General features: G+C 43.8%; 2 long non-coding RNA genes across 3 annotated transcripts; one reads left to right on the top strand and one right to left on the bottom strand.

Moving 5' to 3' along the window:
- Positions 1-6,150: 6,150 nt before the first annotated feature.
- On the bottom strand, positions 6,151-16,229 carry LOC309370303. Of its 2 annotated transcripts, none has more exons than XR_014168502.1 (3): positions 16,174-16,229; positions 14,187-14,319; positions 6,151-6,325 (listed from the first exon to the last, which is right to left on the bottom strand). It is a non-coding gene; the product is annotated as an uncharacterized lncRNA (long non-coding RNA). The 2 variants fall into 2 exon arrangements; XR_014168503.1 differs by having other exon boundaries at positions 14,187-14,356; positions 16,174-16,214.
- Positions 16,230-16,345: 116 nt separating this feature from the next.
- On the top strand, positions 16,346-28,739 carry LOC309370304. The gene is made up of 3 exons (XR_014168504.1): positions 16,346-16,420; positions 26,396-26,543; positions 27,968-28,739. It is a non-coding gene; the product is annotated as an uncharacterized lncRNA (long non-coding RNA).
- The last annotated feature ends 32,209 nt before the right edge of the window (positions 28,740-60,948 follow it).

The raw sequence follows: 60,948 nt of genomic DNA, 5'->3' as shown, positions 1-60,948 counted from the left end.
ATCCGAACTGGGTCACAGATGCAGCATCTTTATAGTAAATGTGATCAAACCTGCTTGCTTAGAGAAACTTCAACTTAATAATTCTAACTGAGCTGAAGAAAAGACTCACAGAGATGGAGGGGTCTTGCAGGTCACTCCTACAGTCCCCTGCTCACCGCAGAAAATGTGAGATAGAGCAGATAGAGCAACTTCTACTCAAAGACCTCCAGGAGAAGAGGCCCACGATTACTCAACCCTTCAACTACTCTTACCACCTTTGAGAAATATCTTCTAACATTCTACTGAAATCGCCCCTCCTGCAATTTAAGATCCTTTGTTGTTACCTAGCCCTCGCATGACTAGTTTGCTAGTGCATGTATGAGACTTTGTCAATTGCTTTGCTGAAATCAAGAAAAACTACATCCACTAACCTAGTGAAAATCAAGAAATCAAGAAAAACTACATCCACTAACCCAACCAAAAAGAGAAATAAGATTAGTCTGGCAAGATTTGCTCTTGACAAGTCCATAATGGCTCCTAGTAATCATGACATTGTTGTCAATATGCTTACAAATAGATGCTTTATAATCTTCTCTCGTATAGATCAGATTGTGGGGTGTATAGGGTATGGAGGGTGGGCACTACATCTGGTGGGAGACACGTTGTGCTCCTTTTGGGGTAGTTTGTCTGCCTTTGGTCCCCACCCATCATTCAGCTCTCACCTGTGGCTCCTAGAAGGTGTCAGCACCCTAGGAAACAGCTTCGACTGACCAGATAAACCAGGTGAGGGTAGCTGATGGGTTTCAAACCTGTGGTGAGTTAGAGACTTCCCCTGCATGCAGAGACAGGCTCTGTCAGATTGAGTGGGCAGGGCCAGTGGTCAAGGAGGCAGTTTCTGCACATGCTGTAGAGGGAAGTGAGGGGCAGATGGGGCTCATCAACCTAGGAAGACAGTCCATCCAGAAGAAGGAAAACTCTGGTCCTAAGCATCCGCTGCCTTGCGGGATGTATTTGGGAGAAGAAGGAGTTAAGCAGTAAACCTTACACAAATCCAGCGTATAGTCCCTAAAATGGTTGGATGGCACCTTGTACGCCTCCCTCCAGCAACTCCTGCAGCCCAGTTGGTGCCAAACATATTGCCCTCCTTTCCTTTGGTGCAGTTCAGCCAGGCTGAAAGAGGGCAGTCCAGGACCTCCAGACACAATGCCCAGGCTTGTGCCCCTGGGGGTCACTTCAGTGCTGTAGCACAGAGATTTCACTTCACCCCTGGAGGCACACTCCATTGTCTCTCAAAACAGATGGATGTCAACAAGATCAGATGGACCAGCCTGTAATTTCTCAATGCCTTCTTTCTCTTTCTTTGGAAGGTCACGAGGAGCATAGCAGGTGCATAAATACTTCAGGGTCAGTTTATCAGTTGTGGGAAAAAAGGAGTAAAACATGAGGAAGCTCTCACATCTTGACCCCAAGAATGAGGCTGTCTCACGCTTTAAGCAGAGCATGCCATTAAGTCAGCAAATCCTGCATTCCTGTTCAATGCACCGTGAGGAGATTTCACCCCTCCCATATCCAAGAAACTGCTGATGTGCTCTGCTGATTCTCCAGAGAGGAGGGGCGGTGTTCTGCTCTCTACTTATTCCGCTCCAGCCTAACATCAGTCAGTCAGTGTGTCGGAGAGAGAGAGAGACTGAGTGTTAGAGATTGTGTGTATAGATAAGGTTGCTGCTAAGAGCAGCTGCAGAAACTCAGTGCAGTTCAGTTTTTTAGTTTAGACCTCATTTAGCTCTGTATATAGTTGTATATTATAGTTGTAGATAGAATAAAGAAGATATTCTACAGAGCTGCTCTCCGAGTCGTTTATGCTCTGCTATACTCTGCTATACTCTGCTGCGCGATGACTGTTTTCTTGTGGAAGTGAATCCGGTGCTCACAACTCTAAGCTGTGAGTCCACAGCACTTTGACCTGTTCCTGTGCAGAAGGTGGTCTCTGGAAGTGCTACCCAGCTCACCTAGCCCAGTCGGGGCTGAAGTGGATGAGTCCAGTTGGTGGCACTGGCTCAAGGGCGATGCTGACACACCCATCCAATACATATGTTTGTTGTCTTTGCATTTCACATTTTAAAATGTCCTTTTAGGACTGGGGGGGGGGGGCGGGAAGCATTCAGTCTTCACTAGGAGGCCTGATGAGATGACCAGCTAAACGAAAAGTTCTTTGCCTCATATTGTTGCTCTCTGACATAGGGTTATATTTTCTTTTCCCCCTTGGCTCAGCCTCTCCATTTTCTCAGAAATAATCCTTTCTGTGTTACCTGTTCTTAAGCCACACTTCTCCACCCTCCATAGTTTTCAGGAAAAAACAAGCTAAAATTGGAGCAGTGGGAATCTTCTTTTGCAATCAGCTGTCCACATGGCCAGCCATGGTGGGCGGTTGCTTAGCAGCTAAGAAAAGATCCCTCCCGAAAGAATCGGAACGCTGAGCATTGAGGGACTCTGCTTGGATGCTCAGTTGCACAGCTGAGAGTGGGGTGTTGGTTTTGTCTCTCCCTTCTTTGCTGGTGTGTGAGTATGAGGGACAGGGGGAGAGAGAGACTCCAAAGTCAAGCTACACAGAAAACAGTGAGTCCCAGAGAAGGTGGATAGCTTCTTTGACATGCACTTATCCATAAATGCCTAATCTTACAGTAAATGGGACTGGATTTGCTTATGTTGCACTTATCGCATACTAAGTACAACCAGATCAACTATGCAATCAAGCATACTTTGGTCACCCAGACCAAACCAAATACCTTCTCCATGTCCTTGGGCCTTACTAACTGATGTGGCAACCCTAGACTAATGTAACTGGATTAGGGTTGCCACCTTTGGTTGGGCAAAATAAAGGACAGGTTGGTGGGGAATTTGGGAGCTAAAAATCACTTTACCTGGTGCAGAAATGACTTCAAAGCTCTCCACCAGACAGAAGGGAACCAGAACCCCCTCTGCCCATTCAATCCACCTCTGCCCATACAAAAACTCCTTCTCCCACACCGGACCAGGCCCCTGCAAAACCCCTGTCTCGCTCTCTGACCTCCGCCCCCCCGCCCACACAAAACCTGAGAGTCCACCGTAGCAGGCCATTGCAATGCAACCCCCCTCTCTTGCTCTCTGTGACCCACCCCCTGCCCACACCAAAACTCTCTCTCTCAGCCCAACCCTACCCTCTGCCTGTATCCTGTGATAAATTTCTCCTCCTCATAAACCCACAATCCGCCCACACAAATTCCCCCTCAGGCTTTCACTCTCTTCCTCCCTCCAAACCAATAATCTAGGAACTTTCACCACTTTGTAACTAAGTTAAGTTTTACGACCTGTGCAACATTTCTATCTGATGCGTGTGCACATACACCACACCTTTGAAGAGTGTGTAAGTATGCTTACCAAATGTGTGGCTTTTCCCCATGCTAGCGAAAATGAGAAACTTTGGAACTCTCCTGGAAGGACATATTTTAAAGGTCTAATAGCCTGTATTTCCACACTTTGCTGCATATTTTGTGACTTTAAATCTCTGTTGGGGTTCTCTCACCCAAGAGAACTTGATTTAAACTTAGATCTTGGCATCCAGAAATTCTCCTTTCTATGTATACTGTATGTTTGCACCAACAAGCACAATCCTCAGAAGGAATCCCCCCCCCTTCAACGCCCCACCCCAAGCTGTATCTGCTGAAATTCTCTCTTTTTCACAAGCATTAAAGGTACAGGAGCCCTGGCCTCTTCCACTCCTGCCCAGGTCCATGTTTTCCTGCTTTTGTATGTGTGATTCATGTTGGAGGATATATCTGTATTTTGTGGAGAGATGCTACTGAGCTTATTGTAGTGTTCAAAAAATAATAATATGTGAGACATTTTAGCATTGTGTTTTGCTTTGAAGTATGTTTTCAATAGAAAATTGGCCAGCAAACCTAGTCATATGCATATTTGCTCAGAATTAAGCCCCGCCGTGTCCGTAATGGCTTGTTTCAAGGTATGTGCAGGATTACACAAAATGAGGTTCCCACATGTGACGAGGTAGTAAAAACAACTGATCTGGCAGACAAAGGCATGGACTAGAAAAGTGAAGCTGCTTTGTGAGGGAGGACAGTGTTCTCCATAGACAGTATATTTCATATCTATCCTCTTTCTCCTTATGTGATGTGTTAGAGGAGCGGGAGGGAGACTTTCATGACCGAAAAGCTTTCAGAAGCTATTTAGAGGCATTTCTGTATGGTTTGAACAATAATTATAGTGATGCGTCTCACCCGCTGAGGTGGAAGTGTGTGAAACGGAGCTCTCCGTATTCTTAACGCTAACCTGTATTATTTCCTATCTGAACACCTGCCTCAGAGCAGCAGGGGACAGAGGCTCAGAAAAGCACAAATATATTTTTTTCTGAATACAAGTCTGTGGTAAACAACCAGTTTCTTTAAAAGGATCTATTTAACCTAAAGCCCATCTCTTTTCTGGCTTTGCTCGACAGTTGGAATTGGAAACATTTTGGGCTCAGCTGTGGCCTTAACCTGCGTCCCCAACTTTTTATTCTTCCTCATCAAGATGATGCCAAAGAGACTTCTGATTCCAGTTAAATAAGTTTGTTGGGAGGGTGTGCTGCTCACAACGTAAGTTCCTTTATATTGTCAGCTTATTGATCTATCCAGCCCAGCATTGTCTCCTCTGGTGAGCCATGGTCCTCTCACCTTCCGAGCAAAGGACTTCCCAAAACCACTAAAAAACAAACAAACACTAAACTAAGTAGATGTTGTGGAATGAACCTGAGGCCTCCTGCTTGCTCCCCTGTCACTTAGCTGTGGGCCTATATTCATGTAAACTGCAATATCCTTGGATATCCCTTTTTGCTGGTGAAGTCTTATCCAAGAATGCTGAATAGATCCCCCCTATCCATAGGTCCTGGCGTCAAGAAAGTGATGAATGATGGGATACAAACTGAGTCTTAAATAAAATATAGATAAACCAATAGGCAACATATATTCTGAATACCAGGTGCAAGGGACAAATAGAGGGGATTGGGAGTTGCTTTACATGCTAAATCTGATTAAAGGGAGTGTCTTGCTGTTGATATTTGTAAGTCACTCAGGAAACTGTTTTCTCAGTCTGCATTAAATTATTTTATTACGACTCTAAAGCATGGAGAATCAGTACATTAAATCTCCATTATCTGTGCTTTTATAAAATAATGTCAAGCATGCTGAGTCTATATTGCATTATATTCTGCAGTGCAATTTAGATTCTTAGAATATATATATTTTCTAGATATGAATTCACACAAGCCTATTTCCACAATTTGTGTGTACATGTACAGTTGTGATTCCAAGATGCATGTGGCTCATGCAGGAGATTTGATGTTCCTCAGCAGTTTTAGCTGCTCTTCTTGCCAATTTCCAGTTTTGTCCTTAAATCCTCTTCCTGGATTATTAGAAAGCCCACATCTAGGGCTTCTGTAGGCTTTTCCTGGAGCCCAGAAATTCCCAAGCCAAGCTCACCTTGTCAGCAACTACATAATCTCAGGCAAGCTGTTGCTATGTCAGCTTCAACCTTCCGTGAAGAGCCTCTTCCTGATACCTGGGTGTCATGACCTGGGACCCAGGTGAATGCCATCACCTGGGGAAGCTGTCAAGACCCACAGAACATCATGCACCTATGCCCACATCCTCTGTCTCTCTGCTCACACAGTACATGTCTGTGATACTGAGTACCATACCTGGATGCCATAATTCAGAGGTATCATGACACTGAAACGATCACATCACATGCACAACAAGCACCGAGTCTACATAAACACGTTCTCACAGTTACAACCACCCTGTATCCCCAGTTGCAACTGCAAGGCCATTGTATAAAAGCTCTGTGCCTCTGTCCTCTCTCTGAAAATAGAGGTGTCCCCTCTTTAAGCAACTCTCCTTTGCTTCCTTTCCTCCACTCCCAATCCCTGCTTCCCACAGTTATTTTTATTTTAACACGAGCCCCTCCCTACGACTCTCTCTCCCCACCATGTAAGCCTAGGTTGGCTCTCAAGCATCAGGTATCTCTTGTCATTTTGTCTTTCTGTTTACAGCCCTTGTTTACTTTTGCAGCGTTAAATATGAGGTAATCCATGGTTGCACTTCAGAAGAGGAAAATAATCGGATTGGTAAACAGCTCTCTGAATAATGCCCGCCTTTATAATAGGATTGTAACCGAAAACAAAGGTACTGCCAACATACAGTGGGTATTTTGCTCGTGTGGTTTAGAGAATTGCTTGGTGTCTTCATTTCTCTCAAAGCCAGCTCCCAATGTTCCACCTCACTCTCCCAGCATCCTATCAGATGGAAGAAGCCTGAGAACGAAATCATGTCTATGATGGAGTCAAGAAGTTTTGGGGTTCAGTGGCTCCCACTGAAGTTCTGGGGAACAAAAACCAAGAAAGAAAGCTGCCACTGAAGTGGAAAGGAGGCCAAAATACTGGGATCACCAGGGGAATTTTTGCCCATATAACTGGCTGCTGTTATTTGTTTCTATGGGGGAAAGGACAGTGTTGCATTAAGGATAAGGGGCAGAGCCATACCATAATGTGCAGCCAACACACAGTTAAAGCACATGGCTTCCCCAAAGAATACTGGGAACTGGAGTTTCTTTCTCACAGCTATAATCCCCAGTACCTTTAACAAACTACAGTTCCCAGTATTCTTTGGGAGAGGTCATGTGCATTGAATGTGCTTTAAATTTGTGATGTGGATTATTATAATGTTTTAGGTGGAACAAATCTGCCCACTGCCAGACACTGAGTAGATTGGGCCCTGCAAAGGATGGTATGAGAGAAGAATATTGTCTATCCTCCCCTCCTCCTCTCCTTCCTGAAGATAGCTATGCTTCGCCTGCAAACTGGAAGCTCTGTTACGGGAAGGAGAAAAAGAAAGGGGGAAATGCAGAACTTTGCTTCTTTCCCCACTTCCCACGGCAAATGCTGCTTTCATTTTCTGGGGAGTAGTGCTGGTGGCGCATTTCATGCTCCTCCTTAGGGCACAGTGTGTTTGGCTTTTGGAAGCAAAGCACTGAGGCCCAAGAGTCACCCTGCCACTCGATGACCTGTGAATTGGGGAATGGGGAGGAGGAACAGAGGGAAAGAAGCCAGGCAGGAGGACTAGGAAATGGTTAAAACTCTCCCTCCTGACAACCTTCAGCAAATAGTCTACAGTATATATACCAATCTCTTCTGACACTTCCCAAAGGATGCAAGCAAACAGTAATCATTTTGGAATTACATATTTATATATCGTGGGTCATTAATGGTTTGTTTCCTTTCTACTGTAATAAGTCCTTTTGTTATTGTGCATCACAATTAATAATAAAAAGCTTAAATTAATAAATGTTTGCAAGTGCTTGGGTAATTAAGTCAAAATGGTGCTAAATGCTATTCATTATCGGAAAAGCTAACACAGAGGAATAGCTCATTTAGAAGCTGTGAGCTTCTGCACACTGTGAGGGGAGCCCTGCTGACTCAGACCGGAGGCCCATCTGGTCCAGCATTCTGGTCACATAGTGACTGAACAGGACCTGAGGGCAGCAGCATTCTCCTTGCTTGTGACTTCCAGGAAGTGGTGCCTCCTACAATGGAGACAGAACATACAGTGAATTGGCCTAATCCTGTTTAGAGCCATCTGAGTTGGCATACATCACCATATATCATGGCAGTGAATTCCATCATTAGTTAGTCTGTTGATGGGCATCATCCTTCAACAGGCCGTCAACTAGCTATGCATTGTGTGAAGAAGATGGAGCAAGCTTGTTTTCTCCTGATCCGGAGAGTAGGACCCAAACCAATGGAATCAAGCTACAAGAAAGGAGATTCAGACTACACAACTGGAAGAAGACCTTTCTGACACCATGAGCTGTTCGGCAGTGGGACGGTCTCCCTCAGGAGGTGGTGGACTCTCCTTCCTTGGAGGGTTTTAAGCAGAGGTTGGATGGCCACCTGCCATGGATGCTTTAGCTGAGATTCCTGCATTGCAGGGACTTGGACTAGATGACTTTCAACTCTAGAATTCTATGATTCTATGATTAAGTACTTCCTTTCATCTGTCCTCCCAAGCTTCAATGTTTTGTAGAATTTAACACCTCTGTCAGGTGCCATCTTACATGGCTTTTCTCTGAAACGCCCCAAATACCCACAAAGGAGTTGCACAATCATTTTGGTTGTCCTTTTCTGAACCTCTCCCAGATTTGCAGTATTAGCTATCGGATTATTTATTAGATTTGTATACCGCCCTTCATCCAAAGATTCCAGGGCAGTATAGTGCAAAACATTTTTAAAAATAGCAACAGCGAAACAGGGAGTGGCACCTGAAAACACACGCTTTTGGTGGACAATTCTCATGTTATGAAGCAAATAAATAAATAAATAAATAACCCACCCATCAGTTTGGGAAAAAGCCGGTTTCACTACACAACCCTCTCATTTAGCATAACTAGTAAGACAAATAAGTAGTATACAGCCAATCAATGGAAATGACTATAAAGTTAAGGCCACAAGAGAATGAACTTACTGTCTATAGCTCAGTTGGTTAGAGCATTGGTGCTGACAACATAAAGGTTGCAGGTTAGATCTCCGTATGGGGCAGCTGCATATTCCTGCACTGCAGGGGGTTGGACTAGATGATCCCCAGGGTCCCTCCTTCCAATTCTACAATTCTATGATTCTGTGAATACAAAGCTTGAAATGACATTGTTGGCAACAGATGGCAACCTGGCTTACAATCCCAGTGAAGGATTTTTTAAAAATATAAATAATCATAACTTTAGAATAAATTTCTTATGCTCCAGCTACCAAGTTTTAAATTGAACATTTTTGCTCAAATTATAAACCATTTCCCCCTGAACCAAAGCTTTCTATGAAAACTAATTTTTTGATTGCTGACAGCTGCACTTCTGGCACCAAAGCTACCTGTCATGAACTGCAAAATCTTCCACTCCGCTCTCACTCCATACCTGTTCAGTGTTAATTACTTTGCCCTTCTTACTCTGACTTCCTTCTGCTTAGGAAAATGGTCTGCTACTTTACCCAAGTACAGTGATTAATTCTAAACTCTATCACTTGCATAAAGATATATTGATTTTCCATTCTGTCTGCTTTATGAGGCATAAAGCTGAATCTCTTTTATACAACTTGCATTTATATTGCATCATTTTTAACACAACCCGAAACCAATTGGCTTTATTGTAATATGCAGCAGTGCAAAGAATTAATGCTTGCTTCTAATGTAGTCAGCACAACCTTCAAAAGATGCCTCTTTTCACTGCTGGCTACCTTTGCTGCTGCATTAACAATAATAAAGGACAGAGCTTCTTAAATAGCTTGGGTGAAATATTTGCTAGTTTCACTTTCCTGAAAAGTGACATTGCAAGTTTGGAACTTTTATCTGCAAATACAAATGTGTATTTTTTATTTTTTTTATTTTACTTCCCCCACACCACACCACCACCAAAGACCAGATTTTTAGAATTTGTATTTGTTGTATATTGTTACAAAAGTTGGGCACTGCCCCCACACTCTGCTGAGGGGGACCAAGATTACAGGAGGTCCCAGGCACTCATCTAGGGTTTTTGCTCCTTTGGAGAATTGAAGACACAGTAAAGACTGTCTGTGCTGGGCCTGGGGGTAACCCAAGTAACGCGGTCCAGGTCCGGTCCTGAATCTAAGGGTTCCGCTAGGAGTCAGTCCGACAGGGCCAAGGCAGAACACGAGGCAGAAAACCAGGCAAGGTCAGGCACAGGATCACAGGCAGGTTCTGGCAAACAGCAATGTTGCTCCTGCAACCAGAGGCAGGGTCCAGCAGCCTTTTCTCTCTGTCGGGGTAATGGCCGGTCCTGATCCCCCAGTGACTCACCTCCTGTCTTGCCCGAAGGCGAGCACTCCTCCTGCGGTCTCTCCTTCTCTCAGCCTCTGCAGCTTGGGATATGTCGGTGGGTTACTAGACCCAGAGGCCGCCTTAGCCTCTCCTGACCCAACCGGTAGTGGAGCAGCTGTAAGTGATTGCCCAGCTGGAGACAAGGTCATCCCTGCATCTGGAGCCAGGGCAGGCTCAGGCCCCTGACTCAGCCCAGCTGGTGCTTATTGCAGGGGAAACTGTGCAGACTGGGGCTCTTCAGAATCAGGCCCCAGACTAGGTTTAGCTGCCACCTGAGGCAAAGGATCCGGTGTGGACTGAGACTCCTCTGGCTCCAAGTCCAAGCCTGAGTCCCAGGCCATCACCCTGTTGTAGCTTTACAAAATATGATTTATTCACCAATTTTCACCTTCAGTCTGCATGGAGGGAGTCCTGATCTTACAGCATGGTCATCTCTCTCTCTTTTTTTTAATAAATATTTTTATTAGATTTTCAAATACACAAACAGGAATTTAAAGTTCACTTGAAGAAGGTAGAATAAACAAGTAATTAAAGAATGAAGAAAAAATTCCACTTTCAAAAATATTTTTACATAACCAATCGGACTTCCTCACATCTCCCGTACCATGCATTCTTTACTCTTTAAAGTGCCAGCAAATTATCACCTTTTTTCTTAATTTATACTTTTCCAATATTTTAAATTTACAATACTCTTTGTCAATTATTTATACCTTTTAACACCTTTAATAATACCTTAAATTTCTTCCTTTTCTTCCTTTTAGCTTAATTTCTATTTCAGAATTCTAATCGCTGAAGCCGAAACTTCCAAGTCATGCAATTTAACATTTTAACACTCATACAACTTATAATGTGTTTGTAAATAGTCCTTAAATTTAGTCCAGTCCTCTTCCGTCGCTTCTTCTCCCAAGTCGTGGATTCTGCCAGTCATTTCAGCCAATTCCATGTAATCCATCAGTTGCATCTGCCACTCTTCCAGTGTGGGTAAATCTTGTGTCTTCCAGTATTTGGCAATAAGTATTCTTGCTGCTATCGTTGCATACCAGCATGGTCATCTCAAGAGGGGCTTGTTCCCCACAGCAGTGCAGCCCTGGAGTCCAAGCCTGCCCAAGAAGGATCTCATTCTTTGTTCTTCTGCTTCTTCTTCTTCCCACCACACCTTGCTAAAGATGCTCTTTTCCTGTCCTCTCACTCCCAGTTACCCTGGCAACCTCTGCCTGCCCAGACCCAAGATTCCTCTTAGATGGGCCATCAACACCTTTTTGTTATGTTCATGCCTCTATCCAAGGTGAAGACCTGGCTTGGAAAGAAAGCTTGGCCTGGTCTCCAGTCTTCACTTCAATACTCCAAAGAATCAAAATCTGATCATTTCCCAATTTCTAGCATTTAGTGGGGGCATCCCCTCAATTCCTTCATCCAAGTCGTTTATAAAGACATTGAAAACAATGGTTCCAGGACAGAGCCCTGTAGCACTCCATGTGGCCCTTTCTTCCCAGGAGGATGAGGAACCAAGGCACCCACCTTGCCCTGCCCCTGCTGACCCCCTGCTCCAGTCCTGTCTGGGCAAACTGCAATGATGCCAGTTCTGTGCCTCTGCCCTCACCGCACTGCAGTCACAGCCAGGGGAACACAATTAATGTCAAGTAGCATTGGAACTGCAAATATTTGGCGGGCTGCAAATTCCTGCTGCTAATTTTTGGCGATTTTTCTGTGTGCTAAATGTCCTATTTCCGAAGTGAGTATTGAATATTCAATGCAGCCCTGCCGTCTGTTAGATCATACAAAGCGCATAGAAATGTATAGGACAACCTTCTCCTTCAGGAATAAGATGTCCACTCCAGGCTGGTGAACACTTAGAGTAATTCCTTATGTGGAGATACTCGCCCAGTTCCTATGTTATTCTGGCAGCATGTGACTGCTATTGAGACCTCAACCCATCCTGTGTCCCCCAGCCCATCAATGAATACCATAAATTCATGCTATCCAATCTGAGAGTCCTGTGAGGGAAGTGTTAATGAAAAATCTAGGTGTGAGGCTGCTCAGTCCCCCAACTCGTCGGGCAGAGCCCGCGGGTCCCTGCGGAATAAAGAAGGAGTCCAGCCACCAACTGGAGCAAATAGCTGTAGACCAAAGTTTATTGCGCAACAGGTTCAAAGAGCAAATTTGAACCCCAAGGATGGGTTGACAAAGACTTTTAAAACTTTCCCACCATATCCCAGAATACAGTTCATACAGCATCAATGATACATCATTGCTACATCACTGACATGTCACAAAAGGGGAGGGGTAGACAGGGGTTACACTAGTTTAACCTTGGCAAACATGTCCAGACAAGTCCTTGGTACAAGATTAGCATAAGCAGACATGGCAGGGCAAGACTCAGGTATAAGATTAGCATAGACAAATATGTCTTAAGGACCCACCACCCAAAAGTACAATAGAAGTTCCTTTGCATGTCTGGAGCCTGGGGTGAGTCAGGTGATGACATTTGGCTTCCCTTGGCTAACAATGAGCCCAGCAATTGTCACCTCTGGGCACTTCCTGGAGTCCTTTTTCAAGGGGAAAATAGCTTTGGAATGGAAGAAACTGGCAAAAGGGTTGATTTTATATTATTTTTAAAGCTAGGTAACTTCCCTGAGCTGTCAAGTTAAAAGGATACATTCAGGCATAATATTTGTAACATTTAACTTTAAAGATGTGCCCCGCCCCCCATAATTTCCGTAACAGAAGTAATGGAGAAATTATATGTAAAGGTTCATCCCGTGTTTCTGTTTATAGGGAATGCCTTAGTGAATCTAATTCACGTCTGCATGTCTTGTTATGTATATCACAAGCTGTTTGAAACTACCAGCGCTGTAGGTGGCTTTCAAAACTAATAGTATCTGTTAGGAGTGCTACATCATTAGTCATCTTGCATGTGCTGAGCTCTGGGACACATTCCAGGTCTTCTTTTTTTTGGAAATAAATTTGCAAGTCATCTTTCCCATTCAGCTGTGTGTGTGTGTGACATAGAAAGTAATGTGCATTAGGTTTGACTTAGCAAAAGCTCTACTTAGATTTCACGGCAATATGACAATAGCATCAGCGTCTTCCCCCATTTGTTTCTGACAGAAATATTGCTGCAAAGAGAATTTGTCTAAGTGCAGATAATCCAAATGTAAATTTCAAAATGCTTTTCTCTCTGTAGCTTTAGAGTCAATCCAATTGTATGCACTATTGAGTCATGAATATTTTCCATAACCGGCATGTTAATAGGCTGTGGCATGTTGTTTTCTGTTCTGTCCTGGTTTTATACATATATTAGGGGTTGGTACTGATTTTGTGGGCACTCCAAAACACAAGGCAAATTGGGATGAATCAGGGAAGGTTCTCATGTTTCCAGGTCAGATTGTGTCATTCAAAAGTTGTCTCAAGGCTGATCAGGGACTTTTTCAGTTTCTGTGCCTTTGATGTGAAAAAACGCATCCCCCAACCTTGGAAAGAGGCCAGTTTGGTTGGGGAAGAATCCAGAAGATGAGATCTAGCTTTCAGTCACAGTGAATGATTTCCCCTCCACTCCAATCACAGTGATTTGGGGAGAAAGATAAAAAACTGTGTAAATTTTTCACATGGATCTATGCCTTCATCTTTGCAAGTTAATGGCGAGATCATCACTGTCTGCGCAGAGGTCTGTGGGGGGGTGGGACATAGGCCAACTCTCACCAACAGGATTTGGGGTTGGAGGGCTGGCTTTTCCCCACTTCAGTCTTTCCTGGGGATCTCCCCCATCACACCACCCACTACCCTTCTAGGACTTCTATGGTACCTGGGACTCTTGGGTGTACCTGCAGCTCCACCAGGCCTCACTGGGTCTGCTCACAGCTGCGACCTCCTCCCACCACATGACATTGGGCGGTACTCAGCACCTATGCCTCCCCCAGCCTGGTGCTGGTCAAATGTTTTGGACTACAACTCCCATCATTCCTGACTACTGGCTATGCTAGCCAGGGGTAATGGGAGTTATGGTTCAAAATACCAGCCCTGTGATTTTAAACTGCCCTTAACATACCCAAAAGAAGGTTAGCTTAGACCAAAAAACAGTTGGGCTTTCTGTTAAAATAATTTTTGATATCCCCTTGCTGGACTTTTGTGTTGGGAAGCAGGCAGCAGAGCAAAGCTGGTAGGAGCCGAGGCCTAACCTCTGCTGCCTGCAAACTCTTTTGCATCTGTCCAGATGTGCCATAAAGACCTTCTACCTGTGACAGGCTGAGATATCTTGCATGCATTTTTAAAGCAAAGATTATGTAATTCTATTACCTTCTAGAGGAGCATCTTGTTTTCATTTCTTTTTTCTGCTTCTTTTTTGAACATAGGACACAGCAGGAGGTAATCAGGTGCTACTTTCCATGCAGGTTTCACATTTCCATGTTTGTCAGTTCAAAATGCCACACTGAAATATTTAAGGCTCAACTTAGCAATGTTAAGCTCTGAAAAGAAAAGAAAAATCTGACTCTCCAGTTTCTTTCAATGCACGGTGATTTTTTTTTGTAGTGATGTCTATTATAAAGTATAGAAAATGCAGTTTTTTAAATTTTGTAGGGGGAACTTCCCATCACGCTTACAACTCATACTCTCAAAAATAAAATGTGCCTTTTGAGACAAGACAGCTGGCTCCCGGGAAGAGTTCTTGGGACTCCCTCGCCCAAACTGTTCATCTGGCATTAACTTACTTATCGTTCAGTCCCAGATATTTGCCCAAGCATTTGGCGGCAATTGACTGAAACACGCTGGCATGTGCTCCTTTGCTGTGCTAACATGGTGTTTGTTGTATTTTGCTCATGATGATGATGGTGGCGCAGGTTAAATATTTTATGCTGGACACTGTGCCAAAATCAAAAGCCCATTAAAAGCACTGCTTGCTTGAAAGCTTGCAATGCAGTGAAACAAGACATACAAGAAACAGGAACGGGGAGAGAGGTGGGCACTTGCCCAGGGCAGAGGGGCAGCTTTTCCCATTGCCAGGTTTGAGTTGGCCTTTGGCACAGCGCCACCGACAGGCCTCTGCCAACCCTGGCCTGGGTCCCCCCTCAGCATGGCCGCTAGCCATTGCACCTGGGGCCAGTGAAAGCACGACAGCTGGCAGTCTCTCCCCTCTGACAACCCTGCTTTTGTGTGGCAGTGTGCGATCCGAGTAGTTGGCACTGGGCATTGTATTTCCACCTCCACCCCCTTGAAACGTGGGTACATTATACATCAGTTTCTGCTGTTTTCAATCGGAGACTCTCATAATTTTGATCAAAGTACCTTGAGTTATATATCCAGTGCATATGTCAGTCACTGTGAGTGCCAGATTTAAGAAGATCAAGCCTATCCATCCTTAAGGAAATCAGCCCTGAGTGCTCACTGGAAGGACAAATCCTGAAGCTGAGGCTCCAATACTTTGGCCACCTCATGAGAAGAGAAGACTCGCTGGAAAAGACCCTGATGTTGGGCACAAAGAGAAGGGGACGACAGAGGACGAGATGGTTGGACAGTGTTCTCGAAGCTACCAGCCTGAGTTTGACCAAACTGTGGGAGGCAGTGGAAGACAGAAGTGCCTGGCGTGCTCTGGTCCAGGGGGTCACGAAGAGGCGGACACGACTAAACAACAACAAAAAACAAGCTATAGCTTAGGGCTCCACTCTCTTGGGGGTCCCCAAAAATTTAAAGAAAAAAAAAACCCTGGATGTACATTTCCAAAATATAAGATAAAAAACAAATAAAATAAAACCTACATAACAGCAACAGTGTTTTGTGTTGTGTAGGCTCCTACAATGCAAGTCATGGGCCCCGCCTGCTAGCCTCCTCCCTCAAATATTACTGGTTTGCTCATTTCCATATAGCATATATTCAACATGAAAAACAGCGGCAATTTGTTGTTGACAAAGGACAGCTGGACATATAAAGGGCCCCATTACCTTCAGGAGCTGAGGGCCGCATCAAACCTAAATCCGGCCCTGGGCACTGTAGTATTTAGTTCCACTCAGGAACAACACTGTGATCCCAATTTGTTAATAAACCTTTTGTATTTGGCCTGACCTGGCATCACGCTTTCTATTGCATTTCTAGGTTAATAAAAAATAAAAGGTTGAGTGGTCGACAACAACTACTTGAGCAGAATGACTGGAGGTGGCATTGAGAAAGATCAGGCTTTGTTCGTCTGACAAGTGCATCTTCTTCCTTAAGAGGACCATTAGGAAAGGGAGCACATTTTGATCTTCTTTTAGAAACCATCTGCAAATTCGAGAGCAGAAAATGCACATACCAGCTATCGCTTCTTGAAGCAAGGGAGGGCTTTTTCTTACCCTCTTTCTCTATGTCACATTGTGAGGTGGTAAACAGCAAAGCCCGTTGCCACAGCAACCGAGCCATGGTCAATGAAAAGCTTTCATTCCTGTTCTAAGGAAGTAGCAATTATGGTCTTCAGGTAACGGCAAGTGAGGAGCTCATTATAGTCAGCCCTTTTGCATTTAGCTTGAAGGGTGCAGCACGAAGCCACAAAACTAAATACAGTAAGTAGAATCTTTGTTTCCACTTGGAGATAGGAAAATAAGCCCCACTTTCCATAATGTGAGAAAAGGAGAAAGGAAATGACAGGTTTTGACAAAAGAAGCAATGGTTCTAACATCCCGTTCAAATTAGGTTTCTTTTCAAAGGGAAAGTATTTCTCCCTCTCTTCAGCTTTTGCAGGGCTGCAGCCTGGATGCAGGTCTGGGCTGGCACAAGGCCTTTTGCTGCCTGAGGCAGAGGTCAAGATGACACCCTCTCATTTCCAGACTGAAGAGGGGACACTGTCTTCCACTGCACCTGAGGGAAGGCAGGCTCCGTCCTCGCAGCCTCCTGCTGTTGTTCTCCGCCACTTGATGCAGCCCCTTCAAGTTGCCTCGTGTTATGGCAAGCCCTGACACAGGATGAGGCCTTTTAACTAGGCTATTCTATAGATAACAGTGGCAGAATTCAAGCAGTGAATGGGGGATTTTAGAGCGAATAAAAAAGTATCGGTCCAGACAGCAGTCACAACAACCACACAAAAACCAGTAATGGGTGACACCCTCCCATCTTGATTTCAAAGATGCTGGGTCTTTTGACGCTGCCTTCCTGCCCACAGGTGGCGGGACGCAGGTGGCGCTGTGGGTTAAAGCCTCAGCGCCTAGGACTTGCCGATCGAAAGGTCGGCGGTTCGAATCCCTGCGGCGGGGTGCGCTCCCGCTGCTCGGTCCCAGCGCCTGCCAACCTAGCAGTTCGAAAGCACCTCCGGGTGCAAGTAGATAAATAGGAACCGCTTACCAGCGGGAAGGTAAACGGCGTTTCCGTGTGCGGCTCTGGCTCGCCAGAGCAGCGATGTCACGCTGGCCATGTGACCCGGAAGTGTCTCCGGACAGCGCTGGCCCCTGGCCTCTTAAGTGAGATGGGCGCACAACCCCAGAGTCTGTCAAGACTGGCCCGTACGGGCAGGGGTACCTTTACCTTTACCTCCTGCCCACTAGTCTGCAGCTCCTGGCCACTTCTCCTGAGGGAATGCAACCCTTGGCGTGGGGGAAAGAGACTCCCCTTCCCTCGTGCAGGTGCCAATCATCCTCAGTAAGATGTCCAGGGCCAGAGTAACTTAGAAGGTGCCTTGGCTACCCTTTCAGATTGTCCCTCTGTTTCCTCAAACCTGGCAGAGGACTCTGCTTAGCTTATAATGGATCTCTCAACTGGGCTGAGTTTCCAGTATTTCTTTTTTCTTTCTAAAGGAAGCAGTTTGTATTCAAAGCCCTGGAAGAAGCACTTTTAATACAAACCGCTTTCTGCAAAATGCTCCGGTGTTAGGAGCCTTTCCCCCTCTGCAGAGACTTCAAAGGGGCTCCCTGTAGCTACCGATGAGCTGCTAAGCCTCTTTGAAGATGTGTTCCCCGTGTGTTCACCTAGCTAGCATGGAAAGTGCATCCTCAAAGGAGGTGACAGTAGGTGTCAAATCACCTGATGTCAGGAGACTGGCGGGGGATGGTCCCATTCCCCACCCTTGGTCTGTGCTTCATAAGGTTTTTCGGGGATCTGATTTCTATGGATGTTAACTTCTGTTGCTTTATATGGATCTGCAATCCCCTTTGTTGACAGTCTGATGATGAAGGAATTCTGCATGCCTGCTCCTCTTTCTTAAATGCTATGATGAGCAGAGCATGGGTAGGCAAACTAAGGCCTGGTGGCCGGATGCAGCCCAATCACCTTCTAAATCCGGCCCACGGATGGTCCGGGAATCAGCATGTTTTTGCATGAGTAGAATGTGTCCTTTTATTTAAAATGCATCTCTGGTTATTTGTGGGGCATAGGAATTTCTTCTTTCTTTCTTTCTTTCTTTCTTTCTTTCTTTCTTTCTTTCTTTCTTTCTTTCTTTCTTTCTTTCTTTCTTTCTTTCTTTCAAATATAGCCCCGGACCCCTGTAGCAGAGAGCACTAAGTGCCCCACATGGAAGCTGTTATGTACTGAAGTTCTCACCCTGGGCCAGCAGGGGGATACTGTAGATAGTTATGCAAATGAAGGATCGAAAGTGATGTTCAGTGATTGGATAGTTTTAGAAAGTTGCTACAGTAACGTTGTAGGTAAAGGTAAAGGTAAAGGTACCCCTGCCCGTATGGGCCAGTCTTGACAGACTCTGGGGTTGTGCGCCCATCTCACTTAAGAGGCCAGGGGCCAGCGCTGTCCGAAGACACTTCCGGGTCACGTGGCCAGCGTGACAAAGCTGCATCTGGCGAGCCAGAGCTGCACACGGAAACGCCGTTTACCTTCCCGCTGGTAAGCGGTCCCTATTTATCTACTTGCACCCGGAGGTGCTTTCGAACTGCTAGGTTGGCAGGCGCTGGGACCGAGCAGCGGGAGCGCACCCCGCCGCAGGGATTCGAACTGCCGACCTTTCGATCGGCAAGTCCTAGGCGCTGAGGCTTTAACCCACAGCGCCACCTGTGTCCACAGTAACGTTGTACTGGAGCTCTATATAAGCAGGCTGACTGAGTCCTTCAGTTCAGTTCTGTTCTGGCCTCTGAATAAACAAGAGCTGTTTGAAGAATCGCTGTGTCGTCTGATATGTTCACCCACAACTTAACAGAAACTTAGGAAGGAGGTGAGGAATTGCAGCACGAAAAGGGCAGGGGCCATAGATGGCTTGTCCCACACTTTAGTAGGAGTTCTGAACATCTTTGTAAGGGACACTTTTATCAAAAATGTGTTTGTCACCATATCATGCTGCGTGATTGGTTTGCTTTACTGAGCAACAGTCCTTGTTATATTTACTTTCAGGTCAATTTGTGCCTGGACACCAGTAGGATTTTGGCTTTATCTGGCTATGTAGATAGACCATCAACACTACCAAATACTATACTGCACTTCTCAGCCGAATTCCCAGTCTATCTGTCTCCCTAACTTTGCAGACTTAGACCTTCTGTAAATGTTTCCACTACATTTCCTTCAGAAGTCTAATCCCATTATTTTGGGATGCCACAACCTCCAGTCCACTCTCATGCTGCCTCCTCCCCAGCCCCTAGAGCTGACTGTCTACTTGCAACTTTCACAGTGTTTATACTGGTATAAACTGCTGGTATAAGGCAAAATGAATTACAGTCTATCTTCACCCCTAGGACTGACATTATAACCACAGGCCTGTCTCTCCTCACCCCTTGAAAACAAGGCTAATGATGCCCAAGTCATATGTCAAGGACTGACTTTTTAAAGACCAACCTTGCTGGTGTTTCATAATGCATGGAAGCTGATTCGCTAATGATTTATCATTTATTTTGTCAAGAGTGTGACGTTTACCTCACAGGATAAGAGAAAGATTCCCTCTGTTCCCAGACACATAACCTTCTCGCCCTTCTACCTTCCTGAAAAAGGGACTAGGACTGACAGAGATTGTTTTAGTTATGGCTCCAGAGAGCAAGTCTTGCTTGAAGCATGCATTCAAAACAAAGGAGAGTTTTCTATTTTGGGGGTAAAGTCTGCAGAATCTTTTGGCATAAATACTGTTTAACACAAAGTTTAATTTTCTTTCCCCCGAAACATTTCTGCCCCCTCCACCAGCACTGACGCTGTGATGACTATCAGGAAGGAAGTGGGGCAGCTGGGACACTGCAGGCACAGAAATGCAACCCATTCAGTGCTCCCGCTGCTGCACTTTCCCTGCTGAAAGAACGTTTCATTGAGGACAAATGAGAGCAGCTGAAATGGATGGGCAAATGTAAAGATGGCAACTTTAGGCAGGCTCAGAAAAACCCTGAGCTACTTCCCAAATTGGGGGAAGTAGTTCAGTTTATTTCCAAGCCGGGGTTTGCAAATCCATCACCGCAAACTCCTATGTCACCTTCAACTCATTGGTGTGAAAGATGCAACCTGTTCTGTGACTCACAGCTCAGTTGGATAGAGCGTGCTGCTGATAATACCAAGGCTGCAGGTTCAAGCCCCATATGGGAGACCTGACTATTCCTGCATTTCAGGGGGTTGGACTAGATGATACTCAGGGTCCCTTTCAACTCTTGAATTCTATAATTTTATGATTCATTGTGACCACAGCAAGAGACAGTGATGTTATCAAAATTGATTTTATCAAATTCCATAGAATTTCTATCAAATTTGATAGAAATTTCTATCTATCATCTATCTATCTATCTATCTATCTATATCTATCTATCTATCTATCTATCTATCTATCTATCTATCTATCTATATCTATCATCTATCTATCATCTATCTATCTATCTATCTATCTATCTATCTATCTATCATCTATCTATCTATCTATCTATCTATCTATCTATCTATCTTATATCTATCTATCTATCTATCTATCTATCTATCTATCTATCATCTATCTATCATCTATCTATCTATCATCTATCTATCTATCATCTATCTATCTATCTATCTATCTATCTATCTATCTATCTATCTATCATCTATCTATCTATATCATCTATCATCTTTCTTTCTTCTTCTTCTTCTTCTTCTTCTTCTTCTTCTTCTTCTTCTTCTTCTTCTTCTTCTTCTTCTTCTTCTTTGGCTATCACTCATAGCCGAGTAAGATTGTCTTCCATAAACACGGTTTTAACAATGAGTCCGTAAGCGACTGTGGAGGCCAATTCTGGATTCACATGTCCTTCCACAGTGGTGACACTGGTTTCTGGGAGGGAGTTGATCATGGTGTGGATGCCTTCCTCCTAGCACATTTCTCCCTTGTATCCTGAGTTCAAGTGTCTTCAAAGCCCATGACACATTTGGTAAAGGCTGTTCTCCAACTGGAGCGCTCGCAGGCCAGTGTTTCCCAGTTGTCGGTGTTTATACTACATTTTTAAAGATTTTCCTTGAGACAGTCTTTAAACCTATTTTGTTTGACCACCAGCATTACGCTTTCCATTTTTAAGTTCGGAATAGAGTAGTTGCTTTGGAAGATGAGCATCAGGCATCCACACAACATGGCCAGTCCAACGAAGTTGATGTTGAAGAATCATTGCTTTGACACTGGTGATCTTTGCTTCTTTCCAGTACACTGATATTAGTTTGTCTATTTTCCCAAGTGATGTGTAAAAATTTTTGGAGACACCGTTGGTGGAATCTTTCGAGGAGTTGGAGATGGTGTTTATACAGGGGCGCCGACTTATAAAAAATATTGGGGGGGCGGGGGCCCATACCGACTTATAAAAAATATTGGGGGGGCCCAAGACCTCCAAACCGCTGCTGCTGGGGGAACGAAAGGGGCGAGCCCCGGGCTGCCCCGACCTTAAGTGAACCTTTGCGGCAGCTGATTGGCTGCCGCCGTGGGCGGTGAATATTAATGAGCTAGGGGGAATCCCCGCTTCTCGCGGGGCTGACGCCAGCCCCGCGAGATTGTTGATGGGTCGAGAGCCCGCAACCCCACCCCCTCTCTAGATCGGGAGTGGCTTTGTTTTAACTCATTACTGAATGTATTTTAAAAGGTAACTATCATCAAATAAGGAAAATAAAAAAATACCAACATAATTTTGTGATTTTACAAAGCATAATATAACTAATAATTTTCTTAAATTATTGGGGGGGGGCGGAGCCCCCCTAAACAAATTTTTGAGGGGGCTCGGGCCCCCTCAGGCCCCATGGAGTCGGCGCCTATGCATTTATACATGGTCCATGTTTCACAAGCATATAGTAAGGTTGGTAGTACAATAGCTTTGTAAACAAGCAGTTTGGTTTCTCTGCAAATGTCCCGCTCCTCAAACACTCTGCACTTCAATAGGGAGAAAGCTGCACTCGCAGAGCTCAGGCGATGCTGGATTGCACCATTGAGTTGGATTTGTGGCGCTGCAGAGGGGTTATTTTGTACCTGGTGGTGCAGCGCTTTGGTTTTTTGCATGTTAAGTGATAGGCCAATCTTTTTGTAAGCTTCTGCAAAGATATTTAGGATAGTTTGGCGACTGAATATGTGACTTCTGGGCTCTCATCCTGTATTAATAGGGAGATGTTGTGTTGTTCTGAACGCCCAGGAAACTTATATAAGATGGGTTGGATAAACCTAATTCGAATGTCTACATAATACTGGCAATGAAGAAGGGCACGCTCCGTTGTTTGCTGCTGCCCAGAGCCACAGGGGCATTTCCTCTCCTCGTAAGGTGTCTTCCTATAACGGCCTTCCTGAGTTGCTGAAGGGAGGACCTGACAACGGGCCAAAGTGAACTATGTACTGTACTTTGGTGTTGTTGGGATGTCAAGGAAACTTTGCACAGCTGTTAACGGAAGCAAAAACGTGCCTTGTTCAGAATTGTCTGGTTGTGAAGCGCAGAGGAAAAGCCAAGGGCCTTGGAGACAGAGAAGCAACCCTATACTTGTTTGTCATCTGTCAGGGCCCTAATATCAGTTTATGTATAGAATATGGTAATTAGAACTGTAATTCAGCTACTAACTTGCAAACATATGGATACAGCTGGCTCAGAAGCACCCAGGGTGCTAATTAAATACAAGGTTTTAAGCAATTACCATCCAATTCAGATGTTTTGGCAGTTAAAGTGCACATTATTCTTCCATTTCCTCTCTTATGCTATGCCTTGGGCCTTGCTACCCTTGCATTTTCATTATGCAGTGAATATATTCTTTAGCTCACATTTTTGTTTCATATTTGCATATAAGGGGTCTATCTGTAAATTGTTTCATACTCATAACTATTTGGTAAAGAGACATAAAATAATGCATTTACTAGAACAGCCTCATTAACTGCAAACTCCAAAATTTGGGGTCCCCTTCAAACTGGTGCCAAAGTTTTGCAGCATTTTGCAGAGAAAACCCCACATTCTGCAGTACCCCGCAAACTGAATAATTGATATATTAAACCAAGATTTGTATTTAACACCCCCAAATCTAACATTGTCCGATTTACTCCAAACCAGAACCCAAATTTGGCAAAAGTTTTGCAGTGTTTTGCAATCAAAGTTTGACAATAGTTTTGCAGAAAACACATCAAGGAATACATCAAGCTGGGCTTCTATGTTAATGCCCAAGTTCAAAGTTGTGAAATGGATGACTGGGGTTTTGGGTGATACCCGTGTCAATTGCTCAGTTTGTGGGGCACTGAAAAACACAGGGCTTTCTCTGCAAAACAGCTGCAAAACCTTGGCACCAGTTTGGAGGGGATCCCAAATTTTGGGGTTCATAATGAAGCTCACTAGAACAGCTAATCTGATGAACTGATGCTGTTCATTTGGGCAGAGGATGTATAGTACTTAATAGCAATCTGCCTACATTTTGGACTTGTGTTTCAGAAACTGTGTGAATTGTAAACTGTGACTCTGTAGTTGCTACTCAACCATGTTTCTATTTTCAAAAAATGCCCAAGCCATCTAACACTTTTTTTTTTAAAGAAATAATCAAATAATCAAAAAACAGCATCCTAAGCTATACAAAAGCATTCCTGGTCACAGCCACCACCTGAAGATCCTAAATTCTGGTTTTCATTCTTTAAATGCTTCTGCCCAGAGGCATGAGTGCTACCCCAACAGAAACAGACTGAAAGTCCTTCGGATAGTGCCACTTCATGTAACATATTTTAAAGCAGCCATACCAAGCCCAACCACACCACCACAGAAATACACACACACACACACACACACACACACACTGATTCTTGTATATCTTTATGATAGAGTTGTTAGGGAACTGGATCTGGCTGGTGGGCTAGATTCCAAAACCACTCAGCCCCCGTGGGCCAGCTTCAACGGTGGGCAGGACTACTCATCTGTCAGTCACCTGGTGGCATAATGATGCCAGGTGATGGACACCTATGGTAATTAAAAGAAGGTTGATGTACACACTTAGCAGTTGATGGGCAGTTACAGCAAGCTCCTTTGAAGATGTGCTTTCAGCGATTGATCCTCTTTAATATGTATCATGTGCCCCACAACTAATGTCATATATCACATCAGGTGGGAGGGAGCAGTTGGCATTTGTAGGAAATGGCCTGGCAGGCCAAACTGTGACCTGTACTGGGCTTAATTAGACCTCTGGGCAGAAGCATTTAACAACTCCTCTTCATATAGCAACGCTTCTAGATACAAAATCAGAGGAGTATGTTTGGATCAATCACTGTGGAAACATGAGATGATGAAGTTCTAGATTGTTCTTTAGGATCATTTGAGTTGTACCATTGCCCCCATTTTGCCAAGTCCCACAAGTCTTTCATAACACAGTAGTTGCTAGGGGTGTGCATGGACCTGAAGATCACCCTTGCATTTTACAAAATTCCTGTCCGTTTCTGAGTTGCTGTGTGCTCTCTTCACTCCAATCTCCATTTCAGGTTCTGGGCTGCTCTGTATAAAATGAAAGTAAGTTGGTACTAATTTACTATAATGGGAAACCTAAAAACAGCTGCCGCTTCCCCACATTTGATCAAAGTAGAATGACATTTACTGACACCGGAGCCGCTGTGGAGTGGATCGTGTCTTCCAAATGGCAGATAAATTGAGCCAAGGGCTTTTTGTGGGGGAAGTAAAAGCATACCTTCCAATATTTCTCAGATGAAAATAGGGGCATTTCTTACTCCCGCACAAATGACCCTCCTCGACCCCCCATTTTTTGTGGGGCCCCCCACCTGCAGAGCATTTCTACCACCACAGCACCAACAGAGCACAGCACAGCACACAGCCTCCACGTCCTGAGAACACCCTTTTAAAAAAACAACAACTATTCTTGCAAAGAAGAGGAGTACGTCCCCCATAGCTTAGCTCCTTTGCCTTGTTATTGGGCCCACACACATAACGGATACCAGGAGAAGGTTACTGCACTTTGTTCTGGCAGGGAGAGGTGACTCCCCTCCCCCCCCAAAAAGTACAGTCACTGAGATAAAAATCATTTTGAAATTTATGACCACAGGCTCAAATGCTTGAACCAAAGGACCAGAACTGAGATGATCTTAGCTGAAAACGATATTTGGTTTAATTGATTGCATCCACACAAAGTCCCATATGGCTAAACTCATTCTTCCAAAGAGAAAAACATTCTGCCTAGGGGTTGCACTGAATGCTGCAGGAGCGAAGCTTCCTTGCGCATCAGCACAAATCATAGATCAGGTACCACCTGAGAAGAGAAATCCCTGCCTCTATGAGGAATGTCTGTTCAGCAATTTAGTTATTTATTTATCTTATTGACTGGCCTCCAAGGGGCTCAAGGCAATATATTACGGTTATCCACCTCACTATTTTGTCCTCAGAACAATTTGGTGAGGCAGGCCAGGTTGTGAGAGGGTGACTGGCCCAAAATCACAGGGTGAGTGCCATGGTTGAGTGGGGATTTGAGCAGAGCCCTAGCCCAAACAGTCTAACCATAACCATGGACTGCCCCCCTTGTCATACGTACCTTTTTTTTAAAAAAAAGACAATTCCTTTTTTAAAAAAAACAACCCTACTGTTCAATTTATAATCAAAACCTTTGTAATCGAAATATTTTCAATAATTACTGTAAATAGATTAATCTTTGAAACATTTCAGCCCTACAAAGAATTGTGTTAATGCAACCAGGTCATTCATTTCACACCTGTCACTGTTTAGCCATATGCCTTTCATAACACTGGTGCTGATCAATAGTTGACTTGTTGCCTTCCCTGCCATCTTCCAGAAATACCCATTAAAAACCTGTGGGTGACACTAAAATTCTATGAGTCAGTCATATCCTGCTATAGGCAGCCAACTGGAAAATATATTCATTTCTTTGGTCTATTGCTCTTTTCATTCCCTATGTGTTTTAAAATGCAGATGGTGAAATCCAAAAGAAATAAGGAGAAAATTAGGAGGTACAAAACAGAAACGACATCTGCTCATGAGACATAATGTTGTTGTTGCTTTTGGCTGCTGTGAATCCCACAGTTCTCTGGGTTTTATTTCATTTTCGTTTTTGTTTTTGTTTGTTGTTTTGCTTAACTATAGCCTTTCCACAGAATCGCATGGTCTGGTGTGAAGTTCATAGAACTATAATTAGACATTTCAAGTTCCTGCTTCCCTTCACAGGAAAAACTTGATTTTCAGATCCTAACATTCAAGAACATAAGAAGAGTCTTCTGAATCAGGCCGATGGACCATCTAGTCCAGCATCCCATACCCTCCAATATGATGTGGCCCTAAACCAGGACCCCACCTTCTGTGGCTGCATTCCCATGTGAGTCACGTGACCCACAATACATCACAGTCCCAGGAAAAGTGCTTTTTCGGGGCAAGATCACGAGAGAGCATGGCGCCCAAAATGGCTGCCATGCTCTCATGAAAAAAAAACACGATGTATGGGGTGGTATCCTATTCTCACAGTGGCCAACCTGCAGCTGGCATGCAGCCTCTGACAGTGGCTCACAGTGAAGATAGAATTTGAAGGGGGGAAACTGCAGCTCAGGGAGAGAGGACCTGCTGTGCTTGCAAGGGGTCCATCATCTCTGGGTAGGGCTGGGAGAGACTCCAGTCTGAAATCCTAGAGAGGCACTTCTCATCAGTGTGGACCAGCCTTTCTCAGCCACGGATCCCCAGATGTTGTTGGACTACAACTCCTATTATCCCTGACCACTGGTCCTGCTAGCTAGGAATGATAGCAGTTGTAGTCCAACAATATCTGGGGATCCGAGGATGAGAAAAGCTGCTGTTGACAAGACTGAATGAGATGGACCAATGGTCCAATTTAATGTAGGGCAACCGCTTATGCTCCGAGCTGCTTTAAAGGTCTAGCAAAGCATCAACATTAACCCAGAGAAAGTTAGGCTTACTAAATTTTCACATCACTTAAGCTATATGCAGACATTCTTTCAATGTTTTGGGGGAGTAAGTTTGTACTAGGGGTGGATGAATCTGACAGTTTTCTTGGTTTCTCATTTTTCCACTCACAAAGAAAAAGAAAGGGGAAAAAAGAGTTGGCGGGGAAAACTGTATGCATTCTCACGAAGAGTTCTCCTAATAGATGCATATCCCAAAGCAATTTCCCCTATCCATACATTTTGGGGGTTGACGACATGCATCAAAAAAATTGGGGCTGTGTGAATTTCAAAAGATAGTCTTTTGATTATCAGTATTTTTATTGTTTTAAAAAGCTGCATCAGTGCTGTAGCAGGTAGACAGTCTTTAAAGAAGGTATAAAATGCTGATGAAAACAGAAAAATAATATTCGGCACAACCCTTCCTCTCTTTACCATGCACCAAAGGCGATATGATTGGACCATTAACTATGTTTCTTTCCAGCTGGAAGCTTGTTGAAGGCTTATTTCTAATACATTTAATTATGAAAATCGAGCCCCGTTCTCACAGAACCAGGTTTTTAAACATGCATATGTGACAGCATCTGGAACTGTTAATTGAAGTGAGCGGTTGACAGCACTGAAGGAATGTTGCTGCAAACTGAATTGGATGAAATTTGAATAAGCAGATGGATTTTTTGCTGGAAACTTCTGCTGTGGGTTGGGAAAAGAGATTTCTGCTCGTGGGCAGACCAATTAGGGTAGAACTGGACAGTTTGCTTGACTTGCAGCAGCTGGCTGCAAATGACTGCTTTGTCCTCCACCTGTAAAACTCAGTCTCGCTCTCTGCATCTTTCTGCATCACTAGAAGCTACCAATGAAGTGGAATCAGGACAGAGAAATGTATGGTCTGATGCAGTCACAGCACAACTGTTTTGGGGAAAGGGGTAAGAATTTGAGAAAGAAAAGACAAGACAGCTCCGTGTTAAGCGTAACATCTATTTCTGCCTTGTCTTTCTGACTAAGCTATTCCTCACAAATTGTTTGGGCCTCTCTCTAGAATTACTTGATCAAATTTTCAGTTCCAATACTGGCTTAGACCTGCTTGTAATTTTCCTTGTCTGTGCAATTGTACAAATGCAGAATATTTTGCGAACAATGAAGATTTCCAAAAACTAATAACCTCTCAGAGAAAAACTATTGTGGCCCAGCACTGCAAATGTAAATGAATATGTTGACTGCTTTGTGAAAATAAATAGCTTTTCATATGAAAACTATTTCACAACAGAGCAACATGAAGTTGGCAGGAAAGAGTCATGGTAATTATGTCCCTAAAGATTAATTTCATCACTTTGACTTTTTTTCAAAAAAGTATTCAGGACAAAAATATTTATCAAAGACTCTGAACACAGAATATGGGTGATCTCATTTATGCAAGTTGCAATTCTTATTTGTTTTATAGTTTCCTCCATTGGAGATTAAGATAAGAGCTGAAATTTCCCTGGAGGTTCTATTTCATAACTTTGCCGGTATTTTGTAGTCTGTGCTTATTGGTTTGATAGATGACCTTGTTTGTATGCAAATTAGTTATTTTAAATACATGTAATCTTTTCCAAATAATTACTGTTTGGGAGCCAACCTACAGTAGCTGCGCTAAGAATGAAATCCGAATAAAGTATGCATTTCTTGACACTCTTTCTGATTATGTTCATCCTTATTTTTATGTATTGCAGGCACGCATCCTTTTCAGTTCCTAATATAGTGTGAAAAAATAAGAATGCCATTGTAGTTCTTCCATAAATTGTTTCTTTATATTGCAATACTTAATGCAATTGAGGCGACAGAACGCTACTGCACAGAGGGTGGCGTCAGATGTGAAATGATCTAGTCTAGAGGAATGACTCATAAAATGCTTACTGTCACCATACTTCTCTGCCAATTGTGGCAGAGACAGTGAATCTCTCTAGTGGAGATACGTATTTCTCCAGTTTTCAGAAGAAGCACAGCAGCATTTTAGAGAATCAACTATGGTTCTTAAGTATGATGGACTGAGACCGCAGTGATTTGTCTAAAAATATTATTTATCGTGTTAAATTTCTGCTTTCAATTGTTCTCCAATCTGGAGAAGACCTGGTTGTGTGGGAAACAGAGGTGTTCATGAGGATTACAAACAAAACTGTCATGATGCAAGTTTTTACCCGTCTGCAATATTCATTTCATGACTGTATAGAAACTGAGAGGAGCAAGCGATCTATTGCTCAGTTGTGACATTTGAAGGAGAGGAGAGAAGCCTGGAAATATTGCTAATTTATTTTTCCAATTTATTACCCACCCTTGACTACACCCTTGGGCTACAATTTAAAATGGGACGCGGGTGGCGCTGTGGTCTAAAGCACTGAGCCTAGGGCTTGCCGATCAGAAGATTGGCGGTGCGAATCCCTGTGATGGGGTGAGCAGGAAGGTAAACAGCGTTTCCATGCGCTGCTCTGGTTTCACCAGAAGCAGCTTAGTCATGCTGGCCACATGACCAGGAAAAACTGTCTGCGGACAAACGCTGGCTGCATCGGCCAGTAAAGCGAGATGAGCGCCGCAACCCCAGAGTCGTTCGCGATTGGCCTTATCTGTCAGGGATCCTTTACCTTTACCTTTACAATTTAAAATACAATAATAAAGCAATCTAAAACAAACTACAGACACAAGAATCAGGTGGGCCCCCAAAACACACGTCTCAGGTGCCAAAAATCATATGACAGGAACTGCATAATGTAGATGCCAGACTTACCTCTCTGGGGCTGCAACAGAGAGTGCCGTCTCCTGGGCATGTTTTTAAGGCTCAGCAGCATAGTGCCATTTGCCTGTGGCTGGGGGTGTGAATAGGCGAACGGAGAGTGAATGGAGCCCGCTGCACCAGCTCAGCCCTTGCCACCAGTGCTGCCTGCCCACCTGCGCTGCGGGGAGTCTGGCTGGCTGACACAGCCTTTGGCAGGCAAATCACCCCAACACCTGTGGAGAGGAGCGCCAGGCCCTACCAAACTGGGGTCATCCCTTGCCTGCCTGCACACAGGGCCACCCCCACCCCTGCTATCTCATAAAAATATTCTCATAAAAATATTCTGAAAAACAATCTAAGGTTTCCATTTTCTGGTTATCCCAAACTGCTGGAGAATTCCAGCCAGCCCCCCCCCCCATCCTTTCTACATGCTTATTGGTTATAGAGTTTTGAGCACAAATGTGAATCCAAGCCAATCTATTTTAATGTTGTTGAATGAAGCAATGGGCTTGTCCTCCACTTTTAGTTCCCCTTGCTTAACTTCTCTTCATCCGCCAACATAAACTAACAACAACATTTTCCATTTAACATTAAGTGAACCAATTTCCCCCCAGAGTTTTCTGAAATAGTGGCGTTAAGCTGGGCCAAGCGTTCAGGCAGTTTCTGGGTGGATCTACACACAGGAAAAAACACACGCTATAAATAAGTCAGAAAATAAATAGTTATAACAAAAAGCTATGGAAAATCACAAATAATTTTTCTTTGCTCTCCAGCACCATCTAGGTGTTGCATGTTTATAACGCATTCAAAGTGCTGTTTTTTGAGTAATGTAGCTGAGTCCTTTGTCTCTCTCCTGCTATACTTCCCACAGAACAGTTGATAGTAGATGACCCTGAGGGAGGGGGAAAGCCCTGCTGAGGCAAGCTCTAGGGTGGTTTTTCTCTCTCCTGGAACCACATGCTTTCTTATACTCCTTCCACTTATAATCTGCTAGCATGATTCTACCATGGATCCTCAATGTCTACCAGGCTCTGCTTCTGACCTGGCTGGTTCTGCAATGGTCATGCCCAGGAGCCCAGTATTTCTGATATGAAATAGGTCAATCACAGCCAGACCACATCTCATTGGTTGCTGTGGGGATGCCTATGAAAATGTCCTCCCTGCAATAAATAATCTTGCCCGACAGGACTCTAGACTTTTGTTGATGCAGCCTACAGTAAATTTTCTTTTTTTTTGCCACTGCATCACCCTGTTGACTCATGGTCCACAGTTGTTTGTGTGCCACTGAGTACCCACAATCTGGGGCCCAAGTCGGCACCTCTGCTGCCTAAGTGCAGAACCTTATATTTGTCCCTGTTGAAATCAATTTGATAGGTGGGGCCCAATTCTCCAATTTGTTAAGGTCATTTTGAATTCTGATTGTATCTTCTGCATTAGCTATCCCTCCCAGTTTAGTGTAATCTGCAAATTTTATGAGCATTCCCTCAATGCCTTCATCCAAGTCATTCATAAAGATGTTGAAGAACAACGGGTCCAGGACAGAACCCTGTGGCACCCCACTGGTCACTTTTTTCCAGGATGACAAGGAACTCTATGGGTTCGGTCAGTCAACCAGCTACAAACCCACCTAACCGTTACCTTGTTCAACTTCGTTATAAGCCATCTTGGAAGATTTCTATTCTGAAAGGTGAGATGTAAGTTATCGGAATATTAAAAAAATAAGAAAGAGGGAGGCACAAAGCCAGTCTAACCAGCAAAGTCAATTGAACAAATAGTACCCAACGCATTTTGAGAATCTTCGTCAGGGGAAATTGTTCAATACCTAGATAAACACAAACTTGTACTTCATTTATAGCGGAGCTGTGTCATGCTTGGGTTGTGCTCAAGGCCCATCAGAATCAGTGATTCAATTTCAGTAGAACAATTTCCCCTGACAAAGGTATTCAAACGTATTGGGAGCAATTTATTAAATTACAATTGCACCTCATTGCCTTTGCCTGCTGCAATTTTCAGGAGCGTGGCACGCTCTGGAGCTTATTGGGGGTTTTTAGCATACCTGTCAGAACACTGTTTTACAGGTCTGATGCGGGGAGATTGGAAATACTATTTGTTTATTTCTTAAATTTGTTCCCTACCTTTCCACCCAACAGTGCTCATTGGGTCTGGCTTGTAGGCATCTTGCTTGCTGCTCTGGGACAGAAAAAAATATCACAATTTAATTGGCCAATCTTTCCATTCTGTTGCACACAAGCAGCTTCCAGCAGCAGCCAGTTGGGTGGTACCAGCAGAGAGAAGGCAAGGCAGCAGGGAACGTGGCACGGTGCCACTGGCCTCTGCTGGCAGCTTCCTGCCCATGACTCTCAGGCCCCAAAGGCCATGTGACTATCTTCTAGTGGGTGTATGGCAAGAGTAGGGGCTTTCAGACTCAGGAGCCAAATGTGGCCCTCCATGTCTGTCTATGTGGCCCTTGGAACTGACCCCTCTGGCTGAAAAAGGTTCCCCACTCTGGTGTATGGCAGCCAGTTCCAGTGGGAACTGTATCATTTATGAGTTTAAATCTCCACCCATTTACAATTGTTCCACGTGCAAGAAAACATGAGTATCTGTCAAGGCCTCTGTTAAAGTGATTGATTAGAAATCAGATGCTGGCATTTAAAATAATTTATGGGAGTGCTGAGCTCATTCTTTTTTTCCTTTCTTTTTCAAGAATGCAGCCTGGAAATTTGGAAAGCTTTGAAAACTTTGAGTCACTTGGGTGAGAGAGTGCTCTGTCTTCATTTAAATAAACTTGTTCTGCAATTATTCTTATGATAGATTCCCTCTCAAAATGTTATTTGATACAAGAATCAAAACATACAGACGTTAAAGCATCCACTCCATATAAAAGCTACCTTTCCGTAAGATAAAGTACATTTAGAAGAGGCAAAATCCTTATATGGGATTTAACATTGGTCATCATCTAACGCTTTATAAAAAGAAGAGTTCTTTATAAAAAGTACTACTTAGCTCAGTATTTCATTATCAGGTCCAAATGCAAGTGAAGATCCTGTCAATTTGAGTAATAAAAAACCCCTTGCTATTTCCCCTTCTCTTCTTGTTTTGCACATATTCCTACATACATACACACACACACATACATACATACATACATACATACATACATACATACATACTACTGCAATGCATTCTATGTGGGGCTACCGTTGAAGGTGACCCGGAAATTACAATTAATCCAGAATGCGGCAGCTAGACTGGTGACTGGGAGCGGCTGCAAAGACCTATATTGGCTCCCAGTACGTTTCCGAGCACAATTCAAAGTGTTGGTGCTGACCTTTAAAGCCCTAAACAGCCTCGGTCCAGTATATCTGAAGGAGCATCTCCACCCCCATCGTTCTGCCTGGACACTGAGGTCCAGCGCCGAGGGCCTTCTGGCGGTTCACTTACTGTGAGAAGCCAAGGCAGAGGGCCTTCTTGGTAGTGGCGCCCGCCCTGTGCAACGCCCTCCCATCAGATGTCAAAGAGAAAAATAACTACCAGACTTTTAGAAGACATCTGAAGGCAGCCCTGTTTAGGGAAGCTTTTACTATTTGATGGACTAATGTATTTTAATATTTTCTTTGAAGCCGCCCAGAGTGGCTGGGGAAACCCAGCCATATGGGCAGGTATAAATAAATAATAATTATTATTATTATTATTACATTTACTTTTGTCAGTTAACCAACGTGGGGAAAATTGACAGAGGACAATTTCAAGATGCCTAGTGCTCCCTTTGCAGAATGATATTATGAAAAACTGAATGTATCTAAGCTGCCTGGAGCTCCCTCTCTCACAGCATTATGACTGACTGCCCTTTGAAAAGTCAGCTGCTTGACATTATATCTCATTTTCACATAACAACGAAGCCATTTTCGTCACAGTAGGCCATATAAGCTCATAGACATCCCACTGGTTAATTTTATTCTCTGGCTCTATTAATGAGTTCTCTGTTTGAAGTTGGAAATCTTAGGTTTCACACAATTTAATTGTTTATAGCGGCAAAGCAAAACTATACCTCTGGTGTTTACGGTGACCGTAATCCTTTACTTCACCAAGTACAGAGAGCAGAAGCTTGGCTGATTTAAAATGTGGTTTGGGTTGTTCAGAAAGCTGCTTTCTGACAGATTCTATATCTATTCCTTGGCCAAATTTGTCTCCTCTTGCTACATGGGAAGCAATAGCAGAGGCCCTCTTCTCCGTTCATGTGTCTCCCCAAGGATGTCTAAACTCTGGTGGCAGGTGGAGTAGGGTGTCTGTGTAATAATGGAAGTCAAAGAAGGTGGGGAAAGAGTGCCAAACCCTCCCCCACCAAGCATCTCTGTCATGCAGGGGGAGTCAGTGTGTCTTGTCTCCCCCAACCATTCCCTGGGCTGCCTAGGGGTGAGGGGAATGTAGTCCACCCATATCAAAAGGGTTCCAAACTGGATACCACTTCTGACTCAAATTCTCCCCTGCTCCAGCCCATCTCTGATCTTGGAGCTGAACTGGACGGTGAGAAACAACCGTGGAGCCATTGAGTACAGCGAGGTAAGAAGGAAGGGTTCAGCTCCCATTGCCCAAGTGTCCTTTTTGATATTCAAGTGAGACACACATGCCCTATCACTAATTTTCAGATGGCCCTTGCAAACCAGTTTACAAAGGATTTAAAAAGTAGTGTGAAAATGTTTGAATAAATATATATTGAAAAACATTGTTACAAGACATTCAATTAAACACAACACCGTGTGTGTGTGTGTGTGTGTGTGTGTGTAATCAATTAAAACAGTGCTTCACAAATCAGCATAAGCATTAAGAACATGTCTCTGCCCTGAGGAGCATACAGTTTCTAGAGAAAGCAGAGAGAGAGAGAGAGAGAGAGAGAGAGAGAGAGAGAGAGAGAGAATGAGAATTAGAAGAGGACCAGATATTGCATCTCCAAAAGCCCCAGCAGAGATGAGGTAGACAGGGGAGCAGCTTCTCTTACCCAGAGGAAACATTGAATGAGCTGGTTGTTGGATAGGAAGAGAACTTGCTGAGAAGAGAATTGTGTGAACTACGGCATGAGTGGAGTGGGGGTCAAATAAACCACTTGTCATTGAGTCAGGGCACTTTGTGACAGTGCAGAAAGCGCTCGCAAGATTGCAGGGCATTGAAAGGAGTTGGAGGAAACAGTAAGAGCAGGAGTGGTTCATCTGGTGGGGCAGAGCTGCAACAATAGCCCACTGGGAGGAGGCAGTTAGACTGGGACTGTGCTAAGCCAATCTGGTGCCCCTGCTGCTCTCCCCTCACAGGCCCAACTGCATTTCTGCCTCTCCACTCCCCCTCCCAGAAAGTGGCAGGGCTCCAAATGCTGTTGGAAGGTAGTGGAAGAGGATAAGTTGATCCTGTGGTCGAGAGAGTGGGGAGAAAGGTGGCCTTCAGGAGACTAGAGGGAACATTGTATTTTAAAGTATCTCTAAAACCTTTATCTACTCCCAATTCTTCAAGTTCACATAAACTTTCCCTCCTGTTTTTAAACAGAATCCGGAAATATATCAGCTGCACACTGCTAAATACATACTCAGAGTTGTGCGTTTTGGAGAATGCAGTGGCAGCTTTCCATCTGTGTGTAGAGCACAGTCCTGTTTTATCAACACTCTCCAGGCTCCCTTCATTCTCTGCTTGGTAAAGATAACCAATGGAGAAAATTTGGAAGCCTCCAATACGAAAGTGGGACACACATGGAGGAAAGAGATTATCAAACGATAGTGTATCTGAATTAAACTTCCTGAAGGAGGTCATCTAGTCTAGGCAGTACTTACAATAAGCAGAGGAAAACATGCTATTGCTCTTCTTCCAGATGCTCACATCAGAGAAATATTTTTGGTCACTATTTGCACTAAAGCAGCCTCACTCTTTCCCTACTGGTAGATAGCGCAGGATGCCTCAGTATGTAGTAGCGCCTGTTTGAGGAAGGGAGACTAGAAGGAAAGGAGGTGGAATCAATTGCCTTTTTCTTAAACTGAGATTATGGCTTTGGACAAATCTCTTGAACTTTCTGTGGATTTGTTTTCCATAATAACACTTGCCAGCAATAATAAGCCAGTTACTCAGTACATCCCGGATTCTATATAGATTTGGATAGTTGTGTTCTATAGCAGCCAAGACGTATTAAAGCAGCAGGCGTGATCATAAAATGTTCTCTCTGCATTCAGTCCCAACAAACCTTTTACTCTCCAGGGCTAAACTCTTGAAAAAGTTTTTGTAAGCTGACTGTACATGGCGATTGTTGGCTCCTTCTTAACATGATATTGCCAAGACGAGAAAGTTCCTCTTTCCCTGCACAATCTATCAAGCACTTAGGTGATGGGGGAAGAACCTCTAAGGCTCAATTTAATGGATATATGTACCCACTGAAAACAACAAATTAAATCATTTTTTAAAAAAACAACAACCAAGGAGGGGCATTAGCCCCCATTGAGCAAGACGTTTGCTAGTAGGATATCCAATAAACCTTAAATGATTGGGGAAAGACCTTTTCTACATACCGGTAATACTTCTAGTAGATGACAATTTTATTTTCTTTAAAATATATATAAGTTACCTTTCTGTCAAAAATTACCTGCAAGGTGGTTTGTGCAAATAGCTATATTAATAATAATAAGACCCATGTTTGAGTTAAAATATGTCACTGTATGTAGCTTAGCTGTTCTGTTAACTTGAGGGGGGAAAGTGAGAGAATGCAAACCTTGCTGGATGTAATTTGTATTATAAGCGCAAATGACCTACTAAACATCTTCCAAGACAACAATGTCCATTTACACCACAAAGAACTCATAACCCACCTGCTCTCAGCAACCAGAAACACCATAGCCAGACACTGGAGAGACCTGTCAGGAGTAAGCATGGACCAATGGTTCCAAATAGTATGGGAAACAGCCCTACTAGAAAAATTAACTAATAAACTGAAACTGACACGGGGACAAACAGAAGAAGACGCCTTCACCCCGGTATGGCTCCCCTTTATCACATACACAGCCCAACAAGACAATGACAATAATCCACCAACAGCATACAAATCAATATGGCTAACCTGATCCAAAACACCCACCCACCTCACTCACACACGAAAACAAAGATCACCACAGCCAATCACAAGCAAACAATCACACCCTAGGCCAACCCCAACCTCTCTCACCACCAAAGGAACACAAGTGAACAACACAAGCAACGCTGACACCAAACTCTACATACATTAAACATAATAGAAACACCGCCACCCGACCCCACCCCCATCCATCTTCCCTCCCTCCACCCCCCTTTCTTTTTTCTTCTCCCCCTAATGCCTCAACAAATGAAACGGATTTGTAAAAATGTTACATGGAAGAAGCACTACACTTCTGTAAAACAAGAAAATCTTTAATAAAAAATATTTTTTTAAAAAATAAGCGCAAATGACTAGTCAATGAAGCAATTTGCATTGTTACATATCTATGTGGAATAAATTTCTCCTCCAGACCGTTTTTTTACCCCATGAATTTCAAAGGTATTCAGAAAGTGCAATAATCAGTATGTCTACATCAATGACCAAGCCAAGAATACATAATTAAGGCAAAAGGTTAGCGCTTAAAAAGCCAAAAGCAAGGAACCGCTGATCTGATTTTTAGTTGTCAGCATAGTTGTTTTATCTCTATGTCGGGACTATAGTACAATACAATAAAATGTAGCAGTGTACAACTCATCCTATAGGCAATTATTTTACTAGCTGTTACTGCTATGAACTTCATATTGATTATACAAGGAATGAAAGTACATAATGCCTTTTGAGTTGCCTTCACGAAGCATGAATTACCGGTATATAGATTTTTAGCTACTTTTCAGTATTTCCGTATCTTAGTATCACATCCCCATAAGAGGGTGTTCTATCACTTGCTGTATGGATTTAAGTCTTCCGTAAGGAGGGTAGGAGTGCTTTGTGCTTGCCCTGCTTCAATTGTCTCACATTTTAACTCTCTTCAACTAAGTTTTAATATATTTTCTTTATCCATCATAATGACAGGCAGGATTGAAAAAGTGCTTTTCTTTGGAGAGTTACATAAATGTCTGCTGCGTGGTCCCATGTGAAGCCTTCCCCAAATTGGTGGTGCCCACCTGACATTTTGTTCTACATACCCACCCTCCACTGGGATACTGACTGCGGCTGATGGTATTAAACCTCGGAGGGCACCGGCTTGGGGGTGGCTGCTGCTCAAATTTTCAAGAAACAGGACTAGGGGAGAATGGCTCAGCAAAGTGCATGCCAAATAAGAAGAGTGCAAAGTGCAATAGACGGGCCTTTGCTAGGTTGACACCCTGGCTTTGAATTCTCTCCCTGATATCATTTTTAATGTCATTCTGGCACCAAATATCTTTTCATTTTCCCAGTCATTTTAGCTTGTATTAGCATCAAATCAGTCCCCCCCCCCCATTTATGCTGCTTATATTTATTTTATATGTTAATATGTGTTTTTATTTTATGTAATGGGTGGTGGTTAAGGTGCAACATGTTCCAGCAAGGGTTGTGGGTGTCTGTATCTCAAGATGTGGCATTATGTATGCCAAAAGATGGGCAAAGTCACACCAAAGTGAAGTTTCAGGCTTCCATCTTGACTCGCAATGGCAGCCAGCATTCAAATGTTGTGAAATGTTGCCTTCTCCCACTGGGAACCGTCATACCAAGTTTGGTGATGAAATCTCAAGAGGCAGCTGAACCCACAGAGAACAAATCAACAGACAGACAATTTCCCAGAATATATAGTAGACACATTCCTAGGGAAATGGTGGTCTACTGTAAATATTCTCATGGCTTTGAACTAAATGAAACAGTGCAAGCCAAACTCTCAGGTTGTCTATGAAAGATAAACAGTCAGCAAGGTTTAGCCTTTGATCCTCCCAGTTGTTTAGCATACTTTACCAATCATGTGACAACCTATTATTTTATACTGAACAAATGCTGCATATAAAGGAAATATTAACTCATTTAATGCTATGTTGAAGCCTCCTGAGACATCAAGAGGGGGAAATGGGGACCACACCATCTCCCTGTAGCTGAGGCTACAAATGGACAGAGAAGTCCAATGGCTTTGGCTTTAAGGACTTAAAAGGAAATAGCAGTCTGAATGTGGAATTCACTGCAATGTGTTTCAAATAAAGGAGAGAGGCAGAAACTTGCAGTAGAGCAAAGAAGGAAATATCCAGAAAAGATATTAGTGTTTTAACGATACATATTTAAAGTGTTCCTGATAGATATTTGAAGGAAGGATGCAGGGATAGAATTAATCTCTCCAGCTGGAGCAGAAAGTGCTGAGAAATGAAGTTTTGTCCAGTACTTCTGCCTTCTGCCTTTTGGTCTTGAAGCAGCACCTGCTAAAGAACTGCAAAGCCAAATGTGAAAAAGAGAGAAAAGTAAGTTAATCAAGCTGCCCCCATGGTCTGAAGGGTTTCAGAAGCAGCTTTGCTGGCTGACCTAAACTTCCCTAAGTTTTTCATTTTAGTTGCCACATGACAGCTGTGGCTGAATGAGGGTAATGTCCCAAATTTGCACTGAGGCATAAGACTTTAGTCAGAGTTTAACAAAACAAGAAGTACAGCTAAGGTTCCCACAGGATGAGTGAAGAACATTACATTAGGAGTGAGAAAACCCCCTCACCCCCCGCCTCCAATGACAAGACCAGAACCACTACTGCCACATCTTCGTTGCTTCTCCATGGACACTGAGAAGATGCTCTAAGTCTTTGAAGCCAGATTGATTTGTTCACCACCCAAACTAGCTTCCTGTCCTGGATCCTCATTTGCAACAGTAAAATGCTAAAGAATCTTCATGACAATTTCACCAAACTAAATTTGCTAACTGCTTCAGGAATGTGGAGAACTAAATTTAATACTGGGGAAACGGGAAACGAAGAGACCTGGAAGCGACAGATCCTTGTGTCCCTAGTCGGCACCCTAGTTGTCTTTTAAATGGGTGGTTGTGAAGCTGCCTTTTTGTGTGAGCCCAGCCCCTGTCTCAAATGCTGCCTTAGCCCCATGTTCAAGAAACCAAGAGAATGTCCAATTTTTTTCCCAAAGCCTGCTTCCCTTTCAAGAACAGTAAAGGTGTTTGCTTTCAATTTTGGATAGTTAATCACAAGCAGGTGCTGGAAAAAACATCTAGGCTGAACAAATGGAAAATAGATAAGGCTGACTAATTATCGTCCTTTGTGTTCTGTAACCAAGGGGATTTCTGCTTATTTGCTTTTGATGATTTCTGACACCCGGCACTCTTGATCTAATACTACCTTGTCAGAAAACCAGGGTAGGTGTTTTTTTTAAAGTGGCTTGCTCCAGCAATAAAATGCTTTCTAAATAAATAAGCTCCGAGTCCTATATAAAATTGCTAATCAGCAACAAAATTTGTGTGGGATTAAAATGAAATAAAACTCAACTTGTTTAACTCTTGTCTAATCTGCCAGGAGGTGAGTTCAGGGTTTTGTTCCACTTCAAAAAGTGCCAACACCAATACTGTACCTCCTGAGCCAAATGCTTTGCATTGCTGTGCATAGAAATCAGTGCAGCTGTTAATCCAATCACCAATCGAAAAGCATCCAAATGTTGGGAATCTGAGCTTCGACTATGCAACAAACTACAGTACATGCAAAGAAGAAGAAGAAAAGACTCTTCTTATTTGGCATGCCATAAAATAACTTCTTAACTACTTACAGAAATGTTAACCCAGTTTAATGTTTGTAGTAGCTTTAGTAGTCACACTAGCCAGCAAAGCTGTACAATAATAACAAAGACTATTTTCCAGAACATTAAGCCTTCTTTCACCTGTTTAGTTTACTTGTTTAATAAACACAGAGATCTCCTAAGCTGGTTCACAACTATATAAATAGTTATACAGAACAAAATAAAACATTCAATCCATTTAAAATGTTGACCAGTATTAAAAATCAGCATAAAAAAATACTAGGGCTGCATATACACCATACATTTAATGCACATCCTTTACCTTAAATAATTCTGGGCACTTTAGTTTACCCCACGTAGAATTATGGCTCCCAGTGACCTTAAGAAACCACATTACCCAGAATTCTTTGAGAGGGAAAGTACTTTGAATGTGGCTGAAAGGTAGTGTTTACAACCAGAGCCCAACAAATTCAAAACTAGCCTTCACCAAGCTGGTGGCCTCAAGGTGTTTGGGGCTACAACCTCCATCAGGCCCAGCATAATATTAGCTGTAGTGTCATCATTGGTAAAAAGATGAGCATTTAAGCCCCATTTAGAAATCCAGAGGGAGGTTGCTTGCGTCATATCCCTTGGAACTGAATTCCCTAGTTGAAGCGCCACCACCTAGAACGGGCATCCCTCCAGATGTTTTGAGACTACAATTCCCATCATCCCTGACCACTGGTCCAGTTAGCTAGGGATTGTGAGAGTTGTAGGCCAAAACATCTGGAGGGCTGCAGGTTGGGGATGCCTGACCTAGAACTTATCTGTACCTCTCTCCATGTCTTAGGGCCCCTTCACACATTTACACTTCTTGGGGTTGTAGAGCAGAAACCTATGAATCTCCAGTCAGACACAATTCCCATTTATTTCAGTGGTGCTTACTCCCAGGTAAGTAGATATAGAATAGCAGCCTCCAGCATATGCCTCAGGCACTTAAGTGCAAACACGTGTATCGCACAGGGAGCATGGTAGCCTTCAGCCCCCTATTGGACAAGTGTGCATTTATTGCAAGCCTCGGTGTGATTTGTGAAATACCCACGAAAACACTCTAGGAGTTGACAAAATGGCAGGCTGTTGGGAATTGGCTGTGATATAAATAAATGACAAACACACATTAAACTGCCTTGGCTTAGGTCTCCTGTAAGTCTTTCAGAGCTTTCTTATTTTTTCTAAAAACTGGGTGCATCTTATTACTGAGAAATGGCATAGCAGCCCCTAAAGGCAATAAAGGCCAGAGGAGTGTGAAATAGCCTTTATATTGCATTTTGATCCATTCCAGAATGAATACGTGCCTATTACTCACCTACCAGAATCGTGATGTTTAAAGGCCACCCTGCAGTAATGTGCCATTCAAGCCTAACCTTTCAGCTTTAATAAAAACTAAAATTAAAGAGGGCATGCACACAAAATCTGTTACTTTAAATGTAACATTTTCTTTAATTGCCACCTGCTATTATTCCATTTCAGATGGAGAGTCTTGTTTATTTCTTCATTACTCTCTCTGTGGGAATGCGGGTGGCGCTGTGGTATAAACCACAGAGCCTAGGACTTGCCAATCAGAAGGTCAGTGGTTCGAATCCCTGCGACAGGGTGAGCTCCCGTTGCTCAGTCCCTGCTCCTACCAACCTAGGAGTTCGAAAGCACGTCAAAGTGCAAGTAGATAAATAGGTACCGCTCAGGTGGGAAGATAAAGGGCGTTTCCGTGTGCTGCTCTGGTTCATCAGAAGCGGCTTAGTCATGCTGGCCACATAACCTGGAAGCTATACACCAGCTCCCTCGGCCAATAAAGCGAGATGAGCGCTGCAACCCCAGAGTCGGTCACAACTGGACCTAATGGTCAGGGGTCCCTTTACCTTTACCTTACCCTCTTTGTGTGGCAGGGCTCTTGGGTTGTCCATGAGGGACACCTAAATGGAGGGATAGAGGAATGCAATGGTTCAGCAGGCAGAGCCTTTTTCTTCCTCTTTAGCTGGCATTCCTGCCCTAGTAATATTTTCTTCCGAGATCTATCCTATCAGCACATACCTGCATTTAGGCTATGATATACCCTGTTACTCCACTACCAAGGCAAAATTCCTAAGGAAAAATAGTTGTGGAGTTTTCATGTAGTACAGGAGCAAGATATGCCTTGCAATACAATCTCAGCTAAAGCAACTTGATCTTCCCACATCCCTATTAAATGAAATTAGTTAGGTGTTGAAGGAAAAATTTGGTGTGGTTTAACACAACAATTGTTTCTTCTTGTTGCTGGCATTGCTGAATGCATTCCTTCCCGTTGTTGGCATTATTGAAACTAGCCCTTTAAGGACTCTTTTTCACTTTGCAACAGAAGTCCACTTCTTATTCTGTTTTTTATTTGTGCTATTGAGGGGCTTTTTTTGGGGGGGGGAATCAGAAATAAATAGAGTTGTGATGTTGTAATGTATTTGATGGAGTGTGCTGGAAGAAAACACTGGAATGCAACAGTTTGGTGGCAGAGAGGTTGCCAGAAAAATGGAACCACTCCAGTCTGATTTTGTACTGGGAAGTGGAGCTGATTCAGCATGTGGTACCTTTCCAGGATCCAATTCCACAGTCTTTTTCATCTGACCAACCTTGCCAAGACATGACACATGGGCATAGGAGATCACTCATTATGTCCTCCATTTGGCTTCTTCCATAGGAGGGGCTTAATAGTGCTTAAAAGGTAAAGGACCCCTGACAGTTAAGTCCAATTGCGAACGACTCTACGGTTGTGGTGCTCATCTCGCTTTACTGGCCGACATTTGTCCACAGACAGTTTTTCCAGGTCATGTGAGCGGCATGACTAAGCTGCTTCTGGTGAAATCAGAGGAGCGCACGAAAACGCTGTTTACCTCCCCGCCGGAGTGGTACCTATTTATCTACTTGCACTTTTTGGCGTGCTTTCAAACTGCTAGGTTGGCAGGAGCTGGGACCAAGCAGTGGACGCTCACCCTGTCACGGGGATTTGAACCACCGGCCTTCCGATCGGTAAGCCCTAGGCTCAATTGTTTCAACCACAGTGCCACCTGCACCCCAGAATTATAGTGCTTACTGACCATATAGATAGCGGGTGGATTGTTTGGTTTCCTGGCACATTCCATTGTGTCTTGGTAGTCTCCTGTGATTTGATACTATTTGTCACGTCCTCTTCTTCCGGTTTCAGACTCCTTGTCACTGTGTTCAGTACATAAATATTCTCTTATGCAGCACCACAGGTGTTCCTCTCACCTCACATTGGTGACTTCTGATTGTGATTGGCTGTGTCTGAGGTTTAGGTTTTGTTTTATTGGTGGATTAGTCAATCCATAGCTGTGATGGCCTGGGAATCTGATTCAGAGGCTGAACTGGAGGAATCCCAGCCTGTACAGGAGTCCCCACCTCCAGGGCCGGCTGAGCTGGGGCAGGGCCTTGAATCTGAAGCGCCTGCACCTGTGCCGGATCCTCAGGAGCAGACACCAGCTGAATCCACTCTGGCTCCGGAGGTGATTGAGGACCCATTGCCTACAGGTGCGCCTCTCCCAGCCCTGTCAGGGGAAGGTGAGCCTCCCCCTGGGTCCAGTAACCCTCCAGCCTCTCCTGAGCTGCAGGCACTCAGGGCAGAGAGGCGGAGGGAACTGGGTTCTCTCAGGAGGAGTGCTTGCCTTAAGGCCAGGAGAGGCGGGTCACCTGTGGGCCGGGACCGCCCCTGGCCTCAGAGAAGATAAAGGCCAGTCAGCCCGGTCCCAGGTTGCGGGGGCAACAACGTTGGAAACCTGTTTCTGCCAGCACCCAGACCTGTTTTTTCCCAGAGTTCCCGACCACGCCCGGCTTCTTGCTTTGGACCCCGCTTCACCCGTGGTGGACAGTCTCCAGAACCTCGGCCCAGGACCGGACTCTGACCACGCCTCACGGTAACCTCCCCCCGGGACCAGCACACCATAGCTCTCTGTCCCTACCAAGAAAACTGGGTTGAGATCTGATCTCCTTTCTAGAGGCAATCAGAGCGTGGAACCAATAGTTCATTTACGAAGGGCAAAGCAGAAAATTTGCTGGCTCACTTTAGCAACAGCATCCCCAATGGTCCATGGACCCCCAAATTACATTTTGATGAAATTGACAGCAAGAATGAAGATCTAAAAGAGCATGACAAGGAGCAGGCATAGGGAAGCACTTGAAACTTACTGAGCTGGGATGGCAGATTTCATTCCTCCCCCCAACCAATGACAAATGTGTACTACCTTGATACACTGCCTGGACAGTGATAAAGAGAAGGAGGGGGGAGGAAGGGGGGGAGAGAGAGATGTTGACAAGGTCTCCTATAACTGCCAGTGTCTGCAATCTGAGCGAGTTGAAGTGGAAAGCAGCCATAAATAGCAAGAAAGATTTGTTAGGCTCTGCAAGATCTGAGCATTGATTCAGCCTTGATTGGGCTCCCTACCAATGTACTCTCGTCATTTATCTCAGGTTAAGCCATCACTCTTGTTACAGCATCTGTTCCTCATCTATTCATTTCAGAGAACACAACAGCATTTTCCATTTTGTCAGCTGCTCTTCTCGCCTTTTTGATTGCTTGAGACCTGAAGTTTGAGAGGCTGCTCTCCTATAAATTATCCCTAATTTGAAATGAATGTGCTCGCTTTGAGATTTGACGTGAGATAGGGCCTTGTACATTTCCTAAAGTAAGCTAGGCTAGAGATGAAAGACAGAGTGACCTTGCAACAAGGTGCAGCAGGGCTGGAGAGCAAAAATAAAAACCAGGACTCTGACTACAACTGTTTGTTTAATATTGGGTAAAAAGCTTTTCTAAGGCATAACAATGATTTCATATCAGACTCCAACTTCCTTGTGATATTTTATGCATCAGATTTTTCTACATAGATACATGTAAAAAAAATTGAGAAGATTTCCTCAGGTCATCAAAAACATACCTCCACCTGAAAATTGGGCTCACATTCCTTGGTCTTCTTACTGTCACTGCACAATAAAACAAAACAGCTGTTGTCTGTAATAAAATACAAAGTGGAAAATTCCCTTCAAAGTACTCCTGTGGGGAGGGATTCAGAAATTGTTGTTTAAAAAAAAGCATTGGGAATTGGTTTCAAAATAAATATACCAATATAATAATGCTGTTATACAAATCTATGTCATGACAATGGTTGGAATGCCAGGTACAGTTCTGGTAGTCACATCTCATGAAGGATATGGTAGAGGTTGAATAGGTTCAGAAAAGGGCCACCAAATTATCAAGGGAATAGAGCAACTCTCCTAGGAAGAGAAGCTACAACATTTGGGCCTTTGGGGTTTAAAGGAAAGGTGAGAAGAGGAGCCATGAGAGAAGTTTGTGAAATGATGTGCATTCTCAGTGGAGAATGAGGAGAGATGGACTTTGGATTTTCAGCAGCACCCTGTGTGAGCCCAAAAATCAGGGCGTGCCCCACCTCTCACCTTCCATTCTCCTCAATTCACTACATCACAGCTGCAATGCCCTGCAGTGCCCCCTAGGCTTGGTCCCAGTGCAGCGGAACTGGTTGTGCTGCCCTAAATCTGGAGAGACATTTTTCTCCATCGTTCATAGTACTAGAACCTGAGGTTATCCAATGAAGCTGAATGAGGGAAGATTCAGGACAAGCAAGAGGAATTACAAAAGAAATTAACGGCAAGGTAAATTATGGAAGGGGGATTTCAAGCTTCACAAATCTGCAGTTTCATCTGGAATGCTTCAGCTAGGGGATACTTCAACTGAGCCCTACAAAAAAGCCTAGTTCTAGTCGTATCCTTTAATTAGTTTATTTTGAGACAATTCCCTCTGTTATACATTGTCTCAAAATAAACTGGGGACAACTGCTGTGCAGCTCAACTCTATTTTCTTTGCTTGAAAATATTGCAGAGAACCCTCCTTTGAAACATTGGCAATGTAAAAGTGACCTTTATGAAATGTGGGGTTTCCAGCCTCCAAGACCTGAAGTGTGGCTGCAGCTCTAAATCGCTTACCAAGGGGTTAACCCATGAACACCGTGGGACTGCTGTTCCAAGGAAGCAAGCATAGGATGGTGGTGTGTGGCTGTTCTAGGGATTGTGGCTGTGTTCTGGAGCCAAGCTGCGCTCCCTGTGGGCCCAATATTTCACTGCACTCTGGGCCATCTGCGCAAGAGTCAAATCGCCCCTCCCCACTGCTACCTCAGCCATCTGTCTACATATTATGAAAGCTGCTTGGAGCAGAATAATACCAGCAGTTAAATAAGAGTAAATAACTTCCATAATCCTCTTAAAACTAAGAAAAAGACCCAACCCCTCACCTTATCAAAATCTTTGGGAAGTTAAATATTGCTGCACTCCACCCCAATCTCCGAGTGGTGCGAGGTTCGAGGGGTTCCAGGAGCTTTACCCAGGCTTTGTGTTTTGTTTGTTTAGGAAATGAGGCACAGTCTAGGCTGTGTTGTCTTTGGGATATATGGCTTATTTACACACAAATGCAACCTGAACCCACAGTGGAGGGGTTCACAGCATGGACACCCCAAGAGGGTCTTGCTTCTCCCACAACTGCAGCTGTGGATTCAAATCAGAAATCAGGCATCGTGCCCTGACCCTCTATCCAGCTTGCCGCCTTTACCAGACTGCAACCTTTTCCCTCCAGGTCATATTCCAGCTAACTCTAAAGACTCTATTTCAAACTCTTCCTTTGTCTTCTAAGTAAACCAGAACTGGAAGAGGGGCTTCACCCGCTTGCCGTCTGGCACAGAGACCTGTTCCTTTGTTTTCCTAATGGTTCATCTCCCAGGTGATTACCTCATGAGGAAAACTGGCCTGGCTTATATTTCAACCCTTGCAGAATCCAGGGGTTCAGTGGGTTTGATTTAATTCAAAGACTTTACTGGATCCAACTTGCCGTTCAGGTTTTGAATCTGCAATTTAGTTTTGAATGGCATTTTACATCAAAATTTGAAATGTAAGCTGTTTAAAAGGAATGTTATCAAATATTACCTCTCAAAAGCTGACTTTGTTGGTTACTCCATACAGTCAAATGCTAATACTACTACATGTCACCTACCTGCCAATTACCATTGTATGCCAATGGTTAAAATACAGCAAAATCAGCAAATAAATGCTAAGTACTATTGCGTTACATATTAAATATTGTAAAAAGATTTAAAAGACTGAAATAAACTATCCAATACAAACTGCAAACTCAAGACCCTCTCTGCTGACCTCCAGTGCGCAAGATGATGAGGCATGTGGGTAGCATCCTGACCCTCCTTCCATGTGTCTGGCTATATACATTTTGTGATTAGCAGCTTAACTATGATTTGATTTCAGGAACTGCTTCAGTCAAGTCTTTGTTAAGAGCACAAAGCTAAAGAGCCTTTTTTCTGGCATCAGAAGTGTATGTTTTGAAAGAAAATGTTGAGTAGCAACAAACGAATGCATGAAAAGTTGCAAGAGAACGCCCTGCATCTGAACTTTTAAGAATTCTTACCCCCACTGCACTCTCGCTGAAGTTATTTGAATTCCCTATTGAAATTCATTTTGTTAGTTTTGGCCCAGTTCTCCAATCTGTTAAGGTCATCTGGAATCCTGAATCTACCTTCTGCAGCATTAGCTAAAGCTTTCAGCTTGGTGTCATCTGCAAATTGGACGAGGATCCCCTCAATACCTTCTTCCAAGTCATTTATAAAGACATTGAACAACAACAGGCCCAGGACAGAACCCCCAGTCACTTTTTTCTAGGATGATAAAGAACCGTCAATGAGTACTCTTTGGGTTCTGCCAGTCAACCAGCTACATATCTGGCTCATCCAGCCCACATTTTATCAGCTTCTGTGCCATAATATCATGGGGGACTTTGTCAAAAGCCTTACTGAAACAAGATACACTACATCCATTGCATTCCCCCGATGCACTGTAACTCTGTCCAAAAAAAGAAGGGAGATTTTTCTGGCTTGACTTATTTTTGAGAAACCCATGCTAGGTCTTAATAATCACAACATCCCTTTCTAAGTTCTCACAGACTGACCATTTAATCTGTTCTAGGACCTTTCCTGGTAGCTACCTTTCTGAAGATGGGGATAATGTTTGCTTTCCTTCAGTCTACAGGAGCCTCACCTACTCGTCAAGAATCCTCAACGAGTATAGACAGAGACACTGAGATTACATCTGCAAGCTGTTTTAGTACTCTTGGGTGCAGCTCACCAGGTCCTGGAGATCTGAATTCATATAAAGTTCCCTTAGCACCTCTTTCTTTGTCTTGGGTCGCAGCTCCCTCCTTGCATCATTTATTCTGTTATCACCAGGTTGGGCTCTTCTTTCCTTTGGGGTGAAGACAGAGGCAAATTAGGTGTTGAGCAGTTTCGTCTTCCCTCTGTCACCCAATAGCAATAGCATCTTCTCCACACAGAGAACCTACTATTTGCTTGTTCTCCCTCTTGCTTCAGTCATAGCCAAAGAAACATTTTTATTATTTTTAACTTTTCTTGCAAGCGTGAGTTGATTCTGAGCTTTAGTCCATCTGGCCTTCTCCCTGCAACCATTGGCTACTCATGTATACTCTTCCTTTGTCATGTAAGCATAAGCCATGGAAACCCAGGCAATCAATGTTAAGACTCCTGGTTTAATGAAAATCAACATGAAATAAACAGAGTTCCTAAACAAACAGCAGGCTGCTGTCTCTGAAGCAATTAGTTTTATCCTGCCTTTCTTTTACAATATATCAATTAGCTCAGCTACATAAACTCACAAACACCCCAGGATTTTTTTTAAAAAAACTTGGAGAACTCCATTTGAGGTCGAAAGATCCATAGGGGCTGCAAATCCTAATGTAGATCTTTCTTTGCCCCTTGTTCCTGGTGTAGTTCCTCCCTTGCCCCCTTTGTCCTGGTGGGGAGGGGGGGTTGGGGGTCTGCCTCAGGTACCAAAATGTTTTGGGCCCGTCTTGTCTTCTTATGTTCTTAGATCAGGGTGGGATTTAAATGTGAAGCTGGATTCTAAGGAGAAGGTGGGTTTAAAACATGGAGTGACACGCTGGAACTGCCTCAAGAGGAAGGAGTTCATTTGTCAGAAGTGGGACTCTGGGAATTGGTTGAGGCTTTTCCCCCCCATCTTCCTTACTTCTAATCTCACAACTTTGAAATAAACTACTTAATAAAGCCAGCTGGAGGGGAAAGTACTCGTTATAAATTCATTGAGTAAAAGTGCCACTTCACTGAATCTGTGTCACGCATCCTTAGTCACTACTCTGGGTTATCCATGTCAGAGGTGTGAAATTCAGCAGTCAGTGACACACTAGAAGAAGGTCACCCGCAGAACAGCTTTATCCGATTTGGATTCATTTATTGAGTTGCTGGCAACAGTAGCATCCAGGGATGGGAGAGATTCAGGAACAAGCAAACAAAATATACCTTTTGTTTGTCCAAGGGGATTTAAATGGAACCAGCGCTTTGAGACCAGTGGTGGGAATGTGGCAAAATAAATCATTCAACTTATATGGATAGAAAGAATTAAATGTGAAAGTATTTCTTTGGGGAATTAACACCAGCCACATTCCAAACAGCCACCTGCTGAAATAGTCACCATCTGTCAGCTGTGGAACTATCTATTGGTTGCTAAATGCTGAATATGATAGAAGGCGGCTGCTCAGATGAGCCCTGGAGGCATTTTGCATTAAGAGATGAAAATAGCAGCAGCAGCAACAACAACAACAACTACTACTAAACTGGGAAATGTAATGGCAAAGCGTGTTCTCCATAGCAGAGAGCACGTGTTGCGGTTGGGGAAACAAGCCACCCTGCAGTGACTAGGCAAATTTGGTAAGGAACCCAAGCCTTTAAGTGGTTAAAATTGGGTTGCTGGGGAGTTTTGATTGTTGCCAATTTGGAGGAGGGGTCAGAGTCTTTAAATACAGGGGCCAGACGTTGGACATCCTCTTGGCCGTTTTGCACCGGATCACCCGCCCTCCCTCCCTTTTATAGGGTGGTTTTTCTTGATCGCTTGACCTTGCTATGCCTGTCATGAGGTCGTCCGCCTTGGAGCGGGGCCTGGTTGGAATTTTGCCAATTGGCTGATTGGCTGGTGCCATTTGGTTTTTGCCTACTGCGTAGCAAATCGTCACAACTTGTAAGGTTGGCGGTTAGGCATTGGTTAAATTTGGTGCCTATCCCTCCAAATGATGCGGAAAGGGAACTCCGTTAAAGGAATCCAGGGGCTTGCCATTCTTTTTGTCCTTGTCCGCGGAGTCGGACTTGGGCCGTGGCAAGCCCCACAGGAACATGAGGGTGAGAAGTGAGGGTCTGATTCCCAGCTTCATTTCTCACCCAATACTTGTTTCCCACGCTGGCTTCCGTTGGTGTCCGGAAGGGCCAGCTCTGTCCTTGAGGGCAAGGACAGATAGTCATAACCAATGCCTAAGCAACCACTCACATTTTTTGTATTTGAATAAAGTTGTGGCCAAAATTATGCCAAAAACCTTAAACAAAAATTGACGTGTGAAGTGTGAATTTTTTGGGGGGTGGCATTGTGGGACTCAACACGCAACATATTTTATGTTTAACACATTACGTTCAACTATGCCCAGCTATAAGATATAAGGCAAGAGGTCTTGTGATGAACATGGTAGCTGTGATGAACTAAGCCAGGCTGAAACATTTTCCATTTGGTTCTACATAAGTCAAGTTACATGAGTGGGCAACTGACAAAAAGTATTCGGCTTATATTTTAGACTGCAACCTTAAGTAGTGCAGATGGGAACCTGAAGGTGGTTAAACCACCTTGTCCCATGTCCAGCTGCACCAGCAAGGTAGAAGTGAGAGAAGAAGAATGTTCTGCAATCTTCCAACCATTTCCCAACTTCAAAACCACTTTAGAAGCTTTTCTCCCCCATTGTTTCAGAGGCATGACTAATCCAGTGCCTCCCGCCCAATTTGCAGGAGTGACAAGAAATCGGGGGGGGGGGGGGGACAGGGACAGGGGGACTTTTCCAACACGGGCAGTTTGATGTTGCTTGGGTCAGGGCATTGAAGGAAGTGGTGCTGCCAAATAGGGAGGCTCTGACATCAGAGCTCACTTTCTGACATCAGAGCTCACTTTCTGACATCAGAGCTGTCTCCAGTACAGTGGTACCTTGGTTTGCATACGTCTTGGTTTGCATAGGTTTTGGATTACAAACACGTCAAACCCGGAAGTGCATGTCCTGGTTTGCAAACTTTTTTTGGATTACAACCCATTTTTTTGGATTATGAACAATTTTTGGGGGGAGGCCCCATTGGCGAAAGTGTGCCTTGGGTTACAACCTGTTTTGGTTTTCAAACGGACCTCCGGAACGGATTATGGTTGTAAACTAAGGTACCACTGTACTGGAAGTGTAAATCTGATCCATCCTGGAGCCCTGGGAAACCATTCCAGACCACAGGCCTGTACCCATAATCGTTTGATTACCCAGTATTTTTTTTTGGATTACAACCCCTTTTTTTGGATTATGAACAATTTTTTTGGGGAGGCCCCATTGGCAAAAGTGTGCCAACAGGCCTGTACCCATAATCGTTTGATTACCCAGTTATTTTCATCATCAGGCATCCTCACTGAGGCACAGATATTGCTGGGGAAAGTTTGAGTTACCTGAACTCCCTCCATTGCCGATTTTTTGTTGCTCCACAGTTTGACAAGCCATTGCAATCATTTCTATCCTAAGGGGCAGCTGCACTTAAAAGATGGTGTATATAAATCCTATCAACAAATAATATATTTGTTGGAAGAGTGCTGCCCCATCTTTTTTATTTTAGGAAACTGACCAAGCAACATAACACATAATGATGTATTACACAATAAGGAATAGCAGTTGTACAGGGAACACATTGGGCCACTGTGTGCACACAAATAATTTCAGAGGACTTTTTGGTAGTCTGCTTTCTTGTCTTCAGGTTTCCTTTTTTGGGGGGTGGGGTATAAAGTTGCCACCAAAACTTTTATTTATTAAACAGCTTACCGGTAAGTATTATTATTTTTAAATCCCTAAGTAGTGTCCAGTAAAACTCAAATGCACAATAAATCTGGCAGTATAAACCGCTGGAAGCAACATCAAAGGGGGTAATATAGCATCATAAAGTACAAAACAGCAGGTCCAGCTGTAGCAGTCAGGCAAAGCCAGAAAAAGATGCCCAGAGCAGGTACCTGAGGCTGCTTCCTTGTCACCAGATCCACCCTGAAGAAAAAATGAGCCAGGGTGTTTCTCCTGAGACAAACATTTAAGGAATTTTTAGGGGAAGCAAAAAATATTTAATTTTTTTTAAAAAAAATCCAATAAAGGTAGCAACATTTTCCACAGGGACTTCACATATTTGGAAGCTGTCTTCCTCTGGCACCTCATGTTGACAATTAATTAAAAATAGTATTTATGGACCCTGTTGTCCAAATGCAGGGGGCTAACAGGCTTTCAGGACCATCATATTTACATTTACATATAATGCATTGGTTTTAGCATGGAATAACAATATTCTTGAAATAAGAGACATGGATAGCATGGTCTTTGTCCTATTAGGATAATAGAATTGTTTTCCTGCTGCCTAAATATGAGGTGACTTTAATTGGCATGTTTCCAGGAACAGCTGCAGACCTTGGTGTATTTTCCCCAGAGCGTGATCCATTTACACTGCAGAAACCTTTTCGGTTTGTTTGATTTCGCTGCAACTAATTCTACTGTAAATTCATTGTAATATAAATATTGGTTTTTACCCTAATGCAGAAGAAATGGATGTGTCATTAAGTATAACTGAAATCCTGCAGGCTATTCTCTAACAAAGCGGAACGAAATTAAAATTGATCCCACTTCTTGGTTAAAGGAACGTAATATTTCTTTGGTAGTGTGGGGGTGGGGATAAATTGGAATAGAAATCAAGGCTACTTGGCTTCAAATCTGTTGATGTTTTGATCCAATTCATGAATTTAATTTCAATTATTTATAATATATATTATTCACTAAAGGTATAGCTACTCTCTACTCTCTTTTGCTAATGTGACTAATCTGTTTAGGTCCCATATAATTACCCAAAATTAAGTATTGTTCCCAATTAATGTATCATTATAGACTTATAGTGGTGTTATACCAGTTGAATTTCTGCCCATTCCTGCGCGTGCACACACACACACAAAAATCCTTGGCTTTTGCAGTATGGTGAGGGAGCTGAGAATTTGATAACATGTTCCGAGTCATTCCCTCTCTCCCTCCTTCTCTCTTTGAATAAATATTTTCTTATTTTCCATAGCGATGTTACACTGCAAACGTAAGAGAAGATATAAATAAGAAGACATGAGCAAGCATCATACCAATTTAGAAGATGAGATTACTTCAGAATTGCTTTCTTTCCCTGTTTCCCTTTATTCTTCTCCCCCCACTACAGCTCCTTCAACAACAGCAAATGTGCCGGCAGCTGGCCCATCCATCTCACTCTCAGATGATGCCTCACACCCAGCATCATTCTGGGACCTTGTTGGTCTGTGTTGGAGGGAAGATGCCACAGAAAAAATGGAGGTGAGTATTGGAGTGGGAATCTGCAAAGTTGCCTTTGGTGGTGGCCAAGGCTCTTCTGGTCTTCTTCGGAGTCTCGCTTTGAGCTAGCTCCTCTGCCTGCCCATCTTTCTGCAGTGCCAGCTTAGGACTGCTTCAGCCCCACATCCCCCAACAAGAAGAGAAGCTGCCTTAGGGGAAACAGACTCTGTGGCAAACACTCTTCATGACTTGTGGGGCACTGGTAGAATTTGTACCTGCATATGCACATATGGTCCTGCCAACCTAGCAGTTCGAAAGCACATCAGTGCAAGTAGATAAATAGGTACTGCACTGGCGGGAAGGTAAACGGCGTTTCCGTGTGCTGCTCTGGTTCGCCAGAAGCGGCTTACTCATGCTGGCCACATGACCCGGAAGCTGTACACTGGCTCCCTCGGCCAATAAAACGAGATGAGCGCCACAACCCCAAAGTCGGCCATGACTGGACCTAATGGTCAGCGGTCCCTTTACCTTTTATGAACATATGGACAAAGAAATCAGATAAATGTCTACTTTCATACGTTCATTTTTTTCAACAAATGTATAAAATCATTAAAACAGAATAACTTTCAAACATAATCTGGAAAAACAACAAGAAACCTCACCCCATTTCAACCATCACCCTTTTATCCAATATATTCTAGAACGATCATAACATTCTTAAGAAGCACCTCTGAATCTCATGATATTAATCCAAATATAAATGCAGATTTTGAAGGATGAATTTAACCTTTCCACAAAAGCTGAACTTTCAACAGGAATGAGCTGGGAAAAGAAGGGCTTTTTTTAACCTTCATGATTAAATCTGAGAATGATGGATATACTGCAGCTCTTTCCTGAGATCCTCTTAATTGCACTTCAAATAAAGCCTGGTCGGTCCAGATATAATCTGGAGGATGAACTCTCTTCTAAAGCACTGCTACTTTATCACTTAGGAAAAGAAGACTGTGCCTTGTCAGTTAGCTTAGAATATAAACGTGGCACCTCTTTTTTTGTTTAATTTCCATTAGGGAGATTGCTGTGGTGACACTGCAATCTATAAGGGTGTTGAGATGCCATTGGGAAGACATTTGGGTCAGGTGCGACTAGAACATCAGAACTGTAACTACAACTTATTACTGTTAAATATTTATTTTATTACAATAATTTATATCCCACCTTTCACGATACACATATTTTCAACGTGACTTATAGGTAGCATTAAATTACAAATTCTAAAAATGCAATAAATAATATTAAAAAGTCATCAGGATCGTTCCCATAAAGTGATTGATGGCAGATTATCCTGGGGGCAGCGAGGGGAAAGTCCAGTTGGCTATTATTTGTGATTCCAAGATGTACAGTTTAGGTAGCACAACACAGCAAAAGAAGACCAATTCCAGGGGGGATTTCTGAAAAAAACAAAAAAACTTGAACCACAGTATAGGCTTCGTTGATGCTGTAGAACAGCCTTTCCTAATCTTGGCACCTGTAATGTTATTGGACTACAACTCCCATCATCCCTAGCCAGAAGTACCAGTGATTAGGGATTATGGGAACTGAAGTGCAACAATATCTGGGGAGCCAAGGTTGGGAAAGGCTGCTGGAGTCTTCATTTTACGTATCTGATTAAGAAGCTATTAAAAAGGCACGACTTTTGTTTGCTTATAGTGAGACCTGTGGTAAGAATATCATTGCACACAGTACTAAAGAACAAATTAAGGCTGAGCAGTCATTTCATGCAAATCTTAGGATCCTGCCATTATGGAGGAGGAATCAGTGGCCCCTCAGTTTCCGGAGCAGCATGACAATGTGCAAAAGTGTGCTTCCTGCGCTTCCATGTCAGAGCAGCTGTTGGGTGTTGAAATGGGGGAGGCTAATAACTAAGGGACAGTGACCCCAAGAAAGAGCACTCCAGATAAGAACCTGGAACAAGATGCTAATTGGATAGCAGGGAAACATAAATTGGGAGAGAGCGCAGAGGGAGTGTGCAGGGCACCATTGTGCACAGGAAAGGTCACGGAAAGTCACCAATTCTCTGTAATCCCAAACAAAGCTATTCTGAACCGTATTTAACCAGGATACGTCTGACGTCTGTAGCTTCTGCATCCAGACTTCAAGGCTACCGGCTTGTGATAAATGTAAGAAGAGGTTCTACTTACGGCAAAGTGTGGGAGCCATTCAATATGGGCAACAGTTCCTGCTGCTAATTGGCTTTCCCTGTTAATACCTTGAACAACAGCTACCAATAGAGTAAGTATACTGGGGCTTCCAGCTTCCTTGAAATTATCCCAAGCTGCCTGGTTTATTGGCCTGACAGCATCCGCAGGTATCGTTGGATCATGTGCTTGTCAGGTTGCCAGATCACAAGTATCTGCATTCTGCATGAAGTTAAATGCTGTTTGATTGTGAACATTGTTGATTTGCACAAATCACGCAAGGAGATCGGTGCCAGCAGGGTCAGCGGGGTGGGATGATGAGCAAACTCTTGGCTTGCATGTCCTGCATCTTCCAGGTTGGAGGGCCTATTCCTAGAGGAAACATAGAACTATAGAGTTGGAAGGGAACCCGAGGGTCATCTAGTCCAACCCCCTGCCGTGCTTGAACCCACAATCTTGAGATTAAGAGTTTCATGCTCTACTAGAGCTGTGCCCAAAGACCCCCCCCCCCCGAATCCACAGCCTTAGCTCAGTAGCAGAGTGCATGCTTTGGCAGCAAAGGGTCCCTGGTTTAGTCCCTGACATCTCCAGTAGGACTGAAGAGCCTTTTCCAGTTACTGTATACACTATTGAGCTAGCTAGGCCAGTGCTATAACTGGTTTGAGACACTTTCCTATGTCCAGCCACTAAATGGAGCTGTAGCCACAGACGTCGCAGTGTTCAACCCCACCCCTTCTCTCCCCCTTTCCCTTTCTTAGATTTTGTTCTCCCCCTGCCGCCTTCTTCTATTTTACCCATGGGCTGCCTCGCCTCTTCTTTTGGGAGATGGTGGTGGCTGCAAGGCCAAACTACCTTAACAGTTTGCAATAAATGCGTAATTGACCTCAGGATCTGCTCCCTTTCACCCTGGCATGCACCCAGCTCCAGCTCCAGTCACTGGCTGCAGGCACCCTGAGTTGGAAACCAAAGACCAGCTTGGCATCCTGCAGTGCCCCCACCCCCATGTCCAGGCTCAACAAATGGGGGGGGGCAGGGCTGTTTTCTTTCAGTGGTGGGGATAGAAGAGATTTCAAGCTGTTGTCCTTTGAAATTAAATATTGTCTGCTGAAGAAGACAGGGTTGGCGGGCAGGCATAATTCCTTGTGCTATGCATAAACAGAGCATTTCCCTCCATAGTGCTGAACTCTTCTTGACCCAAGAGGAAAAGACTTACCCCACCATCATTTTCATTAAAAACCCGCAGGGAAGCTGAGAAGACTGTAAACATCCTCTGCAATATAAGCAGCAGTGCAGTTGACATGAAGGTTTTGCGCAAGAATGTTAATGTGCATCTTTTTCTTTTAACACGAAAGCAATTTTTAAAAACCCCATTTTTTTCAAAGATGGAAGGTCCCTCACCCTGTGGCCATTTTGTTTATTTAGCTAACTCAGTCTTCATAATGCCTATTATATACTAAGTCTTAGTAACTAGCATATTTCTGGGGAAGCAGGGGGGCAGAAGACAAGGGGCAACACGGTGCCAAACACAGTGCCAGGGTCCTCCACAAGGTGTCACTGCCCTATGTGGGATGTAATCCACTGGAACAGTCAAGTACAGCATTCCTTGTTTCGCTAGAGTGGACATGCAAGGGAATGTTTGGTCCAGCCAGTCAAACTTCCTGTTAAACCTGGCTGGAGCATCCTTCCTTTGCATATTACCAGTAGGTGGGCGTGACCTTTCCAGACCTGGTAAAAGGCCAAGTCACGCAGCCACCTCCTCTTCCTCTCAGCCAGCAGTCCCTGGGTTATCTCCCATATGGGGTAAACCTATTTGTAACATTAAGCCTAAAGCGTGCCTTCAGGGATCACACTGTGCTCTGCCTGATCGTGGGTAAAACTACTTTCTGTTACTTTTTTCCACCTTCGCCGCATCAAGCAGTTGGTCCCTTACCTTTCCTGCCCCGACCTGGCCACAGTGATCCATGCAACGGTCATCTCTAGGCTTGACTACTGTAATTCGCTCTATGCGGGGCTGCCCTTGAAGCTGTCCCAGAAACTCCAGCGGGTGCAGAATGCTGCAGCGAGGCTCCTCACGGGGTCTCTGCCATGGGAGCATATTCACCCAGTGCTTTTCAAGCTGCACTGGCTCCCGGTGGAGTACAGGGTCAGATTTAAGGTGCTGCTTTTGACCTTTAAAGCCCTTCACGGCCTAGGACCCTCGTACCTATGGGACCGCCTCTCCCGGTATGCCCCACGGAGAGACTCAAGGTCCATAAATAGCAACACCCTAGTGGTCCCGGGCCCTAAGGAAGTTAGATTGGCTTCAACCAGAGCCAGGGCCTTTTTACCTCTGGCTCCGGCCTGGTGGAACGCTCTGCCTCATGAGACCAGGGCCCTGCAGGATCTGATCTCTTTCCACAGGGCCTGTAAGACAGAGTTGTTCCGCCTGGCCTTTGGCTTGGAGCCAATTTGATTCCCTCCCTCTCTCCCCCCCTTACTTTTCCTTCTCCTCCTGCGATGAGGCTACATTTTAATATTTTAATGTTCCATTATTTTAATGTTGTATTTTATTTTTGTTTTTAAGTTGTAATCATTCATCTTGTTTTTATTATTGCTTGTAAGCCGCTCTGAGCCCGGCCTTGGCTGGGGAGGGCGGGGTATAAATAAAAAATTATTATTATTATTATATTATTATTATTATTATTATTATTATTATTATTATTATTTATGAATAAGACTGTTGTGTCTTTATTCTTTTAGGAGGGAATTAAGGGGTTGTGTTTCCTTTGGGAAATGAGGCACAACAGAGACTGTGGTGTCTTTGTGATATATGGTTTATTTACACATATATACAACCTGAGCCTGGAATGGAGGGGGTCACAGCATTAACACCCCAAAAGTGTCCTGGGTCTCCCATAGCTGAGTGTTGGATTCATCTCCTGGCTGCTAGAGACTCCGTAAGATCCCTGATCCCTTCTTCGAAAGTGGTCTCCAACAGTCTCTTCTCCCAGGGCCTACTCATTCGTATCCAGCCACCGCTCCTCAGTATCGTGCCAGTCTCAGACAACAAGAGACCAGGGATTTTCTCAGCTGGGTGCAACATAAGCCATAGAAGGCTTCCTACCATATCAACCTGACCTGCCTGTATGTGCGGGAGAGGTCCTACTCATGGTGTCACCACTACAGGGACTTTTAGCAGTGGGGAAAGGACATTCTCTGTGGTTGTCCCCCACCTCTGGCATAATCTCCTCTCTGAGATGCATCTCAAACCATGTCATTAGCTTCTTGTTGGCAGGTGAAGATGCAACTCCTTGGGAAGGGATGAAGCTTACTGATCTGTCAGAAATCATGCATCTCCCTGTTTTAATGGATTATTAGTGCTGATTCTCCTGCCCACCTAGCAGTTCGAAAGCATGTCAAGTGCAAGTAGATAAATAGGTACTGCTCTGGTGGGAAGGTAAATGGCATTTCCGTGCGCTGCTCTGGTTCACCAGAAGCGGCTTAGTCATGCTGGCCACATGACCCGGAAGCTGTCTGTGGACAAACGCCAGCTCCCTCAGCCTATAGAGCGAGATGAGCGCCGCAACTCCAGGGTTGTCCGTGACTGGACCTAATGGTCAGGGGTACCTTTACCTTTACTAGTGCTGATTGTTCTGTTATTGGTTTCAATGGTTTAGTCTGCATCTATTTGATTTTAAAGTCATTGATATTGATTTTAATGATGTATGCGCTCTCATTTTCATGACATATATTCTTCCTCATGGTGAAGGGCGGGATATAAATATCACAAATGAATAAATAATGCATACACTGGATGGGAAGCGATCATTACCAGGATCACAGAAGGCAGGAAGGCAATGATTATTGTGATCCCCTGCTGTAGAACTGAGGAAACTCTCCTCGGAAGTTGTTATTTGCATTGTGAGGAAACCCCGCATTCACACCAATGGTTGCTACAGTTGCTGCTGCTGTTGTTCTGCTTGTTCATATAATACTTCAAACTGACGTACTTAAATGGTGCAAAGTAAAATCAATGCATATAATGCAAAATGGGTTGAAATACTGGTTCCAGTTACAACATGCAGAGACATTGTAATATGCAATTACAACATGCAGTGATGAGGTAAAAATACAAATGCAGTTAAGCCTTGATCAGGAAAGGCTTGGGTCAAGAAGAAGGTTTTTAGCAGGTGCTGAAACATGCACATTTGATGCTTGCAATATATAGCCAGGGATAGAGTTCCCTAAAGTGGGAGCCAGGCTCATTGCTGTATAACAGCCAGCAGACCTCCTACAGCACGTGCACCTCCAGCAAAGGTCCCCAACTGAGAATAGCAGCTGAGCTGGGCAGGGAGGGAGGGTTGCTCAGATAACCAGGCCCTGAGCTATCAAAGGTGAACAGATATTAATTGCCATTGCATTTCAGCTATTTACTATGGTCAATTATGAAAGAACCATGACATCCTGACTGTACAAGTGTTGTCAAAATCAGATATTAAATATTTGTTGGGTATCTGCCAAATAACTGAGTAGTCAGAGAATACCTGGAGAATATTCAGTATCAAAATTCAGAGCAGAATTCTAGAGAGCAAATCTGCTGGAGTTTTAATGTCCACTTTCAGATTTCTTGAGGGAGGACATGGGACTCAGCTATACAGCTGCAAATAAAATGTTTTAAGTACTGGTATGTTGTAAAGTGCAATATACAA

Source organism: Podarcis melisellensis (genome assembly GCF_964234715.1).
Source record: "Podarcis melisellensis genome assembly, chromosome: 5".
NCBI classification, from domain to species: Eukaryota; Metazoa; Chordata; class Lepidosauria; order Squamata; family Lacertidae; genus Podarcis; species Podarcis melisellensis.
Note: the sequence above shows the minus strand (reverse complement) of the source record. Positions and strands in the feature narration are given on the sequence as shown.